The sequence below is a fragment of the Lygodium microphyllum genome, chromosome 7, assembly GCF_053477565.2.
Source record: "Lygodium microphyllum isolate KBCC chromosome 7, Lygodium_microphyllum_v1.1.10, whole genome shotgun sequence".
Taxonomy (NCBI): Eukaryota; Viridiplantae; Streptophyta; class Polypodiopsida; order Schizaeales; family Lygodiaceae; genus Lygodium; species Lygodium microphyllum.
The window spans coordinates 107287688-107359776 of record NC_141141.1 but is presented as its reverse complement, the minus strand read 5'-3'; the positions used below and the strand labels follow the sequence as shown (position 1 = coordinate 107359776).

The following is a 72089-nucleotide window of genomic DNA, read 5'->3' as shown; positions in this document are numbered from 1 at the left end:
CAAAGAAGTTAGAGAAGTTTGGATGCAATAAGTTTGAGGAAGAGGAAAAGTCGGGTAGAGGATTCTTGAGGCAAGATGTTCGAAAGATAGAGAAGTTTGAAGTTTGTAGACAAAGAAGTTTAAGGAAGAGGAGAGACTGGGGAAGTCTGGAGAGAAGACCAGAGACATAGAAGTGAAACTAGAAAGAGTTCTAAGTTTGGAGATAGAGAAGCTAGGGGAAGGGGGGATATTGGAGAAGTCTAGAGAGAAGACCAGAGGTAGAGAGGTTTCAAAGTCTAGAGAGATGTGCAGAGGTAGAGAGGTTTCAAAGACGTGGGGCTAGAGATAGAAATTCTTGAGGAAAGAGCAGAGAGAAAGTAAAGTATGGAGAGAAGAGGGAAGAGAGAGAAGTTTGGAGACTAGGACGGTAGCATGAGATGGTGATGCTTGGAGTGGAGAAAGATAGAAGCACGCACATTTACAAAGAGCACACTTCTATTAGCACAAAATGATTACTTGATACAAAGGTTGCATCCCTTCTCTTTTTATAGCTAAAGAGAGAAAAATCTTTGGGTTGGGGCAACCCTTATAGGTCAGGTCTAGTCTACCTTAGAAAGTCTCTAGACAAAAAGTCTAGAGGAAAAATATTTGGCGTGGCAATCCTTGAGGTAGTGGGTCCACCTTAGTATTCATAAGGTCTAAGAAGTCTTCAAAAAAATTCTAGATTAGAGAAAAGTCTTAAAAAACTCTCTAGAGAAAAATCATAAGTCACCTAAGTATAGCACTAAAAAATAAGCCATTAAAAAAACGTGATAATGACTCCCCATTAGGGTAAAACATCCCAAAGTTCTAAGTACCACTCAAGCAGTGAAAGATTTGCTTCACTGCTTACCAATGCTTAATGCTTGGGCTATGTATAAACCTTTTCACCTATAAGATTGTAAATTGAATGCCAAGCCTTGTAATGCACATAAATCAAGCATCCTACAATTTGCTAATAAAGAAATACATGAAAGCAATCTCCAGCATTATGAAGACTCAACTTCAAACTTGTCTCCATTGAAGCAGCAATAGGCTTACAATCCTCAAGACCAAATCTCTATAATAATGTCTCACAATACTTTGTTTAACACAAAGCAATACTCCCACCACATTGCTTGAACTGATTACCCAAATTATGATGCAATTAGCCCAAATTTAACATGTCGAAAGCTAAATTCAACTCATCCTTAAAATCAACAATATATGTTTCATTAGAATAGTGAGTAACATGCCATCAACATAACCACAATGGTTTGAGGCACATCACCCTTGTGTCTGACATCATATAAGGTGCTCTCAATTGGACAATTCTAAAAACCACATGTAGTCAAGTATGCATATATCTTCTCATACCAACTTGAGGTGCTTGATGCAAACTATATAATGCCTTTTTCAATCTCCACACTTTGTTTTCTTACCCTTTCTACATAAAATCACAAGGTTGAAAAACATAGATTTCCTCATGTAAATCACCATTCAATGTCCAATCAATGCACATTCTAACCATTATGAGTTTCTATGCACAAACACTAAAAATAGTTGTCACACACTGTGGGAGCAAAGATCTAATCAAAATTAATGCCCTTCTATTGAGTATGACCCTTTGCCATAAGTCTAACTTTGTAGCAATCACTACCATCTGGCTTATCCATTACCTTGTAAAAACACTTGGTTCCAATGGCATTCTTTTAAAGAGGCAAATGACATTAAAACCTAGTATCATTGTTGACAATGGCATCATACTCAACTTACATATAGCATCCATCCAATTTTTTGAACTTTGTATCTCTTCAAAGTACACAAGCTCATCCTCATCACACACACTAGAAACAACCAATGCATAACAATTTGGTGCAAAAAAGGCACTATGAGAGCCCGAACAAGTATGATTAGCCATTGGTGCATACTTGTTGTCACGTAATATTTGCACCATCCATTTTGGCATAGACTTGGATTTCTCAATCTCTACTCTCTCATTAAGAAGTGCATCATTCACATCCGCATAAAAAATAGATGGATCTGTGATACCATGAGAAACTTGCATAGGTTGAAAAACTACATGCACCAACCATTTTGGCATAGACTTGGACTTCTCAATCTCCACTCTCTCATCAAGAAGTGCATCATTTACATCTATAGCAGAAACATGTGAATTTGTGGTATCATGAGAAACTTGTATAGGTTGAAAAAGTGCCTCATTTAGTGCTAGACGTAGTTGTGCCCACTAAAAAGAAACCAAAAAGGATCACATATATCTTATATGTATACAAATGTCTCTTTTATATAGCATCTTTCATAAAAACATCAAAACTAGACCAAAATCCACTTACTTTGTGGATGGTATAACTTATAATATTTCCTTTCATATTGTACCCAACAAAAATGCATTTTACAACCTTGGCATCCAACTTATTATGCTATTGCATGGGTACTAAAGTATAAGCCAAGAAATCAAAAACATGCAAGTGAGCAACAAATAGCTTTCTTCTATGTCAAGCCTCAAGCCAAAAACTATGTCGTAAAGCTTGACTATTAATTATGCATCATTGCCATCTCTATGAGAGATTTGGTTTTCCTCTCACCTACACTATTTTCTCATGGTGTATATGGCATTGGACATTGGTGTTTTATCCCACATTCAACCATATATGCATTAAATTCCTTAGACATATAACCCCCCAATCAAAATGGAGTGTCGACTTTATAGAGGCCCCAAAATTTTTAGTCATGCTAACAAACTACTTGAAGTACCAAAATAATTCATACTTAGCTTTCAAACTATATAACCTATGTATAATTGGATTAATCATCAATGAAAGTCACAAAGCAATGATAGTTGCCAAAAGATGCTACTTACATTGGACCACAAACATCACTATGTATAAGTTGTAGTTCAGAAAAAAAAAAAAACTTAACCATCTTTTGGAAATGGAATACATTACATTTTACCCTATATGCAACCTTCACAAATGTATTTTCTAGGTGGTTCAAGAGTAGATAATGCTGAGAGCATATCAAAATTTTGCAAATGCAACAAACTAGCAAAATTTAGATGACCAAAATGAGTATACCAAAGTTTTGCATCTAAAGCTACCTACAAATTTGCAAATACATATATCACCACAAGAGAAATCATGAACACTATATCCATCATCTACAAATGTCACAATCTTGACAAGCATTCTACATAGAAACCAACAACAAATTCTTCTTGATCTCTCATACATAGAAAGCATCTATAATTTTGAAAACATTCCTATTAATAGTATTCTACATAATTTGTCCAACTCCTTTAACATGATAAGAGGACTTATCAATACATGTCACAGTGCTACCCTTAGAGGTAGGCTTAAAAGAAGTTAGCAGACTACGTAGAGAAATAATATGCTTGGTGGGAACCACTCTCATAGTACCATACATGGGAATCCACAAGATTCATGCAAGAATCATGTAACGAAGAGTGCACTTAATGCCCACTTTGTATATTGCACAACATTTGAAGATTTTGACTTAGAAGGAGAGGCATCTACAACAAGTATACTAGCCTTTTTCTTCTTAGCCTCTTTTGTAGCTGATTTAGGGCAACCCTTAATGGCATGATCTTTTACCTTACGATAGCTTTAAAATAATTTTTTCTCATTTTACTTCTCATCCTTATCAACCTTCATTTGAATAGCATTTACAAATTTTTGCTTATGAGTAGAAAAGATAGCTTTTTCTTTACCTTTTTGACTAGCCACAAAAGGTTACTCTTCCACACATATAATGGACCTAAAACACCAATCCATCAAATAACAAAGCATTTGGAATTCCTTTCACCACCAAACAAACAGTAGGTGCAAAATCTAATAAGAATTAGGAAGACCATTGAGAGCAATCTGGACAAGTGAACTGTCTAGCAAAATCACAATTGCATCAATCAATCACTCCTTAAAATATTTTATCTTTGTCAAAAAACTATCCATGGAGTCACCTTCATCCATATGTTTACTCTCTAATTACTTACACATGTAAACAACATGGGCCTCATTTCTTTCTTGATACAGATATGCAATCCCAAGTATCCTTGGTTGTCTTACATAAGCGAATATGTGGAATCATTGTAGGTTTAAAAGACAATGCAATCAAAAGATGAGCCTCTACATCTTTTCCATACCATGGAATTTTCTTAAGATTACTGTTGAATGCTGAAACGATTTTTTTTTTGTTGATTTTTGTTGTTTTTTAGGGTTGAATGGTTGATTTTACATGATGATTGATTGGTTTGGAAGTGGTTTGAGAGTGTTTTGGATAGGGTGGAATGGTTTTGATAAGCTCATGATGTTTTTTAGTAGAGATATGAGGTTCTATGATGTTATGTTATGTTCTATTGATGTCCTAATAGTGTCTGATTGGTTCTGATAGCTTCTGTTTTGTTCTATTTTTCTTTTGTATAGAAGGATGGAGTAATGATTGATGAATTTTGAGGTTTTTTGAAAGCTCAATGAATGGTTTTTGATGGTTTGATTGGTTTTAGTTGAGTTGGATGCTTACTGATGACCTTCTGTAACCCTCTGTTGAGCTTCTATAAAGCCTATGTTCCTATTCTGTTCTGTTCTATATGCCTCTGTACGTGTTCTGTTGGATGAGGGTGTAGTATGGGAAAGTTTTCTAACCTTGGAAAGAGGTGAATGAAAGTTCAAAATATCCCAAAGAAGTGGAAGAAGTAGATGTTGAAGACTCAAGAGAAGACTGGAGTGAAGTGACAGTGATGAGCTATGAGGAGTCACTATAGTGGCTCTGGTGACCTTTCATATCAGAGACATACCTCTTGGGAGGTGTATTCATGACCAAATAAGGGTTATTGTGAGTGATTATTGAGTATTGTAGTGAGGAGATGATGTACTATTGAGAGAGAGAGAGAGAGAGAGAGAGAGAGAGAGAGAGAGAGAGAGAGAGAGAGAGAGAGAGAGAGAGAGAGAGAGAGAGAGAGAGAGAGAGAGAGAGAGAGAGAGAGAGTCGGAGATAGCCAATTCTATGCAAGACAATGTATCTATGAGTGAGAAATTGTGGAGAAAGCTATGGAATCTTTGAAGATGAATCATATATGATATATTTCCATTCAAAGTGGTATATTATCTTGTGTTTTTTTGGTCTATCAAAGAATTCTATGAAGAATATGAAGAGAATGATGGATTTAGTTAAAGTTAAAGCCGTAGGAGAATTGTTTCTATGAAGCTGCATCAAGATTTCTTGTTCGTGGTGTTGTTTTCTTTATTGAGCTCATATTAAATATGAAAAAGATGGTTGTTGATAGTACAAGATAGATTTTCTTACAGTAGAAATCCCATTTTCCTTTGTGTCTCTCTTGGGACTCCATATTTTTGGTGTGCAGTCGGGAAAAACTACCATAATAAGCATCATAAGCGGATGAAAATGAAGGAAATGGCATAGAAAAAGCACAGATGTTACCGCTCCTAAAAGAAAAAGGGAAGATAAAAGTGGGTGTGGCCCCATTCCCTAGCCGACTGGAGAAGCTTATGGATCCTATCAAAGAATATGACTTGGTCAAAGATCTAGACACTTTAAACCTAACCTAACATTCCAACAGTTGCTGATGTTGTCTCCTAGTTGTCAAAAGAAATTCAAAATCGTACTGACAAGAAGAAGAGGCTTACAGATTTTGCTCCCTCAATAGCAACCAAGTCCAACAAAGCCACAGAGCCTGTGACGGAAGTGAATGTGGCTAATGCCTTCTTAGATCTTAGCACCCCAGAGACTAGCGTATGGATTGAAGGATGCTTTATATTAGACGCATTGATTAATGGAGGCTCATTAGTGAACATAATGATGGATGTGATAATGAAGGATCTATGCATGCAACCGATGCAGTGGCTTATCAGACTAGTAGACCAAAGTAGAATCAAGCCTTTGGGCATTCTCCCATACATAAAGACAACCCTCATAGGAAGGGATTATTGGCTAACATATTTGGTAGTAAAACAAAATTCCTACGAGACCTCATACCTGCTGCTATGCTAGGAAGACCTTGGCTTTTTAAAGCAAGAGCAAAGATGGATTGGTTCAAAGAAACCATAACCCTAAGCAGAGGACCCAACAAGGTGGTATTGAAGTTGTATGGATCGCAAAAAGGTAATGGATCCACATTCATCGAAGTTGTAATAGACTCCTCCAATGAAGTAATAGATGGTATTCCAGGAGACAAAGAAGCTATCAAACAAATCTTTCCCAAGAAAACAGAGGCACAGTCCCTAACAGTGGTCACTATAAGCCAACTGCCGAATGAAGCAAACTCTTTGTCAATGGGTGAATACCTCCTACCTGAACCCAAATTGACTTCTGAAATCGCCTCTAACAGTGAGATAGAAGCATGGATGTATTGTTCCCCCTGTTACATGGCCATAGCAGAGCCAAAGATAGATACAAAAGCAGAGATAGGGACAGAGACAGAGACAAACACAAACACAGACACAGAAGAAGAAGGACATAACAAAGAGTTTTCTTTCTCTTACAAAGCCCCCATAGAGGTAGAAATAGAATCTGAAGAGGACAAAGATGATAATGCAGAAGAAGACTATGAAAGAGAGCTAGAAGAGCTTATCCTACTCGCAAAAAGCAAAGATGAGGGAGAAGTTCCAGAAGCCTCAGAAGCAAAAAATCCCATGCTATTCGATAGAATGACTATGGTACCCTTTGGAATGATTACTGAGTCACGTCATAAGAAAAACTTCTATAAGAAATGGATTAAGAAGAATAAGCCTTCTTTCAGCAGTGGCTCTTGCCACCCTAATCCACCCCACTCATGAGAGAAGATGATGACGCTGCACCTAACAACAACCCCCAACCCTGCAGCTTAAACAAAACTCAAAAGGTTCCTATTATGTGATTTTTTTGGATGCATCCTCGGAGGACGAGTCCTCGAGCCAAGAAGTAACTCATCCCCAAACCAACCGTGAAACTACAATGATACTCTTTTAGCTTCCCAAGGAGCAAGCTAAGTCTCCACTGAAAGAGGAAGTTGATTCCAATGAATCATTAGAAGAGGAGATTATTCCCTTGAAGGAGTCGGATCTCTATCCAGAAGCAACGGGACATTCATCCATAAAGTGGAAGGAGAAGCAATTAACTTTCATGGATTCTGAGGATACCAAACGTCACCTAAAGGTGGGTATCAATCTTCTACATGAAGAACTATTGGTCCTGTAAGACCTACCAAAGGAGAACTTAGATGTGTTTGCATGGTCAAACAAAGATCTAAAGGGGATTGATCCCACAGTATGTAAACATTACATCGACCTAGAGCCTAATGCCAAATTTTTGAGGCAAAGATAGAGGTGTATGAATCCAAATTACTCTACCCTAGTGAAGGCCGAATTACTGAAGATCCTTGAAACTAAGTTCATCTATTCAGTGGCCAATAGTGAATGGTTTCACCCATTGTGGTAGTATCCAAGAAGAATGAAAATCTGCGAACATGTGTGGACTTTTAAAAGTTGAATTTCAGATGAAGAATGATCATTTCCCTATTCCTTTCACAGACCAATTGTTGGACACAATGGCCAGCCATGAGCTCTATTCTCTCTTGGATGGATTCAGTGGATATAATCAAGTCCAAATCACAAAAGAATATCAATCTAAAAAAACCTTCACAACAGAATGGGGAACCTATGCTTACAGAGTGATGTCGTTTGGGCTTTGTAATGCCCTAGCTACCTTCCAACAAGTGATGATGGCCACATTCTAGAACCATATGCATGATTTCATTGAGGTATACCTAGACCACTTCTATGTCTATAGCCTAATCCGTGAGCATTGGGGACACCTAGAGCAGTGCTTTGACAGATGTCGAGAGTATGAGATTTCTCTCAACCTCGACAAATGCGTCTTTGGAGTTTTGTCAGGAGTTTTTTTGGGCCACATTGTCTATGCACATGGGATAGCAACAAACCCCGCAAAGATTGAGAAGATTGCAGTCTTAACAGCAGTAACCAACCTTAAACAATTGAGGGGATTCCTTGGCCATATAGGCTATTACAAAAGTTTCATTGCACACTTTGCAACAAAGGTGGGCCCTTTGCATAAACTCCTCAGAAAAGATGTGGAGTTTACATGGACCATTGATTGTGACGAGGCATTCAACACCCTAAAATAGTCCTCGATTGAAGCACCCATCCTGCAGCCTCTTGATTGGACGAAGAAGGAGTTCCATGTGCACAACATTGATGCATCCGTCGAAGGCCTAGGTGCAGTCTTGTGCCAAAAGGGCCCCTCAAAGTTAGATCAACCAATCTATTATGCAAGTCGAAAAGTAACCAATAGAGAACCAAACTACATAGTGACGGAGCTTGAGTGCCTAGCAATGGTGTTCACCTTAGAGAAGTTTCGACACTACTTGCTATTGACACACTTCAAATTCTATGTGGATCATGAAGTCTTGTCCTTGATGAACAAGGCATATGTGAAGGGAAGAATGATGAGATGGCTCCTTCTATTTCAGGAGTTCCACTTTGAAGTGGTTACCAAACCTGGTCACTCTCATGTCTTGGCTAGTTATCTATCACGAATCCCCCAAAGCGATGACAAAAAAGAGTAGGATGATCCAGACCTTCCTGATGCTTCCTTGTTTCTAGTTGAAACTATTACCCCATGGTACGCAGACATAGCCAACCTCTTGGCAACCCAATAGTATCCCCTTGGTATCTCGAGCCAGGAGAAGAAGAAGCTTCTATTGGAATCAATCCCCTACATCCTGTTAGGTGGTGCTTTGTACAAGAAAGACAAAGACGAAGTCTTGCGAAGATGTGTTGCAGGAGAAAAGATTGGAATCGTGCTAAAAGCATTCCATGACGAGCCCTGTGGGGCGAACACTTTGCAGGAGAAGCAATAGCTAGAAAGGCCTTGCTTGCAGGATATTGTGGCCGACCCTCCACAAGGACGCCTATGACTATTGCAAGCAATGTGATGCCTATCAACAAATGGAAAAGACTACCAAATCTAGTGCCATGCCACTACAACCCATTACTCCCCTAAAGCCGTTCGAGAAATGGGAAATTGACTTCATTGGTCCCATTGATCCACCAACCAAGAGGAAACAGAATAGATATATCTTGGTCTATATGGACTACGTGACCAAGTGGTGTAAAGCCAAAGCTCTCAAGTAGGATGATGGCAATAGCGTGGCTCTCTTCTTGTACAAGAACATCATCACCCATTTTGGTAGTTCCCTAGAGATCGTAAGTGACAAAGGTACTCACTTCCTTAACAAGATTATGGAAGAATTGGCAGAGCTGTATAAGATCCGCTATCGTAAGTCCACACCCTATTACCCCAAAGCCAACGACAACTCGAAGTTACCAATTGCATCCTCTGCTCAATCCTGATAAGAAAGATTGATGCACATCATCATGATTGGGAAGAACATCATCACCCATGTTGGTAGTCCCCTAGAGATCGTAAGTGGAAAAGGTACTCACTTCCTTAACAAGATTATGGAAGAATTGGCAGAGCTGTATAAGATCCGCTATCGTAAGTCCACACCCTATTACCCCAAAGCCAACGACAACTCGAAGTTACCAATTGCATCCTCTGCTCAATCCTGATAAGAAACATTGATGCACATCATCATGATTGACTTACAGGGGCCCTTTGGGCATACAAAACCTCCCATAAGGCTGCTACAAGACAGGCCCATTTCCACAACTAGTGTATGGAACAGAAGTTGTCTTTCCTATTGAACTCAAGCTACCCTCTTTACGTGTGGCTATCAAAGAATGCTTGGGAGATTACGATTCCTTGAAACACCATCTCTTACACCTTGAATGTCTAGATGAGACTCGCAGGATGTCCCTACAATGTATGGAAGCCATGTAAGCTCGTAGAATGGCCTATCATGACAGCTTCATCAAGCAGGAGTTCAAGGAAGGTGACTTAGTCCTAGCCTATGATTCCCGATTTGGAAAATTTATAGGCAAGCTTCAATAGTGATGGATGGGCCCTTATAAGGTACTTGCCATCAACCCTAATGGCTCCTGCCCAAGTCTAGATAGTCGATGCTTTGGATGATCTCTTCCTGATTAATGGCTATCGTCTCAAGATGTATTAGCCTCCCTAGGGATCCTAACAATCACCCCAATAGCTCCCTCATTCCTTGCACGACGGTCAACACGGCTTTACCTAATGCTCTTGATAGCCCTCTTGTTAATCCTGATGATGTGGATTTGTTCTATTAGCCCCTTACAGCCATCTTGCCCTCTTGTTTATGTATTATCAACGGAGCATGAGACAAAGGGTGGGGTGAGTGACCAGTCCTTGCCCTTTATATCCAACAAAGAGGTGAGATGTGTGAATGGAGTGTTGCATGCACAGGATGGGCCTCTCAATATACAAAGCACAAAGTTGTTCCTGTGCACGACACTATAAGACTCCCTGGCCTTCCCTTCTCGCACCGTATGTTGGCATAGGGTGGGATGCACTATTGCACCATCAATTGTTGCACAAGGCATACAATCTTCGCACAAGTGGACGTGAGGATTCAATCAATGGGATGTGAGGAACTTGGTTGCCCTCCTATTATCATCAACAAAGCATGATACAAAGGGGGGGCTAAGCATGATTGATTTCCCTTCATCAACTAAGAGGTGAGGATTGAGGGATATTCTGACACTTGGAGACATGTACATTCTCATTTCCCTCTACATACATCTATATACATGGGATAAACCTCCTCCACCATCACTCTACACCTCATTCTCTTGGTGCACTACACAATAAGGCTCCCTAGCCTTCCTTCTTACACCTATACCAAATGGGTTGGGACGCTTGAATGCACCATCAATTGTGCACATTGGCATACTCCCTCTCTTAACTATTTCCTTTGTCGATTTCTAAATCGGATATGAGCTATGGGTTTCACTCATTATTCTTCAAGTGGCATGCGCCATGGTGTGAGCGACTGATCTATCATTTCAATATGAGTGACTCTCGAGATTGAGTGTTGCATATATCGCCGTCGACAACCGAACCAGCATTTCAACAAAAAAGCTATCTCCCTCTGTGTTGCTTTGTAGTCCTTGCCATGCTAGACGAGTGTGTTGTGGCAAGCTCTTGTATCTCCTATCAATGACAATGATTATCCAAGTTTGTGGGCCTTTCCTTACTGCTAGTTCCAGATGATCCTGACATCTGTGACAAATTTTTAACCTCTTACAGTAAGATTTTTGGTCTTGTTCATAGTACCACTATTTTTATGATGCCTAAAAGTCTGGGTAAGGCTTTTTCTTTGCCATATCATGGGGAGTCCTTCCCTACTGCCCGTCAGTTGTTCTCCAACAAGGATACTTTGAAGCTCTTACAGAAGCACACTCTAGATGTTTTGGATCCAAAGAAGGTTATTACCACATCAGGGATTAGTGTCTCTACGATCTCCAACTCCCTATGGAAGCAATTGTGCCAATTTCATTAGGGCCAAAAACGCTTCAAAAAAGGCACTTATGAGAAAATGATTAAGCTAATTAGTCAAGATTTTGGAAGAATGAAAACCCCTAATTTTGTTGCTCATATGTGATTAATGAGAGAATATTGAATTCATTAAAGAACTCAACATTCATCGTCCCTCATCTTTAATTTATGTCAGGGTCACCTTTTCGGCCATTTTTTGTCTTGGAACTTGGGAGAATTTGTATTTTCGAGAAATTTCTACCTATATCACGGTTTGTCTACTCCCGCGTCTTCTCTTCACATGCTCTTTCTCCATTCTCTTTCACCATTCTCTTCTTTGTGCTCACTTTCTTATCATTGTGATTGTTGATCTGTTAAAATGTTTAGCAATACCTCTGCAAGTAATACAGATGCGAGCACCTGCAAGTACAAACTTACCATCCAACTAGATCCAATTTATTCATCTTGGAGAAGTATACATCGTCGAGTGGATGGAAATATTTACCCCAAGGATCACTCAATATGTTTCTTTCCTTGAGTTTGCAATCTATTGGACTACATCATCAAGAAGTATACAGATGAGATGGAGGCCAACAGATTGCGAACTCAACGAAAGAAACATATAGATTTGTGGGTGGATGGAAATATTTACCCCAAGGATCCTTCAACAGGTAAACCTCCTAATTTTTTTAATATTCATGACTACATGAGATATGTTGGGGAAGGTTATAATGGGATGCTTGGCTATTGTAAAAGATTATACTCTACATCTTACACGTACATGGCTCAGATGAATGAAATGAGAAAAGCATTATTTATTGCACAGACAAGCATTTCTGAGCTTACAAATAAGATTGACATTTTGGAAAATGCTAATAAGTCATTACAAGACAAGCTAGCACACTTAAAGAAAACTCCAATAGGATTCAGAGAGAAAAAGAGACCATTAAAAAATATAATTAGCTTGTGTGTGTGAGTAAAGAAAAGAAGATTGAATCTTGCAAAGAAATATGTCTCTAACATGTCAGGTATTAATATTTGAGAGTGAGGAGAGAATCAGAATTTTAAAAGAGACCGTGAATAAGAATGATATTTTGAGGATTCTTAGGTCACCTCCGAATATGGATTTGAGAGGCCCAACTCTCAAAGAATTGGTCAAGGACTTAAAGGACATAGTAAAACCAAATGAAATTGTAGTGACATGGATACTATGGGCATTAGTCAAAAAGGTTATCGAGCTATCTCAAGATTATGGTTTAAAAATCTAAAATATAATAGAATAACTGCATTTAGGTTACCTCGATCCCTAAGAGTATCGGTTGCAGGGACTGCCATGAATCGTAAGATTCCACAAGTTTTCGAGTAATACATTCATATTGAAGCACCTATGCCATATGAAAAGACAAAAATAAAATCTAGTTTTGAATACAATGTATTTAACAATATATGGGTTGATCTAAGAAGAGTGCACATTGCAATGGTTCACATGTATAAACTCACGTTAGAGGAATGTCACGATGTTTTGAAGTTTGCCTTGAAGTTAGATGAAGCACAAATTCAAAAAGGACAAAAGATGGAAAGAGTCAACATTTGCATCATGAATAGGATATTGGAATATAGAAATGGTGGGGGTCAAGAACCAGTGCATAAGTTCCAATCTAAGATGGAGATTTGGTGGATTGGTGTAGCTCAGGGTACCAATTGAGAATCATCAAACACTAAAATGGTTGTTTACTCATACAGGTATTCCAAACATTATTAAGTCTCAAAGTAAAGGAGAAATGTTAGTTGTTGATGGGGTTGGTAATTTTTATGTGGAATGGCACATGAGCACACTGACTTGACAACTATCAAATGTATGCTTGGAATATGTAATGGGACAAATACAAAATATCCTTATATTTATTGCATGGAAATTATTGGGTCTAAATATTGGAGTAACTTGCACCCTATAAGAAGAGCCCTAACTAGAGACTCTATAAATCTAAGTTTTTTTTAAAAACAAGGAAGATATATGGGATCCAATTCTTTCAATTCCTCTTACAAATGTTCATGTTCATATATGTACTTTGCATGCAGAGATTAGAATTATTGATAAACTTCTCAGGTTGCATCTTGACTATGCATACTCAATTAAGCCTGTGTTTTTATCGAATGAGTGTATTGACAAATGTGAGGCATTACTCTCCAAAATGGGTTTTCATGGAGGCCAAGTTCACTTAAGAAAAGATCCAACACTTTCAAGGAAAACAAGAGATGCCTTGGCTAATGTCTCAATGGGAGGCTCAAAAGCTAGATGTTTTTTAGAAAACCATACAGGAAAACATGTAAGCATTACTTTGGAGCATTAGAGAGAGCTGTGTCACGACTTGCATTTCTAAGGATTGAGGTTTGGAGACACCTCGATATCTTCCTAAAGCTCCTCGAGCAACAAACAAAAACCTACATGTATCCAGAAGAGTTCAAATGTTCGATTACAAATCTTGCTCAATCAATAAAGGAGGCATGAGGAGAAAAAGATATCACATTTTCTTTGGTAAGAGAGAATATTTAATCCAAGCTTTCTTCAATAAAATTTCCATTGGCATAAAGTGATCGTTACTCTTATGAATTTGCAGCATATCCTTCATATCCATGGGCCTTACTTTGTGGAGGAGCAAGGCCCCCTAGCAACTTATAGCTGCCAAGGCATGGAAAAATCTCACTATTAAGCACGTACAAGTTTTTTTTGAAGCACAAGATATGGAGGAGGATTTACAAAAAGCAATGCTCTTGAGGAGCTATTCAATTGGTTTTTTCGACGACAGCTTCAAAGAATGAATACTTCAACTTGAGAATTCATAATATTTTTCAAGAAAGAAAAGTACAAAGCTAGCTCTCAAGAACCTTTACATCATCCTCCTACTCCGGGATATTTCCTCTATAACCCAAAAATTTTCTTCTCTTGTAGCCAACTATTGATTTTATATCAGTTCGGTTTGCTACCAAAGCATAAGATGAGAGGGCCACAAAGTATCCTTCTCTAGAAGTGAAGAAACTAGGACCATAACCAAAAATCCTAACTGTCGCAATCTTCTCCAAAAACATCACCTTGTGTGCATTGTACTATAACCCAAACAAACCAAGTAGCCTTGTAAGTGCCTTGATACATAGTATAGGCCATGTTGCTTCCTTTGAGAAGATGTTATGAAATACCAAGAAAACATGTGGATCAATCCTTGCTAAGTAATGGCCAAGTGCAACATCTTTCAGTGAACTAATACCAACTCTTATCACTTTACCCCGTCCCAAGAAGTTATCGAAATCTTCAATCTCCAACTGTAAAAAAATATATATGTCAAATGAATGTTGAAATCAAACATATTAATGTATATCTTACAGAATTTGAGATAATAGTACCAATTGATTTTCATCATTCTCTAGCTTAATTGGATTTCATATATTAATTGATAATTGTGCCTCATTGGTATCTTCCAATTCTTTAACATATTGCGACTCTTCTCTTCTAAAATTGGAAATTCCAAGTTGGTCTTGAAGAGGTCGTGGAACTCCTCTTTAGTAATCCCATACTCTTTCTCAGCATTCTTTGCCTTATGAAAACAAAGAGAAAGGGCGTCCCTTGCTTCAATAAACTTGACGTCCATAATTTCAGTGTCAAGTTTAAGTAACTCTTCTTTCGATTCATTTTCGATGTCAACAATTCCATTTGTAGCATCAGAAGCCTCTGCAATGATCTCTAAACAATAATCCTCCCTAAGATTGAAGAGCCTTTGGATGTCTACTAGCAATATATATTCCTTGTCCTTGATAGGGAAAGTTGAAAGTGAAGCAATAGTATAAAAAGAAGAGTCACATACAAGATCTACATTTGCATGGTTTTCTTCAATAATGGTCTCAGCTTTCAATTGGGCAACATCTAGTTTGCCAGCAATATATGCTTCTTGCTCAAGGTCCAAACATTCCTCTGCATCCTTATCATTTGCTACCTCGTCCAAAAGGCAGAAGCTGGAAAATTTTGGACTCTCTAATTGTTGTTCATCAAATTTAACATGATAATTAACAAGAGTATATGCAATGAATGTAGTTGTTTTTTACATTAGCCTGCATTTCCTAGAATGAGCAGAATAAAACAAATCTGAGGTACAAAACCTATCAAGAGAATGAGATGTACACTTTCTTGAAAACAAGGCCTTCCCTAAAGGTGAGCTCCCAATAGGTATGTGAACATATTCATTTTCATCCTTTTCAACCATCGAAAATGCAAGACTTTCAAACTCAACAAACTCCTCCAAGAAAAACGCCTTGCATGAGTTCAATATATGGTCAATATCCTAATCCCATGCCATTCTGAAGAAGAAAGTCTAGAATCCTTTTTGATGGAGAAACCTCTGTGATCTGAGACAATCCAGAAACCCTCAATGGTGACTTGTCTTTGACTGAAGACTTCCTAGGCATTCCCACACTTGCTACTGAACAAGGGGAGGAAGCTGTGGGAATTTCAGGGGAGAAGGCAGCACAACTAGAAGCCCTTGTTGACCCTCATGACAATCTTTTTCTTTTCTTATTAGGAGTAACCTGCTCTTGGGAGCCTACAACATTCTTAGGTTCAGACATGAGGGAAAGCATGATACGGCGTGAAAGTGTGCACCCAACCTCACGAATGCCTCCTCACTTTGTATTTGCGGATCTATGATATGGTGCAAAAGTGTGCAAGTGACCTCAAGAACAATACCTCCTCGCTTTCTATCAAGGGGTGCATGAAATGGCCCAAATTGACATATGAAAAACTAAAAGTGGATCTCAACTCTATCTAGGCTTGATAATTTTTCCAAAAAATCATAAATGTCTAATTACTTGTTTATATAGACCGACAACTATTTGCCACGTGGACAGCCACATGGATGGCCCGTGAAAACCCTAGCCAATAAAACAGTGCCATGTGCCGCCTATCCCGCAGGTATAAAAGATTGATGCCAGCTTATGTGGCTCACTTTTCAAATCCACGAGCACAAATACACAGCAACATGGAGTTCAACGATTGTCGCATCGTCCTATATCAATCATCCACAAATACAACGTGAGTAGGTGATTTTTGAATCTACGTTTCATTGCATTTGCGTCGTATCGATCATCCGCAAATATGGCCCAAGTAGGTTAATTTTGTACTTGCGCTTCACTTCTTTCACGCTATATCGATCATCTGCAAATACGGCGCGAGTAGGTTAATTTGGAACCACTTCACTCCTTTCGCATCATATCGATCATCCGCAAATACGGCGCAAGTAGATTAATATTGAACTTGTGCTTCACTAATTTCGTGCCGTATCGGTCATCTGCAAATACAATGAGAGTAGCTTGATTTTGAACCCGCACTTCACTCCTTTCGTGCCATATCGATCATCTGCAAATACGGTGCGAGTAGCTTGATTTTAAACCCACACTTCACTTCTTTCACACCATATCAGTCATTTGCAAATACGATGCAAGTAGCTTGATTTTGAACTCGCACTTCACTCCTGTCATGATGTATTGGTCATCTGCAACAAATACAACATGAATACCTTGATTTTGAATCTGCGCTTCACTCCTTTTGCGTCGTATCGGTCATCTGCAAATATGGCGCGAGTAGCTTGATTTTGAGCCTGTGCTTCACTCCTTCTTCACTCCTTTTGTGCGTATTTGTTGTTTTCGTTTGGATTTTGTTTTTTATTTATGGTTTTAAAATGTTCTAACTCGTCTCATTTTCTAGCAGGTCATGGCTAGGGCAAAGCAAACTGCAAGGAAGGTGTATATAGACAGCAAAGATAGTGAGGAAGAGACAAGGCCATCGGCTCCTCAATCTTTCCCTCCTGAGATCCCTCCCACCCCTGGTTGCTCTCAGTCTCTTGCCATGGAATCTAAGGAATCTAGTGCAGAGACAGTGTCTTCTCCTGCCCATAGTAAGCTTCATCATGTACAGTCCTCCCCTACAACTACCAAGTTTCCAACCTCCCTTAGAGCCCCTATTCAACAGATAGAGAAACTTGGAGCCTCTTATGCCCATGGAGAAGAAGACCCTTCCAGGTCCAAGAGAAAGATAAAGTCTAGATTTTATTATGTTCAGAAATTTTTTAGTGAGATAAGGAAGGCACAAAGAGCTACACAGCATGTGATTCCAAAAGCAACATTTATCAGAGTTGTCAAAGATATTTCTTATAGATTATCAAGGGTGTCTAGTGAAGTTGGCATGAAAAAAAAATAGTAGCTTGCAGCCATTCTTTGCCTTCAAGAGACTACTGAAGACTTTGTTATTGATTTTATGAACGATGCTTACGTTGCTACTACCCACGCTCATAGAGTGACTTTGATGAACAAAGACTTTAGTATGGTCAGCAGAATCAGGTATAGGTTCAACAAGGTATTGAGGCCCTTGCCCACTACTGATAAAAAGGCATTTGAGATCCTTAATGTTCCTTCAAAATTATCTAGGAGAGTGAAATGGCTAGTGATTGAGGAGGTGACACATTTATACCCTACAAAGACCCCCGCCCAACAAGAACGACCACAAGAGATTATAGAGTCAGAAGATGAAGTTTGCAAGAGGAAAATCATTGTCCTTGGTCCTGTCCATCTGAATAGAATGGGGGAGTTATATGGGCAATTGGTTGTGAATGACTCTTACACTTCTTCAGAAGAAGACTATCTTAGTATTTCCCCTAAGGACAAATCCATGCTTGTTAAGAAAGATAGTCAATTGTCAGATTCTATAGTCTTTTGTTGCATAAGGTAAGGCTTTTTAACTCAATTTTTTCTTAATGGAATGATAGTGTTGAAAGGTGAGAAGGATCGAAGCTTGCACACGAGCTATGGCGGGAGAGCAAGAGCAAGAAAGAGAGAGACAAGAAATGGGAACTCCAACAGTCACAATGTGTGACCGGGCCTTCCTTTATTCAAACTGTCACTAAAAGAATAAAGAATAAAGTGACGTGACGGGCGCCCGCCACCTGCAGTGTGCAGTGGCGGGTACTGTCAGTGTAGTAATACATAGGGCGGCACGGCGGAGGTGCCTTTACCCCCAACAACCTCCCACTTAAAGGCGAATCTTCCCTAGTGAGAGAGAAAAGAAAAAGAAAAGACAGTACAAATGTACATAGGTACAAGGGATGAGGAAAGGCGACATCTCATCCAACGCCCATCAACCTCCTGAGGAAGGCAAAGCGCTCAGTAGTGAGGCTCTTCGTGAGCAGATCTACAGGATTCTCGTCAGTGGAGATCTTGATAAGGTCAACAGACCTGTCCTCCACGACACCATGTATGAAGTGATACCTCACCTCAATGTGTTTCGTCTTCGCATGGAAGACCGGATTCTTAGCCAACTGAATGGCACTCATAGAATCCGAATGCAGTGTAGGTGTAGCATCAATCCCAAGGTCAGCAACTAGACGGCCTAACCATATGGCCTCCTTGCAAGCCTTAGTGGCTGCAACATACTCGGCCTCAGTGGTAGACAAAGCCGTACACTTCTGAACCCTGGACATCCAAGAGACAGCCCCTCCAGCATAGGTGAATACATAGCCAGAAGTGGACTTCCTACTATCTGCATGTCCTGCATAATCGGAGTCAGTGTACCCCACGACCCCTATATCCTGGCTGCCATAGCAAATACACATATCTGCTGTGCCCTTCAGGTACCTCATGATACCCTTCACGGCATCCCAATGTCTGCTGCCAGGTGTAGCCATATGGTGTGCCAGAACACCAACTGCATGCGCAATATCTGGACGAGTGGCTATCATGGCATACATCAAACTACCCACAGCTGAAGCATAAGGAATCTTGGCCATCCCGGCCCTCTGCTCATCTGTCTGCGGACAATCGGCCTGTGATACCTTCACATAAGAAGGTAATGGACAGCCAATAGGCTTTACGTCCTGCATGCGGAAGCGCTCAAGGACTTTATGAATGTACTCCCGCTGTGAGAGATACAAAAGCCCCTGATGCCTATCGCGCTTAATGCACATCCCAAGTATATGTGAGGCATATCCCAAATCCTTCATCTCAAAGCTCTTCTTCAGCTGAGATTTAAGAGCATCTAGCTCATCATGAGCTTTCCCTGCTATCAGCATATCATCAACATAGAGTACCAAGATAAGCAAACTGCCATCACGGGCTTTCTTCTTGTAAAGACATGGATCCATAGCACTCCTGCTGTAGCCCTGTGACTGCATAAAGGCATCAAACTTATGATACCATTCCCTAGGTGCCTGCTTCAAGCCATACAAGCTCTTCTTCAACTTGCACACTAGGTGCTCCCTGCCAGGTTCTGCAAAGCCCTTAGCCTGATCCATATAGAACTCATCATGCAAGTCCCCATGTAGAAAAGCCGTCTTGACATCCATCTAATATAGATCTAAGTCAAGCTGTGCAACCAAAGCCAAGACTAAGCGTAGGGTGGTCATCTTAACCACAGGAGAGAAGACCTCATCAAAGTCCACACCATGTTCCTGCTTAAAACCCTTTGCTACCAATCTAGCCTTGTATGCCGGCTTGGGGTGTCCAAGGGTACTTTTCAGCTTGTACACCCACTTGCATGGCAAAGCCTTCTTGCCCTTAGGCAAGGCAACCAAATCCCAAGTCTCATTCTTATGCAGGGAGTCTATCTCAGACTACATAGCCCTCTCCCAGGAGTGACTGTCACCCCTGCGCATAGCCTCATCATAAGTGAAAGGCTCTCCTGCATCTGTAACCAAAACATAATGCATAGAGGGCTGAAATCTGTCAGGTGGACGTCTGTCTCTAGCAGACCGTCTCACCGCAGGCTCTGCTGCCTGTCTAACTGCACGTCCAACACCCTGGCCCTGTGGAGGAACTGCTGCAGGCTGTACTACTGGCTGTGCTGGAGCTCTAGGCTCCTCCTGAAAGATCACTCTGCGGATCTCAACCACCTTCTCAGGCTGCCTGTGCATCTTGTCTTCATGGAAGACGACATCATGGCTGCGTACTATTTTCCGCGCCTGCGGATCTCATAGGCGATAGCCCATCTCTCCTGACTCACCATAGCCAAGGAATATGCATTTAATGCTCTTTGGATCCAATTTACTCCTCTTGTCCTTGGGCACATGGTAGAATGCCTCACATCCAAAGACACGGAGATGCGCATAAGAGGGTGGCTTACCAGCCCAAACTTCCTCTGCAACTTGGAAATCCAATCCACTGGAAGACGATCGATTTATGACATGCACTGCCGTACTAACTGCCTCAGCCCAAAAACTCTGGGGTAGGCCTGCATGGCTAAGCATAGAGCGCACACGCTCCTGAATAGTCCGGTTCATGCGCTCAGCCAAACCATTCTGGGGTGGGGTGTAAGGGGCGGTCAACTGACGCTTAATACCCCTGTCATCACAAAACTGCTCAAAAGCACGTGAGACATATTCTCCCCCATTGTCAGTCCTAAGGCATTTCAACCTATACCCAGTCTGGTTCTCAACAAGAGCAAGCCAACGCTGAAAGACTACCAAGACATCGGACTTTTGCTTTATGGGATAAGCCCACACTTTCCTAGAAAAATCATCAATGAAGGTAACAAAGTACTTCGCGCCACCCATAGACATGCAAGGCATCGGCCCACAAACATCGGAATGCACCAATGCCAAGGGCTCACTCATGCGTGGCCTACCCGATTTCTTATGCGTAGACCTATTCTGCTTACCATAAAGACAATGATCACACGAGTCAAAACGTGCATAGTCCAAAGGCGGAAGATACTGCAAACCAGATAACATTTTCATTCCCTTCAAAGACAATGCCCCAAACGGGCATGCCAAAGCGATACATGTGGGATAGAGCCCACTGCCAAAACATGGTCTACAAAAGACCCAGATACAACAAGAGGATAGAGGCTGCCAGCCTTGGCGCCTCTAGCAAGCACAAGTCTGCCTTTGGTAATTTTCCAGGCAGAATCCCCAAAACAGACATGAAACCCTGCATCATCCAACTGTCCTGCAGACATAAGACTGCGCGTAAGCGCAGGTACATGACGTACATCCCTGAGCAAAAAGGAACTGCCAGTGGAAAACTGCAACTGAATATCTCCACAGCCCACAATATCAAGAGACCTGTCATCTCCAAGTCTGACTGATCCAGATACAGTACGGTAAGAGTGAAACCACTCACGGTAAGGCGTCACATGGAAGGACGCACCTGAATCCAATGACCAGCACTGTGCATACATACTAGATGTCTCAGTCAAGTGTGAAGCATCAGAAGAACTAGCTGCAAGTATAAACTCATCACCACCATCGGACTCCTCAATCTGCGTGACATTAATTTCCTCAATCTTGACGTTGGACTTCGCAGGTACTATGCTGCGATCAGAGGACTTCTCCTGCACTTTATCTTTCCCCTTATCCTTGCGCTTCTCATTGCGCAACTCATAACACTGTGGTCTAATATGGCCCTTTTTCCCACAATGATGACAAGTGACATTTGCATTGCGCCCACGCGACTTACTACGCGACTTGCCACGAGATTTAGACCGACCCTTCTGCGAGTCACGGCCTCGGCCATTACCACGGTCATACATGTCATTCCTGCCTCTAACTGTCAAAGCATGACTACCACGAGAGGCATCCAAGTTTTTGCGATTCACCTCTTCCTGAAGAAGAGCACTCTCAACATCTGCCAATTTTAGAGTAGCACTAGAGGCACAAAGAGCAGTGCGGAATACATCCCATGACTCATTCAGAGTCCCAAGCAAGAAAAGAGGAGTTACTTCCTCTCCAAAGGTGATATCCTATGAAGTCAGGTTCTTCAATATAGCATGGAACTGGCTCAAGTGAGCAGACATAGTCGCATTATCCTTCATGCGCAGATCCATAAGCTGCTTCAACCAGTACATCTGACTCGCCGGACTTTTCTTATCATAAAGATTCTTGATCTTATTCCATAGATCGCATGCACTCTGTGCTTCCTCAAATACATTATAATGTACCTGTTCAGTGAGAGACAATACAATCGTGGACTTGCATAGCTCATCAAGTTCAAGCCAGTCGTCATTGTCCATAGTTTCAGGCTGCTCCCCACTCAACCGAAGTGGCTTAATCTGAGATTTCTGCACCAAAACCTGCCATATTTGACTCTTCCAGTAAGAGTAGTTGGTACCATCCAACTTTTAATGTTAAAGATAGTACTATCATGCGAAGATGACGCCATTATGCAGGCTGGAAATGCCCAAACAGTCCAAAACTGCTTGCTGTTTTACTGCAGAAACTGTCCCAAAATAGGATCCAATGTCAAGCAAACAATGCTAGGTCCAAAGCCGGCATGAAACGGACATAAACAAGGCCAATGACAGTGAAAAGAACATGAGCTCAACACCGAAGCATGTCAAAATAACATCTGCCAATGAAAGGCACACCCCCAGACACTCTAGGCAAAGTGTTCCTGTAACTGCCAAAACCTGACACAAATAGGTGTCTGCTCAAAGAGAAAGATCCAAATATGAGACTCAGCTCATAAGCATCCTGTGAACCAAGAGTACATCAATGCATATCCATAAAGATCGGAGTATGATCCCAAAGTCTCAATGCGTATGTAGCTGCTCAAGACATAAACTCCTCCAAATACATGGAAGTGCTCCAATAGCATGCAACTGTCAAAGGTCAAGCAAGCATGTAAAATGCTCCCACTGGCACAAAAGGCGTACAAAGCGAGCTCAGAAGCTCAAACAACCCAAGAGAAAGCACCAGTGATAAGTGACCCTGTCAATGCATCAAGCGCATCCAAGAGAGCATGACATACATGAAGCACCGGTCGTATTAACCATGAAGCAATACATAAGCCCAAATAAGCTCTCGGTCAACTCAATGACATCCAAATAGCAACCAAGATCAGTGATCAAGTAAGCCGGGAATGCTCAAATACATCCAAATCCAAGCTCCAAATGTCGGTATGGCATACACGAACCAAATAGCATATGTCACGAACCAAAGCATGTAATGCAAAAGCCTAACTGTCAAGCAGAGACATGAGGCATAGGCGGTCCACGAGCATGCCAAGTCGGTCCAAATGCCAGTGAAGATGGAGCTAATGCGAAGCTCAAAAGCATCCCATAATCTTATACATATGCTCCAAGCCATCCCCTAATATCAGAGACATCATGCCAAAGCTCAAAGCATACATCCGGTATCGGTAGGTAAGTGCCAAAGCATGTAAAGTACCTTCAGTCCACTGTTATTCCAGCATGTATTTACTGTTCTAAACAGTAGATTTCAGCCCCGAATTCAAGCCAAAATCATGGTCAAACCAAATGCATACATCCCCAATACATCCGGGTAGGAAGTAGACCGCATACGGGCATCAAATAGCTCCAATGGAATGAGGCATAAGCAACAAATGTCAGTGTCAGAGGTGCTGCCCTATTTCCAGCACTGTTATGCAGTGAATGACGGTTTCAAAACTGAGAATGATCAGCTCCCAACCTCAATGTCAAGCCAAAGCATCAAAATGACATCCAAAAATGGCTCAAATGCCCTCCAAATAGGCCAATGATGAGTGCTCCATGAGCAACAAAGCATTCAGCTGTAAAACGTGGAGGTCAAAGTCTGAAAATGGGCGCCATATTCAATGTGTTGAGGCTTGGAGTGCTGCTTTAATCACGTGGCTGAATGTTGAGTGTGGGGGGGCTCAATGATGGCCCAAGGTAGGCACATACCAAGCCATGAAGGCCCAATGCAAAGGGGAGGGAAGATATGAGCTATGGAGCTCAAGAAGAGTGGCTGCCCTTTGTTCCTGCCCTGTTTCAAACTGAGAATACACTCAAATGCCTGCAAATGCTGAAGCAATACCTCAAGGGCAAGGCCCTGATGAAGCTCAAGAAGGCCGGGATGGAGCTCGGGAAGCCGGGGAGAGTCAGGAGCTCAAGAGATCGGCTATGGCTGCCGGGATGGAGACCCAATGCGTGAAGCGAGTCGATGCGAAGGTTGGGAAGCACCGAGTCGAGCTCGAGCAAGAGAATGCCAAGCTCTGATACCAGTTGAAAGGTGAGAAGGATCGAAGCTTGCACGCGAGCTATGGCGGGAGAGCAAGAGCAAGAAAGAGAGAGACAAGAAATGGGAACTCCAACAGTCACAATGTGTGACCGGGCCTTCCTTTATTCAAACTGTCACTAAAAGAATAAAGAATAAAGTGACGTGACGGGCGCCCGCCACCTGCAGTGTGCAGTGGCGGGTACTGTCAGTGTAGTAATACATGGGGCGGCACGGCGGAGGCGCCTTTACCCCCAACAAGTGTTGTTCATTGCAACTGACATTCCTTTGTTTTTGCTATTCGTTTTAGGGTGTTGACTGCTTCTCTCAGCCAAGAAATCTCTAAAACTATATTTATCGTTGATCCACTGTTATTATTTTTCATTCAAATTTTTCAAAACGCGATCCAATCACAAACTACCATTTTTTTTTTTCCTTACGTTGAAATATATGCAATTTCGCAAAGGGCTTAATGTATACTTCTTTATAGTGTGTATTTCTTACTAACATTTTACTTTGCAGAGGACATTGGAGCTTAATATATATTGATATTCTCACTAGAGAAATTATCCTTATGAACTCTCTCAGTGGTATCCACGATTAAGCAAAAATGTGTATCGAATACAATAATCCTCACTTTTTGGTTTATTGTTTATTTTATTTTATTGTCTTTTTTCAGTAACATGTTTCCATTTACAGTGCTAGCAAGTTGGTGGTTACCTTTTTGGACACCACATATGAGGATCTTGCTGATCCTCAAAAGCTTTCTCTTATAAGAAGTTCCCTTTCAAAATGATGTGCATTCTTGTGGATGGAGTGTGATTTCAAATGTTTGTAGGACAATAGATTCAAAGATTCTCAAGATAGATGGGGTTAATGTAAGTATCTTTCATATTCTTTTTTGAGCAACATGTCTTTCAGTTTTCACAATAACTACTACATTATCATCAAATTTTATAATCATTCCATTTCTTTGTTTTAACTCCCTACAAGTACGAACTATCATTTCCCTAACAACTTCTAACTTTTTAAGATACATGTTGGGTACAATTTCCAACTTATTACAATTTTCCTTGCAGTGCCAAGATTACCCCAATTCATACACATGGTGGATAAGAGAGAGATGTATTGAGTTAATTTTGGACAGGGCAATCACGTCAGTCGGCCCTGACTCTCCTCCACTTAAATCCTTAACTAAGAGTAAGAGTAAGGCAAAAGGCAAGTCATCTAGAAAGACAAGTAAGGTAAGCTCCAAAAAGACAAAAATGCCAACACTTTCTCATCCATCTCCTCATCAGCCCCCTGAAGAGAAGAGGCCCCCTGTCCAAGTCAAATTCTTCAACCAACCAAAGAAAAAAGCCATTGTAAGGAGATTAGATATCTTTTTAAAAAGTGATGAAGAAGTTACAAAGCTAAAAGAAGACAAATAGATGCAAATGAAGCAAGATCCTTGTATATTTATACTTCAATTTTGTAACTCTTTATTCAATGAAAATGTTTTTGTCTATGTAAATGTGATCAATGTTTTCATATTTATGGCTCGAAGCTTACAATTGTGGGAGGCAAGCAACTCATACAAGAGAAAGAGCATTTAACTCTTTTCCCAACTATTTTACCGTTTACTTTGAATTTATATTCTGGGGATGTACAATCTAGCATCTCGAAGGTATCCCTTACATCTTTAAGATTTCAATTGGAAGTGATAACTTGCACCTTAAGTTTGAAGGGCGTGCAATTTGTATCAGAATCCAAGGGAATCTAGATGCCTAGTTTAAGTTTGTATCTCCTATAATCAAAGCCCAAAGCAAGAGTTTGTCGTGCTATATTATAACAAAGAGACAAGGATTGGGGGCATACAATACACCTCATGGTGTCGCCCTTATGGTCAACCTCTCTAGATTTCCAAAGCTTTCCTATAATGTTATCTAGTTCTCTTTCTGCAAAATTTTGACTTAGCCAAGATACTTTTGTTCTTTGTAAGTTTAGTATTTTGAAGCAGTCCACAAAGATATGTAAGGGGATAAACCATGACATGCATATTCTTCTTGAGATCCTTCCAGTTGTCATGGACTTTTAAATATCTTGACATATTTTAAATTTAAAAATATGCATCGTTGCCTTATAAAAACCTTGTGCATAATATATAAAAATTCTTCTCTCACTAAAAGAACCGATGGTCTCATCAGCATATATAATGTCTGCAAATGCCTTATAAATCACATTGAAAGTTCCACTCAAACTCTCCACAGGTTGCCATTCAATACTTGTTGATGGAAATATATCTACAACCAAGAATTCGATATTAATACTTGCTTAAATGAAAAAACATATCACATATGTTATCAAGTTAAGACTTACAATGTATCTACTAGCAAACATGTTCATTAGGAGACAAGTGCATATCCTTGGCCATGAAAACATGTTGCACTTTGACTAACCACCCTTCATGCATAATTTTGAAAGCAATGATACGCCCTTTCCAGTGATGTTTTATATCCTCTCCTTTTCTTCTTCTGACCTTGTGAGAGCCTTTGCAAGAGGGCAACATGGTCACCCAATCGTTTATGCAAAAGGTTTTGGGCTCCCAATTTCCGTCTACTCCTTGGCTATAGACAGTGCAGCAATTTATTAAACGAGACGAGTGCCTTTTGGATGGCATACTTAGATTGAATTCGCAGAGAAAAGCACTCACTGAGAAAGGAAAATGAGCAAAGAAAGAAGCTCACTGAGAAAGACAAATGAACAAAGAAGAAATATTGAAAAGACTAATGAAAATATATTGGGGGCACCAAAAGCTCTCGACTTTCAAAAAAGTCATTATTAACTTCTTTATCATAACCGGTTTTGTCAGATTTTATAAGTAAATAAGGACTTCGAGACTACCAAAACATGTTAGATTTTAGAGATTTTGGCTAAAATAGAGGAGAGAATCACGAAGTGGACTCTACTATCTCCAAAAAGGAGGAGACAAGAATACCATATTCTTGCACATGTGGCAAACTCTCTTTGGCCCTTTCCTTAATCCTGTGATTAACAAAAGTACATTTTTTGAAGCATTTTTTGCCCTATACTTTAAGACAAGATTATGCCTACCATCTGACCTCTGTATACAAATGGAGTAGCAAACTAAGGTCATGGATACACAAAAAGATGAAATCTCTACTTTGATAGCTCAGTTGGCAGAAACTTAGTCCCAAGTTGTTACTGTAATAGAGGAGAGGGATAGGTTATAGAAGGAGGTTGAAGAGATGAAGGATGTAATGGCTGCCCAAACAAAGAAGCTTAAATCCACTACAGTTGTCCTAGACTAGAGCAATGCTTAGATTCAGCAACAACTCAAGGATCAGTTGGCTCAATCTCACTCTTCTTCACAAAGTCCTGTGCATCTAGTTTCTTCTTTGTCCCCTACGGACTTAGCAGTTCTTCAAAGACAAGCTACATTATGCCCTTTGTCCCAGGCTAAGGTGGAAAGACTTCAATCTCGAATGGATTTGATGTGGTCTTCATTTGAGCAGTTCCAAGAATATGTTTCTCCAGATTACTCATTTTTCATGCATTATCAGCAATAGAAGTTGGCCTTTTACATTAAGCTTTCAACGACGGACTTACCTCTTCCTGAGGATGGATGGAGTGGGGCCTGGTCTTCTGACTTGTTGATTGAAGTAGTCCGAATGGTTTTTGAAATCTCTGTGACTTCAGATACTATGCTTCTGTCTTATATGTATTTGAGAGGTGATTTGTTGATTCCAAATGATTAAAATTTAGCTTGGTATGTTGGGGATGTGGTCCTACAAGCTGCTTTGTATGTCAGACATTTAGAGGTTGCAGATAGATGAGATGCTTCAGTGTTATTTCTCCAAAGTGGCTGATTGTCCTGAGAGTTCGTCGCATACTATGATTGACTCTATCATTTTGAATCAAAGACAAATCAAAGCTTCAGCTCATGCACAAAACATTAACCAACTGAGAGTGGATCTTTTAGCCTATCTTTCCAAGCAACCCCCATTTGATTCCTCTTTTTTTGAAGCTTATCATCATAGATCTGCCTTAGGTCCATTAGTACCTTCTCTATCTCATTATCAACAGTTGGCCCATAGGTATGACACATATTTCCCTTTATCAATCCAATCCCCAAGCTATTTTACCCCTTCTCTTTCAACCTCAGGGTGCTCCTCAAATTCCTATCTTTACACATTGTTCTTTTATTGAAGATCATGTTTTTTCCCCCCCTCCTTCTTGTTCTTCCCCATCTATAGTGTTTCTCTCCATTTTTCGTGCCTATCTATTAACACCTTCTTAACAAATTCTCCTAAATTTTCAACTAATCCCTCTTTAGCTCATTCCTCATTTTACAATTTTGCCTACCCACCTCTTCATCCTCTTTTACAAGTTCCTCTTCCATCTCCTACCACTTCTATTCCTCATCTCCCTTAGTTGGTTAGTGGATATGCAGGGTTTGATCAGAAAATTATTAGAAGACGGGGGTGGAGCTCAACTAATTCTCTTATTGGACCTCATATTAATTGGCCATTAATTCCAGGGGATTGAACGACTGCTAGTCAAGCATATTAGAATTATCTACATTTTGCTCAATAACATTCTCAATCTCTAGATCCTTCAATGAGATTGACGGCTCACTTCGCTTGGTACCTAAGAGAGGATGTGTTGCCTTTAAATTTTTCAAAATCCTCCAAAAACTTTTGTGGATGAATCCTTATCCATGGACCGTTTTCGCAATCACCAAGCCTTCAAGAGGAATCATCTTCATTGATACTGCTAGATGTATTTTTTATGATTCATAATGATATATCTCTCTTTTGGAGGTGCAATTCAAATGGTTGTTTTGTGTTTAGTGTTTGTAATGGGTTCGTGGTGGTTGGATATTCGATTTGTTCAAGAGCTATATTTTTGGAGATTTACAGTGATGGTGATGATGGATAGATAGCTCAAGATGCCAAAATGCCGAACTTCTTATATCCTTTACGAATTTGTCATGATTTTTTGTTGTTCATAAGATGTGTTAATGGATAAAGGGTTTTTCTTTCATTGTATTCTTTATTAGATGCAAGTTATAAGATGGGGTTATGATTGGATGGTGTTCTTGAATATGCTAAAGAAGATCAAGTTGAGCTATTTGATGAACTTGTATTCTCTTTTTCCTAGGTCATGAGGACGCTCCCTTATTAAGTGTGGGGATATGTTGAATGTTGAAATGTTTTTTTTTTGTTGATTTTTGTTGTTTTTTAGGGCTGAATGGTTGATTTTACATGATGATTAATTGGTTTGGAAGTGATTTGAGAGTGTTTTGGATAGGGTGAAATGGTTTTGATAAGCTCATGATGTTTTTTAGTAGAGATATTGAATGGGGTATTGGAGCATAACAATGAAAGAGGAGAAGAAGGGGAGCATAAAATTTAGAATAAGATGGTGAATTGGTGGATTGGTGTAGCTTAGGTGTACAAATTGAGAAAAATCAAATCCTACACAAGTATTCCTAATATATCATCAAGTAAGTATTAGAGGAGAGTTGGTAGTTAATAAGGTTGGCACTTTAAATATACAGTATTATTGGCAGTCAATTTTTGATACTCACATTTGATCCTTAAAATTCATAAGCCTTACTTTGTGGAAGAGAAAGGGCCCTTGACAACATACAATTGCCAATGTCACTGTATTTCAATAGTGATGTGTGTGAATACAGTTAGGACCATTGAGGAACTTTTTAGGAATTTTTTTCCCTAGCCTTGTATATATACCTATTCACTTTAGGGAATAATTGGTCTTATAAATCTTCTCTATTGAAACCTCTCAATACACTTTTAGTTGAGTTCTTTGTGAGGCTTCTTCTTCTAGCTATGTACTTGCATTCCAACAACCCTTAATCTAACAATTGGTCTGAATGTAGGCTTCAACCTCTTGAGAGCAGAGTCATCATCCTCTCCTTGATTTCCTTAGGTTGGAAGAAGATTTGACAAGCATTTGTAAGTCGATATATATTATGGGGGAGCCTGTAAGGACATGGTGTAGTCATATTTTCAATTTGGATTAATTTTTGTCTCCATTTGTAGTAGTGCCAATACTATGCAAGCTATTTTCAATTTGGATTCAATTTTGCCTCCATTTGTAGTACTACTAGTACTATGCAATCTATTTTTTCCTTTTGTGTAGAAATTTCTACCATAATCAACTTTGTAGACTAGAGTCTTTATAGTCTCCTTTATATTGTGCTACATAGTACATGTTGGTTTTATATCAATTTTTCGCTATACAAGCAACTTTTGCATCAAGTATAGTTAATGGCCATGGCTAGCAACAATGATGATTTTTGTATGTTGGCTATTGAGAAAAAGTTGGATGAAACCAACCATCCATTGTGAGCTTATACGATGCATTATGTATTGGTTGTAAAGGGGATTTAGGACCTTGTGCATGGAATATTAACATCTTGGTGGTATTTTGGAAGCTACAAGTACAATAAAAATAATAAAAACAAGTGCTATTGAGGATGTTGTAGGTTCCATTTCTACTCCAGTTAATGCAAGAGTACCAGCATCAGCTACTTCTATTAAGAAAATTACTTGGGATGGTAGAGATGCAGAGGCTCATGTTTTGATTACATTATTTGCTAAACCTACCATATGGGTGGTATTTTAAAAGCTGTAAGTGTAGTAGAAATGATAGAAATGGGTGCTATTGAGGACGTTATAGGTTCCATTTCTGCTCTAGTTAATGGAGCGCAACACTCACCTAATTGGAGCCCCAAGAGAGACACCAAGGAAAACGGGATTTCTACTGCCAAGAAAATCTATCTTGTACTATCAACAATCATCTTTTTCATATTTGATATGATCTCAACAAAGAAAACAACACCACGAACAAGAAATCTTCACATAGCTTCATAGAAACAATTCTCCCATGGCTTTAACTTTAAAAAATCCATCATTCTCTTCATATTCTTCATAGAATTCTTTGATAGACCACAAAAACAAAAGATAATACACCACTTTGAATGGAAAGATATCATATATGATTCATCTTTAAAGATTCCATAGCTTTCTCTCACAATTCACTCATAAATACATTGTCTTGCATAGAATTGGCTATCTTTGACTCTCTCTCTCTCTCTCTCTCTCTCTCTCTCTCTCTCTCAATAGTACATCATCTTCTCACTACAATACTCAATAATCACTCACAATAACCCTTCTTTGGTCATGAATATCCCTCCCAAGAGGCATGTCTCTCATATGAAATGTCACCACAGCCACTACATTGACTCTTCATAGCTCATCATTGTCACTTCACTCCAGTCTTCTCTTGAGTCTTCAACATCTGTTTCTTTCACTTCTTTGAGCTATTTTGAACTTGCATTCACCTCTTTCCAAGGCTAGAAAACTTTCCCATACTACACTCTCATCCAACAAAACACGTACAGAGGCATATATAACAGAATAGAACAGGAACAAAGGCTCTACAAAAGCTTAATTGAGGGTTACAGAAGGTCATCAGAAAGCATCCAGCTAAACTAAAACCAATCAAACCATCAAAAACCATTAAATGAGCTTTCAAACAATCTCAAACTTCATCAATCATTACTCTATCCTTCCATAGATATGCAAAATTTGAAATAAGTTTGAAAATTCTCATGGAAGGATATTGCCATACACAAGATGATGAGGGAAAGCCATGCCAAGAGAATCAAGCTATCAATGCTTTGAGAGATTGAAATTGCACAATTTTAGTAGCAAATCAATGAAGAGACCCCTTGAAGAATTGTACACATGACCATTCACCTTGAAGATTATATCTTTGCATGAAAATCTAGCATCATTTTTTATAACTAGGATTGAACCCTTGAACTTGTTTATATTCTATTGTAAATTATGCTTGCAAATACAATTAAGTCAATGATTACACAAGTCTTGTGATAATTGAATTCCATTTTAAGGTTTAGTATTCATGGTTATCTTAAGTCCATGGGAATAATTATATCCATGAAAATAAGCACATTATTCTTGTTGACATTATGTAGGATATGTTTATTGCTATGATGCATAGTGAAGACAATCATGCTAGGATGACTAGCATAGACTTGCAAAGAGACAACCTAGATAAGACAATGCCTTATGAAAAGCATTTAGAAAAGGCCATCTTTAAATATAACGCATTTAATAGCATTTGGATGGATCTCAAGAAAGTATAGATTATAATGGTTCGCATGTATAAACTTTAGAACAATATAGTGGCATTTTAAAGTTTGTCTTGAAGTTGAACAAGACACAAATTTCAAACAGAAAAAAGATGGAAAGACTCAACATTTCTATCATGAATGGGGTATTGGAGCATAACAACGAAAGAGGAGAAGAAGGAGAGCATAAAATTCAGAATAGCATAGACTTGCAAAGAAACAACCTAGATAAGACAATGCCTTATGAAAAGCATTTAGAAAAGGCCATCTTTAAATATAACACATTTAATAGCATTTGGATGGATCTCAAGAAAGTATCGATTATAATGGTTTGCATGTATAAGCTTACTTTAGAACAATATAGTGGCATTTTAAAGTTCGTCTTGAAGTTGAACAAGCATCTTCGGTGTGACAAGTACAACCTTACTATACCTTGATTTTAATAAGCAATCACTACAACAGAACACAACCTTAGTAGACTTCCAAGATTACTCTTGCTAGTTGGCACATGGAGCATCACAAATTTTAAGAATTAACTTTGTAAATAACCCTAGCAATGCATATTATCTTGGGCCAAGTATCATCTATCACTATAGTGTATGCTCAATTTTTTTCTTCACAAAAAATTTGATAGCTTCATTCTTCAATGTACCAAGACCATTCTCCCAAATATCATCTACCACTATAATGTATCCTCAATTTCTTTCTTAGTAGAATTTAATGGCTTCATGCCTCACTCTACCAAAACCATTCTCCTCTATCTTAGCAACTAACACATCCTAAAAATATCTAGGCCAAAATATTCACCTAACTTGGAGCCCACACATTTAGAAAAGAATAATTGCACAATATTCATCACTTGTAACCTAGTTTACATATGGAATTCGCTGTACAATTTTCCGTTAGTCCAAACTTTTCCATAAGTTTCATCTTGGAACTAATTATCATCCATCGATTTGCAATCCCTTCTTGTGAATTTGCAAGAACATGTTACTTCTCTTATCTTCTAATTACATTCAATAAAAATTTTCATGTTGCTACTTAGTTCTCTATTTTATTTTACATACTTTTTGCTTGCCCTCTTCCTCTTCCTATTCCTCTTAGTCCCCTCACAAATTGCCATCAGGTGCAGTGAATGAGAATTAATACTTCATAAAAAAGGATTAGTACTGATTCCTTAGAACTAGAAAGTGAAGCTTTTGATGCCTTGTGGAAAAGTAACACACTCAAAAGAAAAATACACCCTGCTGCAATTTCGTGAGAATTTTGTACAAAAGGTGCATAATTTTTAGTCACTTGAAGCTATGACACAAATTCTTACATGTTAAACATAGGTTTTACGTGAAACGAGCATTCCAGTCCCTTTTTTTTTTTTTAACCTTCAAACAATGCATCCTTTAATGTCAACTTATTGGCCCCTTGTCACTCTTTTGTGAACATTCCATCCATAACCATGTTTACTTGATAAAGAGCTCAAAATGCTTCAAAAATTTTATTCAAGTATAACACAATGCATAACATCCTACAATAAAAGACGAATCATAAAATTCACCTAAATAAAAAATCCAATAGGAAACCTTAAATGTCGCTAAATAGGCCCTTCACCCTACTCTCATCTAACTTTGGAACCCCGAACATGGCAATGCCATGAGTCTTATAAGGACTCTCTGAATCCAGCAAAGATAAGCAGTGAGGTAACAATACCATCTCTTTCCTGAGCTTCAGGTCTCTCTAGTAATCTAGGCTAGAAGTAAAGATTTAGATATGAAAACATCATCTATCCTAGCCAATCTCTTTGTCGCCCTAAATTGTATGAGGAGATTTGAAAAGCGTTTTTGCAACACCTAAGTGATCTACAAAATTTCCCCAAGCGGGGTAACTGTTACAGACCCATCACATGAAGTATTATTGCATTTTGAGCATGCATACGGTTTTCAGCTTGTGGAAACACAATAGAGTTTGGTGCCTCTATAACTTCATCTGTGACCTCGACACCCCGCTCTGCAGGAAGGCAATGCATGAAGTATGCTTGAGGGCCTGCAATTGACATTAATCCCTGATCCACCTGCAAGATAAATGATGCTTCACTCTTAGTAAGTTCCATACATGGATTGTACCCCTTTCTGGTTCAGCAACCTTTCAACACTTTTCCATGTGGGACTCTTTCCATTGATTTGCCCTATAGTGTTCAACATCATGAGCTTCTGCTTGGATCGGCCAGTAGTGCTCTGTCCCCCAACTGCACCTAACTAGGTACACGGTTCCTCCTTCACAGTAGCTCATGATGTCATCCTCATCCTGGGAGTTTGTCCAAAACTTCTTGTGCAAGACATAAACTGGTGTTATCAAAACATCCTGAGAGAATATGGACATACTAAGACAGATGGACCAACCTGAAAGCCTCTGAACTTCTTCATTCTTTCTGCTGCCTCTTCCTTTTGTCCCATGCTTGCCCACACATCAGAGTAAACAATTTGTGCGCCTGCAACTGCTGCTCTAGGGTCATGCATAATTTCGATTTCACTCACACCAGTGCTTCTTGCTCTTTCTACTGTTTGCTTATCTGGCTCAAAACCCTGTGGGCAGGCACACACAAAATGAAGTGGCACTACAGACGCCAACCGCAGCCATGAATGCACAATATTGTTGCCATCACCGACATAAACAACCTGGAATAATGTTGCAATAACAGACTAATCATTAGCCTCAGGTGTCTTTTTCAAAGGACTGACGGACATTTAAGAAACCCAAATGTCTGAACAAAAATCTCCTGCTCTGATACAGGCACATTCATTAAGAAAAAATGCATCCTACTCATAATTGCATTGAGATCTATAACAGTCACCAACAGATGCCGGCTTAGGAAACCAACTCTTCACAACAATTCATGTGTATAGATCTTGGGCAAAGTGAACCAGTACAAACAAGAGCCAATAGCAGACAAAAATGTCAGAACTCAGTGACATCTAACAGGCCAATGAATAGTACATGAATTGGACATAAGGCCGTACACATTTCAGCAGCTCTTTCATGCAGGTTTGTATACAGTTTATTTTTACTAACAGTTGTGGTTTAAAACCAGCTGAACACCACCTGGAATCGAAACACGGTCCGTTCTCTTTGAAAGTGCAAAACCATCTCAAGAATGCTGCAATACAGATAGTATTACCAGAATCTTCCTTAGGGAAAGAGGTCGGTATACAAGACATAACTTTCATGCACAAACTTTATTGATGATGGTTAGCCACAAGGTTGTACATGAAAAATATTCTCAGCTTGCAATTATGGCCTGCCTTTCTAGCTAACAAAGATGACAAGTTGAAGACGTCACCCAGGTTTGAGAAAAGGAAAGGCCTCAGAAAATTTCCAAAACCTTTACTAAGCTGTTTCTATCAAGTCCAAAATGACCTACTGTTCAGAATTTTGTACCATTATTTCACACATATCAGATGGCATTCTATGGTCCTGCAATCCTGGATAAAGCTGAAACTGGATAAATCAATAATGAGCTTCTAAGTGCAAGCTAATATAGATTCCTCCAATACCATATAGCTAACTTGTTGGGTATGATTTCTCCAAGTCTGCAGGACCTCATACCTATGTCCCCAAAACATGCAAACCAAGAACTGAAGGACTGCTAGTAAGTTTAGCTTACTGCAGTGCTCACATTGCGACCTCTTGTATCCTTATGATTAATTAACCTTTTCAAAGCTTTAGTTACACTGAAACAGCCTGAGATCCTGGACACACAAAATAATTGAACGCAATTAAGCAGTCATGTGCCCATAACCAGGAGCAATACCTCACATCACCCATAAACATTTTAGTCTCCAGGGTACAATGCAGAGTTTCTTTTTGAACTGGCTTCCAGGTTGATGGTTTTGTAAGACATAACTGGCACGTCTCTCTCTTTGAATGTGGTTTTCAAGATTAATCTCTTTCTAATAAGTGCCCAATCCGCAAAGGTAATGACAAAGGAAAAGGAGACCAAGAGGGACATATCCTGTTAACCTGTAGTTATGCCGCATGCCATAACTTGAGCACCAGCATGTGACAGGGATTTTAAATTGTAAGCCAAAAGGAGCTAGAATTGATGTATACTTGATGAACTTACTTTGATTCCCTCAAGCTTGCCAACATGTTCAATAATTGTGAGAGCATCTGCCATTATTTGACAAGGATGATTATAATCAGTAAGCCCATTGATAACTGGTACAGCAGAATACTTTGCCAAGTCAAGGATGTCCTGTGAAAGAAACAAGAACTTCAAAATCTAAATCCATGACCTAATGACGACTCAAAATTATTGGAAACTTCAAAAATACCTGGTGTGCAAAAACACGAGCCATAATCAAATCATTATAGCCTGAAAGTACCCTTGCAATATCACGGGTCTCTTCTCTTTTGCCCATCTGAATGTCATCTGGACCCAGATAGATTGCATGGCCACCCAATAGAAAGAACCCAGTCTCAAAAGACACTCTTGTGCGCATGGAAGGTTTTGTGAAAATCATCGTCATTGATTTCCCCTTAAATGGCTGAAATGATCTATCACCAGATTTTAGTAGAGATTTCACATCTTTAGCTCTTTTGAGTATGTGCATGATTGTTGTTCTGTCAAAGTCATCAATGTGTAGAAAATGCAATGGCTCTTCTTTTCCTGCAACCAGCCAAGAATCAACCCCACAGCCACCCTTTCAATGCAGATATTTCCCAAGGACTTGATCTAGTCCAAGGAAAATTCCATTGTGAACAAGCCACCAAAAATCACAATAGTATCAACCATCAAGGAGCTTATTAAAATCTGACAATTATTACTGCAGTGGACAAGACCACATGCACATACCTTAAATGGCATTAGAATCCTATTGGTTAAAGTCTGAAAAATATACAATGTTATCACAAACATGTAAGTTGAAACTTCAACCAGGTAAAGTTCATAGTTTAAACGACCACTACTGGTCAACACTTAACAATATATAAGCACCCATAATTAGTAGCAACAAGAACATAAGTAAGCAGGTGCCATCAATCGAATACTGTGGTTCCAAAACTTCACCACACCAAAGCACTATAGAATCTCCCTTCAAGGCCCTGAAAAATGCCACTAGTACAACGACTTCTCCTAATTATCTAACTCTCATGTCCCTGGGAAAAAAAAGAGTCATTATTTGACCCCCAACTCTGGCAATGGTCTTTCAAAATTCCTAAAGTTTAAAAGCAAGCAATCACTTTTTCAACGTATGAAAGACCCACATGGATACATTGATATGAACAAGCCTTACTGGACTACTTCAATGTGATCAACCTCACTATCACAATGGCTATGTTCATGAAGATAGGTCAAGACTCAACCCAAATCCTTGTTTCAAGATCGCAACTTCCAAGCAATATGCTTGTCTTCTGATCCTGAAATGATCATGCTATGATCTATACTCCAGCGGTAGAGTCGTATATGTAGTATTTTGAATCCGCAATTAGACCAAGATGGGACCTATCGCCCACGAAGATAAGGCAATCTAGATGAAATCAGCCTTGGGAAGCCCAAAGGGCAGTAGACCACATTTAGCAAACACTTAATTCAGCTTAATAGTAAATTCAGCAAGAAAAGTCCACACACAACTGGAGCTAAAATGCTCCTGCACCACAAGTGAAACCTGTTGGCCCCGCTTGGCGCCCCTTTCATATTTCTTTAGATTACTGATGTATGCTCAAAATTGGCTACAAATGGTTGTATTTTGGCAATTTCTTGCGACACAACTAATCCAAGGGTACACAATGACCTTGTAACCTTCAATGTTAGCCTCCAACCTAGCTATAGAGTGTTCTAAAATGCAAAGGAATGCTTCAATCTGCCAAACCCTTAAAAATTACAGCCACCATTCGAACACAATTTAGTGGAGCATTTGCCTAGACAACTATCTTGCATACTTTCCATGCAATCCCACGGTGTTCCTCTCATAAACAAAGGAATTTCTCGTGATGAAACTGTGAGAACATCGTTTTCTTCGCAACAAAGTTGCCCAAAAAGTGCATTAGACTTGAGATCTCAAAGGGAAAGAGAGGCTCTCAGCCCAGAATGCGGTAACAATCTGTTTTTTTAATATTTAGTTCAAAAACAACAACATACCTTGTTGTATATGAGTTACAAGGCCAGCCAATGGAATCCCCATGCCAAGAGGGGAAGATTGGCTGCTGTTCACACTCCATCCATGATGCCAGCTCATATTCCATGGCTGAGACCTGCAATTTTTGCAGGGCAAAGTAATAAAGGATGGCTATCTTCAAACTTAGACTGCTCCAAAATGAGAGAAAAAGACAACCCAAATAGTCAAGATCGACTTTCTAAATGAGTAACCAACGGCTCCTTAATCCAATCTTGTTTTTCATTAAGGGCCACTTAATGACTTGGCCATTAATCATAAGTGAGCAACTCACTAGACCAAAGTTAAGCTCAAGGCTTGCATTATAACTTAAGTGAGCTGCTAATTGGGTGAAACTTTCAAATGATCATTAAACCTAAGGTCCAAACTTTGTCACTCAATTCTAAGGTGCAAACTTTCAATCTAACGATGTTTTACATTTGCACCTTGTTACTTTTGCCTTGCTCTTGTACCACATAGCCCATACACTTATCCATTGCATGCCCAGTATCAAATCCTTCACTACCTGTGAAATGATTACCATGCCAAAAGCCAGGGTTACTAGAATTGAAGGTCTTTTTTAATTTAAAAGATTTATAAAGTTTAGCTAAATCATTAAGTTCGTTTCTCATTCTAGTGACATAACCCTCTCTTGAAACACCACAAGCGACCCTGATTGCACATAGTTAAGCTCCAACACAAAATACGAAATGAGCAATTTATCTTTTCCAACAACCAGGTATATTGCCATTACTGTATATTTTCCAATAACCAAGAATACTGTCATTACTACATGTATTGCCAATGTACACTTGTTCATACATGTTTCCAAGTAACCAAGCACGTGTTAGAGATGGACAATTGGTCATTCATTGGACAAGCAAGAGCAGCAGGCGCAACAGATGTAGATGACACGTGGCAAGTCGGATAGAAGCAGCTGACACGTGGCAGCCTAGTCAGACACCCTTGCTGTCAATCGGCTGCATTTAATGCAGTTGACTTGGTCTTTTTTATGATTTCCTACTAGCCTATTTATTGGCCCTAATTTTGCGAGAGTGCGCAACGGAAGAAGAAACACGAACACACAAAGGGAGAGAGAGAAAGCAGAAAGTGAAGGAAGAAAATCTGCACTGACTGAGATGAATGCTGAATACAAAGCTGTGGACTGAACAGTCCCTGCACGCAGCCCAGAGCGTTAGTGAGGGCACCAGATCAGGCTGGAAACAGTGGCAGCACCAATGCTAGAGTGGGAACAGAGGGAGAGTGTGCTGAAATATGCAAGACAGTGTTAGGGACTGATGGGGGGGCTGCTATATATAGCCCCCCAGCCTCAAAACTGGCGGACCTGGCCTAAAACTGGTCGACTGCCCCATAATGTCCAACCTGTCCATAAAATGGGCCAACTGCCTACACCCAGAAGCTGACTGACTGGCCAAGACAGGCTAACACCCCCTCTCAGATCCTAGGAGAGTCTGAAGACCTAACATCTGCATGTGATGAAGCAAAGAAGCCCGAGGCAAAGGCTTCGTGAAGAGATCAGCCGCATTGTCCGCCATGGGACAATAGGCCACTGCCAGCTCCGAAGCCACAATCCGCTCTTGAACATAGTGGTACCGAACCTCAATGTGCTCCGTGCAAGCATGAAACACCAAGTTCTTTGCCAGAGCAAGAGCACTCTAGTTGTCCACGCGCAGCTCCGTAGGTCCTATCTGTGGGAAGCCAATCTCCGCCATCATACAACGGAGCCAAACTGCCTCCATAGCAGTCGAACATAAGGCCCGATACTCAGCCTCTGTAGAAGAAAGTGCCACAGTAGGCTGCTTCTTGTTACTCCAAGAGACAGCACCGGATCCAAGGGTGAAAGCATAACCTGTAATGGATCGTCTCGAATCCACATCACCTGCCCAATCAGAATCACTCTATCCAGAAAGCGTGGTCCCATCTCCATACATGACCCCGTAGGATCGAGTCCCTTGTAAATACCGAAGGACACGCAAAGCTGCCCTCCAATGATCCTGTATAGGAGTCTTCATGAAAGAAGACAACAAAGCCACCACAAAAGAGATATCCGGCCAAGTGTGAATAAGCCAAATAAGTGAGCCAACAAGGCACCTGTAACGGGTGGGATCAATAAGGGCAACTCCGTCTGCCAAAATCTTGGACTCTGGGTCCATGGGGCATGAAATAGGCTGACACTCGGCCATACCAAACTCCGAAAGCAGCTCGGAGATGTACCTATGCTGCAAGACAAAGATGCCCTGTGCCATCTAATAGATCTCCAATCCAAGAAAGAAGTGAAGGATTCTGAGATCCGTCATATCAAACTCCTGTCGGAGAATAGACCGGTGTGCTCCACCTACTGAGTGTCGCTCTCTGTAATAATAAGATCATCCACATACAAGATCAGCAAAACACAAAGGTCACCCGCAACCCGAAAGTAGAGGTTGGGGTCATGATCGGAGCGTTGAAAACCACGCTATAGAAAGAAGTGGTCAATCCTCTAGTACCAAGCACGAGGAGCCTGCTTCACGCCTTAAAGGGCCTTCCGCAACCTATAGACATGAGTCTCCTTCCCCTGCATAAGAAAACTTGGAGGCTATGAAACATAGATCTCCTCCTCAAGGACGCCATTCAGGAAGGTTGACTTGACGTCCATCTGGTAAACAAGCCAACGGTGGTGAGCTACAAGAGCCAAAATAACTCGAATGGTGGACATCTGAGCAGTAGGAGCAAAGGTATGAAAGTAATCCAAACCTACCCGCTGTGCAAAACCCTTGGCAACAAGCCTAGCTTTATGCTTGTCCAAGGAACCATCTGCAAGATACTTGGTCTTAAAGACCCATTTCACACCTATCACCTTCCGTTTCGTGGGACATGGTACAAGCTCCCAAGTCTAATTTTGCTCAATGGAATCGAGCTCTGCCTACATAGCCTGTCTCCAAACATCCTGTGCAAGAGCCTCCTCAACTGTAGAAGGCTCGAAATCCTGAAGAATCTGTGACATAAGAGCATAGTTAACACAGAGTGAACTATCCCACTAGGCCTGTAATCGAGCTGATCTCCGTGGACCTGTAGAAGAAGCAGGAAAGTGAGTAACACTTGAATCCTGCATAAGCCGGCGATACCACAAAGGAATCCTACGAAACTTCTCCTACTGCGAGGAAGACCAAGTAGCCTCTAGAACCTGCAAAGCACCTGTCTGTGAAAGGGACACCCCCTCACCAAGGAAAGGTGGATCCTCCTCATCTAAAGAAGGCTCCCCATCGGACAGCTGTGGATCCCTAGAAGACTCCTGAGGGGAGGCGAAAGGGGTGGAAGTACTCGATGAAGGAGTATCATCAACCACAGGGGGAGGGAAGCAGAAGTAGAGGATATAGAGAAAGGAGGGGGAGGAACCAAAGAAGGAGGGGTGCTAAGAGGCATCCTGGAAGAAAGAGAAGGGAGAGAAGGTGGGGGAGGGTCCGTCGATGACGAAGAAGCACTTGTAAGAGAACCATCAATCGAATCCTCAAGAGGCTGAAGCCTCATCGAAGATTACATCCCTGCTCACCTCAATCTTCTATGTCGTCGGGTCGTAGAGCTGATATCCCTTTGTGGTCGTGCTATAGCCTACAAAGATAGGCCGTCCCGACTTAAGAGTCAAGCTTCGCCTTCCTCTTCTTCTTGTCCACATGGACAAAAGCATCACATCCAAAGATGCGAAAGTGAGACACGGAAGGCTTCCTCTTAAAGAAAGCCTCAAAAGGAGTCATGTCCTGCAATGCCAAAGTCGAAGAGCAGATGCATATATGCACTGCCCTAGCCACCGCCTCACCCCCAAAGAGAATGAGAAAGACGCCTATGCTCTAGCATGGATGTTATAAACGACTGAAAAGATGAAGAGAACGGGAGAGAATTCAGTCCGACATTCAAAGGGCACGAGATCTTTTTTCCTCCCAGCCTTGCCTAGTTATTGCTAGCAACTCTCATCGTAATCCAATTGCCAGCCGTCACTTGTTGGTGAGTCCTACTATTCCTAGACTCTCTTGCCCGCGGACGGTCATCCCTCGTGCCTGTTTTCCGTAATTTACATTATTAATATAACATTTCCTTCCCCTTAAAATTCGGTTTCGTCCTCGAAAACGATACTTGGAAGGTCTAACTGTAAATTGGGAAACCTTTTCCTTAGGGTACTTACTCGCTCCCATGTTGAGCTTTCTTCTGAACAATCTTTCCACTTGACCAAGCATTCTTGATAAATTGTATTCCTTGTTCGTCTGTTACGAACATTTAATATTCTTTTTGGTTCATGTGGGATAGATTGGTCATCTAATAGCTCCTTAATGTTATCATTTAAGATTAAATTATCCAAATCACCCAGTTTTTTCCTCAACTTACTCACATGAAAAACTGGATGTATTTTACTACCAGTAGGTAGTTGGAGCTTGTAAGCCTTTTCTCCCACCTTTTTAAGTATTGTGAAAGGACCACAATACCTGGGTGAAAGCTTTGGACATTGTCCCGTTTTCATGGTTTTAGTTTGTTCAGGCACTTTAAGATAAACCAATTCTCCTCCTTCAAAGGAGACATCTCTTCGGTGAGGATCTGCATAAGCTCTAGCTCAATTTTGAGCTTTCTTAATATTTTCCTGAGCAAATTTTAACATACTATTCATATCCTCCAAAAAGTCCTTGGCTGCCTGAACCTTTTCCTTATGCAGTCCTACTGCATGAGGAGCTGTGGGCTGAAACCCATACATTAACATAAATGGACTATATTCAGTGGGAGAGTGCTTGGCACTATTATATGCAAACTCTGCTATCGGTAGATACTCTTCCCAATTAGTTTGCCTTTTACTTACATATGCCCTAAGCATATCTTCAAGGATTTGGTTAACCCTTTCAATTTGCCCATCAGTTTGTGGGTGGTCCGCCGTACTCAAGCTAAATTTAATATCCAACTTCCTAAATACCGCACGCCAAAATTGACTATCAAATTTTCTATCCCGATCAAAAACTATATTTGCCGGAAGGCCATACAATCGGTATATGTTCTCTACGAACAATCTAGCCAATTCTGCTGTTTTAACATCAGTTGAAGTTGGAATGAACCTAGCCATTTTGGTTAACCTATCCACAATCACGCACATAGAGTCGTGCCCCCTCTGTGTTCTGGGTAATGCAACAATAAAATCCATGGAGATACTCTCCCATTTTCCTGAAGGAATCTCTAGTGGATGGAGAAGTCCTTCCATTTTCAATCTTTCAGCTTTATTAACCTGGCATTTATTACATTTGACCACATAGTCAAGGACGTCCTTATTCATTCCAGGCCAATAGAATTGCCTTTTAATAAGACTATACGTCTTATTAACTCCTGGATGTCCCGCGCTAGGGGTATCATGACACTCAAAGAGTATCTGGCTCCTTATTTCTTTATCTTTCGGGACACATACCCTACCCTTGTAGAGTAAATAACCATTATCAATGGTAAAATTCTTCCACTTGAATCTGGTTTGAGCAATCCTTGATGCTCCATTTCCTTGTTAAACATCCTCAGATATTCCTTCCTCAATAGAAGCACTTTCATTTGGATCCCCATTTTTTATTGCTTCCCATATGTTGGAATATGCCGGATCAACCTGGCATTTCCCTTTTAAAGATTCAAGCAAGTCAGAAGTGAACTGAGTAAAACTCAATTCATTTATGATGGGCATTCTGCTAAGTGCATCAGCTACTATATTATACTTTCCTTTTCTATATCTTATCTCATAGTTGAACTCTTGGAGGAGTTCGGCCCATCTGGCTTTACACCCTTGCAGATCCGGTTGATCATTAAGCCACTTAATGCTTTCATGATCCGACAATATCAAAAGTTTGGCACCGTACAGATAGTGCCTCCATTTCTTCATTGCATGTACTATTGCATACAGCTCCCTCTCATAAACACAATAATTCTGTTTTGCACGGTCTAATTTCTTGCTTTCAAAAGCAACTGGTCGACCTTCTTGTAATAAGATCGCGCCTATCGCCTTATCATTGGCATCAGCTTCAACCACAAATGGTTTATTGGAATCCACAATTAATAGTACTGGAGCTGTAGCAATAGCTACCTTAAGTAAATGAAAACTTTCATTTTGGTATATTCCCCAATTAAAGCTTTTTCCTTTCCCTTTAAGTTGGTCTGTCATTGGAACAGCTATTTTGGTATAATCTCGAATGAATCTACGATAAAATCCAGATAAACCTAGGAAGATCTGCAGCTCTTCCAGGTTCCTTGGAGATGGCCATTCAATAATTGCCCTTACTTTTTCTGGATCCATCTTGATTCCCTCTTTCAAGATAATATGCCCCAAATATTTGACCTCTTGTGCAAAGAATTCACATTTAGTTTTCTTCGCATAAAGGGAATGTATTCTTAATAGTTGGAATACCAATTGTAAGTGTTCCAAATGTTCTTCTCTTGATTTACTAAAGATCAAGATATCATCCAAGAAGACTACTACAAATGTCCTAGATAGGGCCGTAAGACACTATTCATCAGCTTCATAAAGGTAGCTGGTGCATTATGAGACCAAAAGGCATCACCAAAAAATCATAATGCCCGTATCTAGTACGAAATGCTGTCTTACGAACATCTTGTGCCTTAATTCTTACTTGGTGATAGCCTGATCTTAAATCTATCTTTGTGAAGAATTTTGCCCCTTGTAATTGATCAAAAAGATCTTCCATTTTGGGCATAGGAAATTTATTCTTCACCGTTATTTTATTAAGTGCTCTATAATCAACACAAAGTTGCATAGAACCATCTTTTTTCTTTACTAATAAAATTGGCGAAGCCCAAGGTGAATTACTGGGTTGTATAAACCCTTTATCAAGGTAATCCTTAATTTGTCTTTCAACTTCTTGGTGTTGCGTTTCACTTAACTTATAAGGTGGTTTAGAAATAGGGTGTGTATCCTTATTTGTGTCAATTGAGTGATTTATATCACCCCTATATGGTGGAAGGCCACTTGGTAAATCAGAAGGAAACACATCTTTAAATTCATCTAACAAACTACTTAATTCATTATTTACATTCAACTCACAAACATAAGGAAATTGTTGCTTAATATTACAGAAAGTAAAAGTGTTTTGTACAGGAAGAGACCATAACATATATACCTCACAAGCTTCCTTCTTTATCAGCTTCTGAACCTCAGTGGAACACAACAAAGGATTATCAGATACTTCATGTTCACCTTGAATTACAAAAGTCTTACCATCCCTTTCAAATTCCAGTGTATTATGATGATAACTACGTTTTAAGGATGGTTCCAATCCCCATAGCCACTCCCTCCCTAAAGCAATATTGGCTCTTTCCATATTCATAATTTGGAAATCAAGTTTATCTTTATATCCTTGGATCTCAATTTCCAAATTGGATACCATTGTATCCCATATTTTATTATCTTGACCTTGCATCATACGAATAACATATTGATGCCCACTCTTTTGTTGGGGAAGTTTCAATTTTTTGACAAGTGCATAATTTATGAAATTGTGGGTAGCAGAGTCATCAATCATGACTCTAACCCTCTTTCCAGCTATCAATCCATGCACTCTAACTAAATCATGTGGCCCAAAGGTAGGCTGCCACATAGAAGTTGGCATACAACACTTGTGTTGTACATCCATGTGCAAGACCTCTAAAGATTTATACCTTTCATGCCCCTTTAATTCTAAGGTCTGCACTACATGGATTTGTTTTTCCTTTTCCTTGCCCTTGTCCTTATCCTTTCCTTTGTCTTCCCCCTTTTTCCTTTGAGGGCAATTCCAAGCAGCATGGTTAGGGGATAGGCAATTGAAACACAGCTTTTCTTTTTTGGCCTTATCAAAGTCATCTGGACTTAACTTTGGCCTTACATATTGTTTCTTTTCAAAAGGTTGTTTTTTGCCCTTTAAAAATCGCATTTTTCTTTTAAATTTGCCCACAAATTTTGAGGTTTCCAATTCCTTAGACTTGGGCTCCGTATCAGTGAGACTAGTGAGTGTACCTGGACGCGTACTATCTTTATTGATTAATGCAAATTTAATTGCCTCCTCCAACGTCTTAGGAGAACTCCTTTTTACTTTCTTTTTACAGGCCTTATCTAGTCCCCTAATGAATCCTCTTGTCTTTTGAAATTCATCTATTCCTTCCAATTTGAGGATTATCTCACGATATTCCTCCAAATATGTCAGCAGGGGTCTTCCCTTTTGTCTGACATAATCCCAATCTTCCCAATTTCTTTCCATTTGATTTTCAGGATTCTTTCAAAAAGACGGATTCAAATCGAGCCCAAGTTTCAGGTATTTTATTTGCCTCCTTTAAAGTTAGCCACCATTTATACGCTTTTGGCCCCAAAGTTAAACTGGCCTCCAGTGCTTGGAGATGTGGTGGAGTATTTTTAAGTTTATGTAAATCTTCCCATTTTTGGAGAAAATTAAAGATAGTGTCTTTATTTCTATCTTTTTCCTCCCCGTGAAACTGAGGGGGTTTCATATCTTTTAGAACTAGATTATCCCTCAACTTGTGGTAGGGTTCCTTAGGATCTCACATAGTCACATCTAAATCTTTCGATGAAGATGGGATATCCGAGGTTTCTATCTTATTTTTATCCCTTTCTAGTAATAAAGTTAATTGAGATTTTATTTCAGTGAGTGTTTGAGTTAAAAATTCCATTTAAACCCCCTATGCCTGCACACGAGCAGTTAGATCATTAAATTGTTCTCGTGTGGCAAAGAATTCTTCCCACTGTTCTTCTTGCCTCTCCGTTTCATGGGGATCTACCATAGGGTGGTCCCCAGAACTAGAACCTTCCATTACTCCTTTCCCTTTTTCTGCCATTAATACACTGGAATTGGAAAGCAAAGATAAGAAATTTGCATACAAAGTAAAGTACTTCCCTAGTTATAATAACAGGGCAACTGTTGCTGGTTTTATTAATAAGCCCGAAGAGTGAGAAATAATTTTTATCTTCCCGAACTAAGCCAGTCACGCTGGAAATGAAGTTCTTTGGCAGAAAACGGGACTATCACGAGAACCACCAGTATGTCTTCTATGTAAAGGACGGGTCTAACTGACTTCAGTCAGCTGGTAATGGATTTGACTCCTGGCTTCAATCGGCTGGTGACGGATCCGCTGTATAACTGCTCTCCGAAGACAACCGTGTGACGTGTGGCACGTGAAGTATCATCTCACGCTTTACATTATGTCTTCCTGCAGTCGTCTCACGCTTTTCGTCTCCCTGCAACGTGTCACACTTTTCGTGACGTCACACAACCTACGTCTCCCTGCGGCGTCTTTAAACAAGTGACGGATGACGTGTTCATCAAATCGCCTGGCCATCGTCTTCATCACCTGACCCTCGGAATCGCCTGGAAAAGACTTCGTGAATAGCTAACAAGATCAGGACCAGACGGCTCCAGCAGGATGCGATGGCGGCTCTGATACCAATGTTATAAACGACTGAAAAGATAAAGAGAACGGGAGAGAATTCAGTCCGATATTCAAAGGGCATGTGTGACATTAATGTGACATTAAAAGTGATATTTAATGTCACATTAAGGTCATAAGTGTGGAATGTGACATTAAAAGGGATATTTAATGTTACATTAAGGTAAATTTAGGGGAACATGCACGAGAATGACCGTCCGGGCTCTTGGGCGCCCGAACGGGGTTAAGGGGAGCCTAGAGAGTAAGGGAGTCCAGGAATAGTAGGACTCCAGGAAGTTGACGGCTGGCAAAGAGATAAGCTTGAGGGCCAGCACTTATCTAGGCGTGGTTGGGAGGTTAGTCTGTCTCGTGCTTCCATCTTTTCAAGAAATCTGTTCCCGTAATCTAACATTGGTATCAGAGCCTATGTTTCTGATCATTAAGAAATCCGTCAGGTCGTCGGTTTGTAACGCTGTGTGAGCATCAGTCGACGGAAGTCAGAAGTGCCCTGTCCCGTCGCGTGCCATCACTTCTGCCCTGTCCCGTCGCGTGAGAATCGACGGGCCGTGAAGAAAATGGAGAAGCGACTCGTCACTTTAGAAGTGCAGCGCCACGTCACGTAAGTGACATCTAATATTGGTCTAACGTTACGGGGACCCGCGGCAGAAAACGTTACGGGCAGAAACGGGCAGAAAAATAAAAAAAAACGTAAGGACCAGGGTCGCAAAGACCAACCAGACCAAGCGCGAAGACCAACCAGACCAAGCGTGGAGCCGTCAGCATTCTCGAAGACCAACCAGATCAGATGTGAAGCTGCCAGCATCCGCGAGAACTAGATCAGAAGGGAGCCGCCAGTATCAGATTGCTGTTGACGGATAGGACTGCTCCTGAGACGGATAGGACTGCGACTGCTGTGAGACAGGCAGAAAAACTTCATACACAACTGAAGCCACAGCCTACCATTAAAAATCAGGGAAGTATTTTATCTTGTATGCAAATTTCTTATTTTTGCTTTCCAATTCCAGTGTATTAATGGCAGAAAAAGGGAAAGAAAGGGTAATGGAAAGTTCTAGTTCTGGGGATCAACCTATGGTAGACCCCCATGAACCAGACATACAAGAAGAACAATGGGAAGAATTTTTTGCCACGAGAGAGCAATTTGATGATCTTTCTGCTCGTGTGCAAACTCAGGGGGTTCAAATGGAGTTTTTAACTCAAACACTTACTGAAATAAAATCTCAGCTAACTTTATTATTGGAAAAAGATAAAAATAAGATAGAAATCTCAGATGTCCCATCTTCATCCAAAGATTTAGATGTGACCATTCGAGATTCTAAAGAACCCCAAACCTATCATAAATTGAGGGATAATCTGGTTTTAAAGGATATGAAACCACCTCAATTTTACGGGGAGGAAAAAGATAGGAATAAAGATACAATCTTTAATTTCCTCCAAAAATGGGAAGATTTACATAAATTAAAAAATACCCCACCACATCTCCAAGCACTGGAGGCCAGTTTAACTTTGGGGCCCAAAGCATATAAGTGGTGGCGAACTTTAAAGGAGGCGAATAAAATACCTGAAACTTGGGCTTAATTTGAATCTGTCTTTTTAAAAGAGTTTCTTCCTGAAAATGAAATGGAAAGAAACTGGGAAGATTGGGATTATGTCAAACAAAAGGGACGGCCCCTACTGACATATCTGGAGGAATATCGTGAGATAATCCTCAAACTGGAAGGAATTGATGAATTCCAAAAAACAAGAGGATTCATTAGGGGACTGGATAAAGCCTGTAAAAAGGAAGTAAAACGGAGTTTACCTAAGACGCTTGAAGAGGTAATTAAATTTGCATTAATTTATGAAGATAGTACGCGTCCAGGTACACTCACCAGTCTCACTGATACGGAGCCCAAGTCTAAGGAATTAGAAACCTCAAAATTTGTGGGCAAATTTAAAAGAAAAATGCCATTTTTCAAGCCTAAAAAACAACCTTTTGAAAAGAAACCATATATGAGGCCAAAGCTAAGTCCTGATGACTTTGATAAGGCCAAAAAAGAAAAATTGTGTTTTAATTGCCTATCCCCTAACCATGCTGCTTGGAATTGCCCTCAAAAGAAAAAGGGGGAAGACAAAGGAAAGGACAAGGGCAAGGGAAAAGAAAAACAAATCCATGTAGTGCAGACCTTAGAATTAAAGGGCCATGAAAAGTATAAATCTTTAGAGGTCTTGCACAGGGATATACAACATAAGTGTTGTATGTCAACTTCTTTGTGGCAGCCTACTTTTGGGCCACATGATTTACTTAGAGTACATGGATTGATAGCTGGAAAACGGATTAGAGTCATGATTGATGACTCTGCCACACATAATTTTATAAATTATGCACTTGTCAAAAAATTGAAACTTCCCCAACAAAACAGTGAGCATCAATACGTTGTGCGTATGATGCAAGGCCAAGACAATAAAATATGGGATACAATGGTATCCAATTTGGAAATCGAGATTCAAGGATATAAAGATAAGCTTGATTTCCAAATAATGAATATGGAAAGAGCTGATATTGCTCTAGGGAGGGAGTGGCTATGGGGATTGGAACCATCCTTAAAACGTAGCTATCACCATAATACACTGGAATTTGAAAGGGATGGTAAGACTTTTGTCATTCAAGGTGAACATGAAGTATCTGATAATCCTTTGCTGTGTTCTACTGAAGTTCAGAAGCTGATAAAGAAGGAAGTTTGTGAGGTATATATGTTATGGTCTCTTCCTGTACAGAATACTTTTACCTTCTGTAATATAAAGCAACAATTTTCTTATGTTTGCGAATTGAATGTTAATAATGAATTGAATAGTTTGTTAGATGATTTTAAAGATGTGTTTCCTTCTGATTTACCAAGTGGCCTTCCACTAGATAGGGGTGAAATAAATCACTCAATTGATATAAATAAGGATACACACCCAATTTCAAAACCACCGTATAGGTTAAGTGAAACACAGCATCAAGAAGTTGAGAGACAAATTAAGGATTACCTGGATAAAGGATTTATTCAACCTAGTAATTCACCTTGGGCTTCACCAATTTTATTGGTAAAGAAAAAAGATGGTTCTATGCGACTTTGTGTTGACTATAGAGCACTTAATAAAATAACGGTGAAGAATAAATTTCTTATGCCCAGAACGGAAGATCTTTTTGATCAATTGCAAGGGGCAAAATTCTTCACAAAGATAGATTTAAGATCAGGTTATCACCAAATAAGAATTAAGGCACAAGATATTTCCAAAACGGCATTTCGTACTAGATACGGGCATTATGATTTTTTGGTGATGCCTTTTGGCCTCACTAATGCACCAGCTACCTTTATGAAGCTGATGAATAGTGTTTTACGGCCCTATCTAGGACATTTTGTAGTAGTCTTTTTGGATGATATCTTGATCTTTAGTAAATCAAGAGAAGAACATTTGGAACACTTACAATTAGTATTCCAACTGTTAAGAACACATTCCCTTTATGCGAAGAAAACTAAATGTGAATTCTTTGCACAAGAGGTCAAATATTTAGGGCATATAATCTCGAAAGAGGGAATCAACATGGATCCAGAAAAAGTAAGGGCAATTATTGAATGGCCACCTCCACGGAACCTGGAAGAGCTGCAGATCTTCCTAGGTTTATCTGGATTTTATCGTAGATTCATTCGAGATTATGCCAAAATAGTTGTTCCAATGACAGACCAACTTAAAGGGAAAGGGAAAAGTTTTAATTAGGGAACAGACCAAAATGAAAGTTTTCATTTACTTAAGGTAGCTATTGCTACAGCTCCACTATTATTAATAGTGGATCCCAATAAACCATTTGTGGTTGAAGCTGATGCCAGTGATAAGGCAATAGGCGCGGTCTTATTACAAGAAGGTCGACCAGTTGCTTTTGAAAGCAAGAAATTAGATCGTGCAAAACAGAATTATTCTGTTTATGAGAGGGAGCTGTATGCAATAGTACATGCAATGAAGAAATGGAGGCACTATTTGTATGGTGCCAAACTTTTGATTTTATCGGATCATGAAAGCATTAAGTGGCTTAATGATCAACCAGATTTACATGGGCGTAAAGCCAGATGGGCCGAACTCCTCCAAGAGTTCGACTATGAAATAAGATATAGAAAAGGAAAGTATAATATAGTAGCTGATGCACTCAGCAGAATGCCCATCATTAATGAATTGAGTTTTACTCAGTTCACTTCCAACTTGCTTGAATCTTTAAAAGGGAAATGTCAGGTTGATCCGGCATATTCCAACATATGGGAAGCAATAAAAAATGGGGATCCAAAAGAAAGTGCTTCTATTGAGGAAGGAATATCTGAGGATGTTCAACTAGGAAATGGAGCATCAGGGATTGCTCAAACTGGATTCAAGTGAAAAAATTTTACCATTGATAATGGTTATTTACTCTACAAGGGTAGGGTATGTGTCCCGAAAGATATAGAAATAAGGCGCCAGATACTCTTTGAGTGTCATGATACCCCTAGTGCGGGACATCCAGGAGTTAATAAGACTTATAGTCTTATTAAAAGGCAGTTCTATTGGCCTGGAATGAATAAGGACGTCCTTGACTATGTGGTCAAATGTAATAAATGCCAGGTTAATAAAGCTGAAAAATTAAAAATGGGAGGACTTCTCCATCCCTTAGAAATTCCTTCGGGAAAATGTGAGAGTATCTCCATGGATTTTATTGTTGCTTTACCTAGAACACAGAGGGGGCACGACTCTGTGTGGGTAATTGTGGATAGGTTAACCAAAATGGCTAGGTTTATTCCAACTTCAATTGATGTTAAAACACCAGAATTGGCTAGATTGTTCATAGAGAACATATACCGATTGTATGGCCTTCCGGCAAATATAATTTCTGATCGGGATAGAAAATTTGATAGCCATTTTTGGCGTGCGGTATTTAGGAAATTGGATACTAAACTTAGCATGAGTACGGCGGATCATCCGCAAACAGATGGGCAAACTGAAAGGGTTAACCAAATTCTTGAAGATATGCTTAGGGCATATGTAAGCAAAAGGCAAACTAATTGGGAAGAGTATTTACCGAACACTCTTCCACTGGATATAGTCCATTTATGTTGATGTATGGGTTTCAGCCCAGAGCTCCTGCATAAGGAAAAGGTTCAGGCAGCTAAAGACTTTTTGGAGGATATGAATAGTATGTTAAAATTTGCTCAAGAAAATATTAAAAAGGCTCAAAGTCGAGCTAGAGCATATGCAGATCCTCACCGAAGAGACATCTCCTTTGAAAAATGAGAATTGGTCTATCTTAAGGTGCCTGAACAAACTAAAACTATGAAAAAGGGACATTGTCCAAAGCTTTCACCAAGGTATTATGGTCCTTTCATAATACTTAAAAGAGTGGGAGAATTGGCTTACAAGCTCCAACTACCTGCTAGTAGTAAAATACATCCAATTTTTCATGTAAGCAAATTAAGGAAGAAGCTGGGTGATTTGGATAATCTAATCTTAAATGATGATATTGAGGAGTTATTCTATGACCAATCTAATCCACATGAACCAGAAAAAATATTAAATGTTCGTAATAGACGAACGAGGAATACTATTTATCAAGAATGTTTGGTTAAGTGGAAAGATTGTTCAGAAGAAAGCTCAACATGGGAGCGAGTAAGTACTTTAAAGAAAAGGTTTCCCGATTTACAGTTAGACCTTCCAAATATCGTTTTCGAGGACGAAACCGATTCTTAAGGGGAAGGAAATGTGACATTAATGTGACATTAAAAGTGATATTTAATGTCACATTAAGGTCATAAGTGTGGAATGTGACATTAAAAGGGATATTTAATGTTACATTAAGGTAAATTTAGGGGAACATGCACGAGAATGACCGTCTGGGCTCTTGGGCGCCCGAACGGGGTTAAGGGGAGCCTAGAGAGTAAGGGAGTCCAGGAATAGTAGGACTCCAGGAAGTTGACGGCTGGCAAAGAGATAAGCTTGAGGGCCAGCACTTATCTAGGCGTGGCTGGGAGGTTAGTCTGTCTCGGGCTTCCATCTTTTCAAGAAATCTGTTCCCGTAATCTAACAACATGAGATCTTTTTTCCTCCCAGCCTTGCCTAGTTATTGCTAGCAACTTTCATCGTAATCTGATTGCCAGCCATCACTTGTTGGTGAGTCCTACTATTCCTGGACTCTCTTTAATTCTAGGCTCCCCTAAACCCCGTTCGGGCGCCCAAGGCCCCCGGACGGTCATCCCTCGTGCCTGTTTCCCATAATTTACCTTATTAATATAACAATGGATCAGGCCGTCTCCACCATGGTCCAATTCACACGCTCCACCACACCATTCTCTGATGGTGTGTTCGGATGGGAATACTCCACCCGAATGCCGTGATCCTTGCAAAACTGAGAGAAAATGTGAGAAGTGAACTCGCCACCGTAATCAGCTCGAATGCCACGAACTTTGAAAGGAGTCTGTGTCTCCAGAAACACCATCCACTCGCAGAAATGGGAGTACGCCTCGCTCTTGTACTCCAAGAAATAAGGCCACACATAACGACTAAAGTCGTCCAAAATCAGCATCACATACTTGACCTTCCCAAGGGAGGTTGTGCCCATTAGTCCGCAAAGGTTGGTGTGAACCAACTCGAGCGGTGAAGCCGCCCTCCTGGAAGCAACCTGTGGGTGAGGCTGCCTAAGCTGCTTGCCCCTCAAGCAGCTAGGGCATAAAGTGTGAAGAGGAGGGAAATCTCGAAGTCCCTCCGCCATCTTCCTCCTGGAAGCCCCCCAAATCGCATCAAGGTTCAGATGCTCGTAATGAGCATGCCAAAGCAGCCCAAGCTCATGGGAAGCCCTCTGAGCCAAGGCTATGAGCTTGTAGAGCCCACCCTCCTATGTACCTGTCCAAAGAGCATCACTTGTAGAAGCATCCTCCACTGTGACTACATCTTGGGTAAAAATGACTCGGGTACCTAGCTGAGTAAGATCATGCACAGACAATAGGTTAAAGCCCAAATCAAGTATATTAAAGAACTTTAGCGGAAAAAGACCGCCTGTCTGAAAACATAGGTAAAGCCCCCACGCCTCGAACAGGAACGGTAGAGTTGTCACCAATGGTGACAATGCCCCCTCTCAAACGAATGTCCTGAAGCCAATCCTTCCTGAAGGTCATATGAGAAGATGCTCTATTGTCCAGGAGCCAAGGCTTCTCCTGAGTGGTAGAAGCTAGCGCTGTATCCTCCTCAACAAAGACATGCACAGAGCAGACTGTCGTGGCTAGGGCTGCCATCGAGTCCTTCTCCTTGGGCTTCAGATGGCGGTACTTCTGCCGACACTTCTCCTCGGAATGAGTGCCCTTCTCACAGTGTGGGCACTTGGGCTTCTTCTCCTTCACATCCTTCTTGTCATCCTCTTTCTTGTCCTTGGCCTTCTCCTTCTTTTGCTTCTTCTTCTTGCCTCCATCGGTACTTGTAGTAAAAGCCTTGGTGGAGCCACTAGCACCCACCTCTCTCAGACGCTCGTTATGCTCCAAGACAAGCGGGGAAAGTTCCTCCCATAGGAGTTTCTCGTGGGTCCTCGAGGTGATGAGACTAGTATAGAAAACATCAAAACGGGGTGATGACAACTGAGTCAAGAGAATCATTGCCATATCCTCGGAAGAAATCACCCAACCAAGAGAGGCTAGCTCGCCTCACATATCCTCCATCTTCATGATGTGCTCCTTCATGGAAGAAGAATCATCAAGACTGAGTATCCGCAATTTCTTCTCTAGAGAGATCTTGTGGGTGAACGTCTTATGCTGGTACAAAGACGCAAGCTTCTTCCACACTTCCGCCACGGTCTTCAACCTGTGAACATGAACAAGAACAGAATCGTGAAAACTCACAAAGAGAAAGGAACGGACTCGAGAGTTGAGCTGATCCCACAAGGCTACACGGTCCATAGAGGTCCCATCAAAAGAATCCATAGGGGGACGATCGATGGGTGAAGAAACAAGCTCCCATAGGTCGAATGTGTCGAGGATGCACTCCACTTTGCACGACCAAAGGGAGAAGTTGGAACCACCCAACTTGTCTTCCTTCGGAAAGGAAGGGAGCATGGGCACCTGAATCGAGGGAAGCAACGAAGGCATATGACCAAAGGGAGAAGTTGGAACCATCCAACTTGTCTTCCTTCGGAAAGGAAGGGAGCATGGGCAGCTAAATCGAGGGAAGCAACGAAGGCATACAAACATCTGAAGCAGTCTTCGCCGAAGGAACCTTCACGGTAGATGGAACCCTCAGAGATGCATGGACTAAAGGACGGGTACGAGGAGACTCCTCCCATTGTCGATCACGAAACTCCTGATAATCCCGTCTCCGCTCAAAGGAATGATGAGAAAGAAGCTCATCCTCTGAGTCATCAAAGCCTGAAAACTGATAAGACATCTTCCAAATTTGCAAACACCAAACACACCAAACAAAGTTTGCCGATGCCAAAGGATAGCCACCAAAGGGGTCATCGGTCGCCAATCAGACCGCCAAACACAAGAAACTGAGGTCGTCTAGCACCAGATGCTGTAAACGCAATGATGATACAAACGCCTGAGAAGCAGTTGCCAGACTCCGAAACGCAAGCTAATATGCAGTCGCCAGCAAGAAAAGGGCCGCCAGTTGGTCGAGAACACTGCCAAAATAGCAAAATGCCAATAGGAGTGTCGCCCAGCTGTAGATGAGGCCGCCTTGCTGGAAACGCAAATAGGAAGGAGAGGATGGTGACGTGGCAGCCACAAAAAGGGGTCGCCTGCAGCAAACGCAATGTGGGAGACCTTCAAGGATGGTTGCCTTGCTGATGGTGAGCGTATGGCAGTAGCAGAAGAAGGGGATGGTGTCTCTCTAAGGAAGCTCTCCTCCGTGCTCTCAGTTAGGCGATGATACCATGTGAGAGTGCGCAACGGAAGAAGAAACACGAACACACAGAGAGAGAGAGAGAGAGAGAGAGAGAAAGCAAAAAGTGAAGGAAGAAAATCTGCATTGACTGAGATGAATGCTGAATACAAAGTTGTGGACTGATCAGTCCCTGCACCCATCCCGAAGCGTCAGTGAGGGCACCAGATCAGGCTGAAAATAGTGGCAGCACCAATGCCGGAGTGGAAACAGAGGGAGAGTGTGCTGAAATCTGCAAGACAGTGTTAGGGACTGATGGGGGGGCTGCTATATATAGCCCCCCAACCTCAAAAACTGACCGACCTGGGCTAAAACTGGCCGACTGCCCCATAATGTCCAACATGCCCATAAAATGGGCCAACTGCCTATACCCAGGAGCTGACCGACTGGCCAAGATAGGCTAACAAATTTCAACAGTCTTTCACAGTTACTCTCCCACATTTCAAACTGCAAACCATGGAGACTGCCCTCGGGGTTGACGGAGATTCTCTTTGCACCCATGTATATTTCTGCATCCTTATATAGCATTCTTCACTAGAGATTTTCTATGTTTCGCTCTCTCTTTCTCTCTATTCGCTCTTTGTCTTGGTCATTTGCTTCTGCATTGCTTCACTCTAACATGGTATCAAAGCATTGAAGGACTGACCTAGGGTGACCCATCTGAAGAGGAGATTTATGCGCAACACAAGGCTACGTTTTCAGCGTTCAAGTGTGTGCAAGAGGACTACACATCAGAACAAGGCTGAGGCGAGCATGGGCGTGCGAGAAAGGAGAAGATTTGTTGAAGCTGCTGCTAGTTTTTGCTGTTAGAGAAAAAATAAGGCTGCGTTTTGGGCCTTCAATTGCAGATTTTACCTTTTCATCGCCTCCGGCAAGTGCAGAAGGAGCGAGACGAGCGGACAAGAGCCCTAGCACGCTGTATTCTCACAGTCAAAGGGGGGCTGCTTTTTGTGTGTTGTGCAAGTATTGTAGGTGAATATGTCTTATGAGACCGAGAGAGAGTTTCAGGTGATCATGGACCGAAAGGTGCCCGTCTTACCGGCTCTTCCATCAAATCAAAAGCTCGATGGCAAGAATTACTGTATCTAGTAGGTCATGATGCTTGCCATTCTGGAGTCCTATGATTTGGCGAAGCGTGTTACGGTGGCTATTCATCATCCTTCTTTGTGAGACGAGTCCAGACTCTCTTCCAGTGATAAGGTGGAGTTGGCAAAGGCTCAAGCACATCGGGATAAACTCAATGCTCGCATTCGCTCGTTTTTATTTCTCTCATGTACCACACTGTTATCTCTCATACTGAGCATTTGACAATGGCCCGAGAGATATAGCTGGAGCTTGATCATGTTAGCAGTCATGTTTGTCATGCCTTGTCATCTCCTGCCTGTGAGCCTCAGTCTGAGTCAGACGAGGACATTAGGAGCTCTGACATGTCTGTCATGTGTTATGATGGGGGAGGCTAGTCACTCTCGACTGGCTGTTTTAGGTTGTGTATTTCTTTTTGGCCTCTTTTAGTGGGCAGCCACTGGCTGCCCGGCCACCTTTTTGGTCACTGTTGTGGGGCGCCCATTTTAGGGCACTTTTAGGGTTTGCGCCCATTTTAGGGTTTGCACCCATTTTAGGGTTAGGGTTAGGGTTTGTCCGTTGCCTATATATTGGCACCCCCCTCCCCACTTGGTCAGTTGTCTTCTTGCAGATTCCGACACTCCTTCTCCCCCGTGGTGGTGCTGCCATCGTCATCAGCCTGATCTGGTGCCCTCACTGACGCTGTGGGCTGCGTGCAGGGACTGATCAGTCCATTTCAGTGTATTCAGCATTCATTTCAGTCAGTGCAGATTTCTCTTCCTTATTTTCTGCTTTCTCTCTCTCTCTCCCTCCGTGTTCGTATTTCCTCTTCCGTTGCGCACTCTCACATGGTATCATCGCCAAACTGAGAGTACACGGAGCTGAGTTTTACGCGGGAGAACACCCACAACTCTGCGTTTGCTGGTCAAGACGTCTCCAACAGCTGAGGCGTCATCCTCTGCACCATCTCCTTGATCAGGGCGGCCTGTTTTGGTATCAACAAATTTGCGTTTGCTGCTGGCGCCTTCTCCAGTGGCTGCCACGTCATCACCACCCTCTCCCTGCCTGCGTTTTCAGCCTAGCCGGCCCTCCTCCAGCTGGGCGACACCCTTCCAGCCTGCGCCTTGCTGTTCTGGCTGTTGTTCCATCGTCCGGCGGCTCTTTTCCTGCTGGCGACTTCTTCCCAGGCTGTGTTTTCAGGCAGGCGGCTGTTTTTCTGTGGTGATTGCATCGTCAGCATTTGCGTTTGACATCATCCTTGCGTTCTGTGCAAGGCGGCCAGCTCAAGAGCTTCTGGTGTTTGTGTTTCGGCACCGGCAACCTTCCCTTGTTGTGTTTTGGTGTTTGCAGATTGGAAGATGTCTTTTCATCAGTCTACAGGTTTTGATGACTCAGATGATGAGCTTTTGTCTCGACATTCATCTGAACGGAGGCGTGATTTCTATCGCGAGGATTGTCATATGGAGTCTCTTCCTCGTTCCCGTCCCCCTTCTATTCATGTATCTCGGCGATCCCCTTCCAGTGGGCCGAAGATGCAGCCTTTGGTACCCCCTGTACAGGTACCCGTACTTCCTCAGCTGCCCAAAGAGGACCGGTTGGATGGCTCCAACTTTTCTCTATGGTCCTGCAAGGTGGAGTGTATCTTGGACTCCTTCGATCTTTGGGAGCTTGTTTCTGTTCCTATTCCTCGGCCTAAGGTGGATCCCGCAAATGGGCCCTCTATGGATCGCGCAGCCTTATGGGATCGGCTCAATTCTAGAGCCCGATCTTTCCTCTTTCTGAGTTTGCAGGATTCTGTCCTTGTTCATGTTCACAGGTTGAAGACTGCAGCGGACGTGTAGCAGAAGCTAGCGTCTCTCTATCAGCAGAAGACGTTTGCCCACCGGATATCTCTTGAAAAGAAGTTGCGGATGCTCGCTATTGATGATAGTCCTTCCATGAAGGACCACATCAACAGATTACAGGATATGAGGGATGAGCTTGCATCCCTCGGTCGGACGATATCTTCTGAAGATATGGCCATGATTCTCTTGACTCAGTTGCCATCGCCTCGGTTTGATGTCTTCTACACCAGCCTACTTACATCGAGGACCCGTGAGAAGCTTCTATGGGAGGAGTTATCCCCGCTTGTCTTGGAGCATGACGAGCGACTCAGAGAGGTCAGTGCTAGTGGATCCGACTCCACTAGAGCCTTTGTTGCACGTTCGGAAGGACAGAAGAAGAAGAAGAAGTCAAAGGCTACGAAGAAGGACAGTTCTTCAGACTCTGACTCAGATTCAGAGAGACCGAAGTGCCCACACTGTGGGAAAGGGACACATCCAGAGGAGAAATGTTGGAAGCAGTACCCTCACCTTCGTCCGAGAGCGAAGGGTGGATCTACATCGGAGCCTTCTTCTACCTCTACACCAGCTGTTACCCATGAGTCAGTGTTCCTTCATATCCATGCTTTGGAGGAGGATCCTTCTTCCGTGGCTGCAGTGTCTTCTGCGCAGCCTTGGTTAGTGGACAGTGGTGCTTCGAGTCATATGACTCCCCGAGGTGATTTGTTACAGGATCTCCGTCCCTCAGAGGGTTCAGTCACTGTTGGTGACATTTTATCGGTGCCTATTAGTGGTGTTGGCACATTGCCTTTGTTTACAGACCGACCTACGCGCTTCCTTTCACAGGCCCTACATGTTCCGGCCTTGGGCCTTTCCCTCCTCTCAGTTTATGGCCTTACGAGGCTTGGCACACGAGTGATCTTCACCGAGCATGCCGTTGTTATTGAGGATTCTTTTACAGGAGCTGTCTTATCTACAGGTTGGCAGGAGAGCGGGCTTTACAGGCTCCATTCCCCTTCTTTGATGCAGGGTCCTCCGAGGCAGTCTATTGCTACACTCGTTCCCGCTTGTGCACCTTTTATTCCACAGGTTCCTTCCCATCCCCCACCTTCTCCTCCGGTGGTTCCCTCGTACCCCCCATCCCTTTTAGCGGGGGACGATCTCGGTGATGCGGCTGTGGATTCCCTGACCCCTAGTGTTTTAGAGGGGGATTCCCAGGATGGTGAGGAGCTCCTTCAGCGGCAGTCTACATCGACGGACTTCATCGATATTGGCATTCCACTTGCCATCCCCGGATCCATTTCTTCTTCGGCCTTCAGCCACATCCAGGATTTGAGAGGGGGTGTTAGCAGTCATGTTTGTCATGCCTTGTCATCTCCCGCCTGTGAGCCTCAGTCTGAGTCAGACGAGGACATTAGGAGCTCTGACATGTCTGTCATGTGTTATGATGGGGGAGGCTAGTCACTCTCGACTGGCTGTTTTAGGTTGTGTATTTCTTTTTGGCCTCTTTTAGTGGGCAGCCACTGGCTGCCCGGCCACCTTTTTGGTCACTGTTGTGGGGCGCCCATTTTAGGGCACTTTTAGGGTTTGCGCCCATTTTAGGGTTTGCACCCATTTTAGGGTTAGGGTTAGGGTTTGTCCGTTGCCTATATATTGGCACCCCCCTCCCCACTTGGTCAGTTGTCTTCTTGCAGATTCCGACACTCCTTCTCCCCCGTGGTGGTGCTGCCATCGTCATCAGCCTGATCTAGTGCCCTCACTGACGCTGTGGGCTGCGTGCAGGGACTGATCAGTCCATTTCAGTGTATTCAGCATTCATTTCAGTCAGTGCAGATTTCTCTTCCTTATTTTCTGCTTTCTCTCTCTCTCTCCCTCCGTGTTCGTATTTCCTCTTCCGTTGCGCACTCTCACAGATCAAATGTACAATCGGATGACCGTCGTGAAGCGAGTTCCTTTGAAAGTGCAGATGCAAACCATGAGTGTCAACAAGTCATCTTCTATGCAAGAGCATATCAACAAGCTAAGGCAGCTTCAGATGCAAGTACAAAACGCAAGGAAGGTGATCACTTCTGAAGACATGGCAATAACTCTTCTTTCACAGTTACAGCCCCATTTCAATGGTTTTTATTCCGCCTTGATTGCTTCAGAGCGATCTAAGACTCTTCGATGGGAAGAGTTGGTTACTATGGTCTTGGACCAAGAGAAGTAATTGAAAAGGACCAATGCTTCTAGATCTAAAGCCTTGGTTGGTCAATCCTCTCAAAAGAAGGGGAAGGACCAAAAAAAGGAGGAGGACAAATCCAAGAAGAACAAAGACAAGGAGTCTACTTGTTACATTTGTGGCAAAACAGATCACTAGAAGAAAGATTGCCCCAACAAGGAGAAGGAGGAGAAATCTTCAAAGGATTCCAAAGCGGTGGCTGCTCCCTCATTAGCTGCTCTCCTCCACTTGGAGGTGGTTTAGGATTCGACCCTAATGGCTTCTAATGCTACGTTAACGGCCACATATATTCATGAGTGGATTGTTGGCAGTGGTGCCTCACGGCATATGACTCTCCTCCAACAATTGTTGCTCATTTGTGGCCTTCACATGGCCAAATTCTCATTGGTGATAGTTCGTCTATTCCTATACACGAACGGGGCAACACGCATCTTATTCCAAATGGGCGCGGTGGTACCCATACATCCGAGGTACTTTATGTGCCGGCTTTGGGGTACCATCTACTTTCGGTGCATAAGATTTGTGCCCCCGGCCTCTTAGTCAAATTTGATGTGGATTCTTGATCGTGGATCGAGACAAGTTCTTTCTTCAAGTTATGAGGAGAATGGAGTCTACAAGTTGCGATCTTCTTCTACCTTGACTTCTCTTCTTCTTACCACACAAACTCAGTCCGAGCTTTGGCATGCTCAGTTTGGCCACCTCAATTATGATAACCATTAGAAGGCATCCAAGGGACAGCTTGTTCGAGGTTTGTCGGATATTGTGGTGAGCCAGCAGCCTTGTATATCCTGCATCAATGGGAAGCAAACTCGTGATGCTATTCCCAGCAAGGCTTCGAGGTGGTCTTTAGCACCCTTGGAGCTTTGTTTCTACCGATCTTTGTGGACCAATGAGGACAAAGTTCCTTAGAGGAAGCTTGTATTTCATGCTCATTGTGGATGATCACAGCAAGATGACATGGGCTTATTTTCTGAAGCTGAAGTCGGTGGCTTTCTCCAACTTTAGGGATTGGTTGCTCTTTGAGGAGAACCAATTGGGCCGGAAGTTGAAGACCTTACGATCGGATAAGGGTGGAGAATTTGTTTCTAATGAGCTTACTCATTTTTGTGCAGACCGTGGTATTCACCAGGAGTTTGCCAATACAAACACCCCTCAGGAGAATGGCATATTGGAGCGGAAGAATCGCAGCATAATCGAGATGGCCCATACTATGATGAAGCACCATCAAACAAATCAATGTCTATGGGCTGAGGCTATGGCTACTACTGTCCACATCCTTAATGGCTCACCTACTTCCATTGTTGTTGGTATGACTCCATATGAGGCGTACTTTGGGTCTAAGCCAGATGTTTCTTATTTCAGGGTTTTTGGGTGTGATGCCTATGTTCACATCCTAAAGACACAGCGTGACAAATTTGAAGAGGCTTCCAAACGATAGGTATTTATGTGCTATAGCTCGCAATCTCAAGGCTACCGATTGTATAATCCCGTTAAGTGGGATGTCTACACGAGCCGTGATGTTAGGTTCGTGGAAGTTCCAGCTTCAAAGGGGGTTGAGGAACACCCTATTCTTGGAGATCCCGGTGATAGCTGGGTGCCCATGACTGTTCCTCTCAAGCCTGTGCCTCTTAAGGACTCTTCTTCGGACGAGGAGCTTAGTTCTCCGCCACCAGATTCACCAATTGCTCCCCCGCCGTCGGTGGACCTTCCAGAACCTTCAACAAATGGAGAGTGACAAGGCGAGATCCGGCCTCCTCCTCGTTGGTCTCACGACACTCTGTGATGCAAGGATTGAGGGGGTCCCTGAGGAGTAGCAACCATAGGATGGCCCACAGCCTTCTCGGAGGAACCAAGTATACCACACCAAGCTTGTTTACACTAATTATTGTTTGATGGCTCGTGTCATGCAGGATCGGGAGCCCACCTCCAAATCCCTTAGCCTTTTGCCATATCCAGGATTTGAGAGGGGGTCTTAGAGCTAGATAGCTGGTCATTCCTTGGACAGGCAGGAGTAGCAGGAGCAGCAAGCACAGCAGATGCAGATGACATGTGGTAGGTCGAACAGGAGCAGCTAACACGTGGCAGCCTAGTCGGACAGCCCTGCTGTCAGTCGGCTGCACTTAATGCAGGCCCCAACCTGGTCTTTTTTATAATTTCCTGCTAGCCTATTTATTGGCCCTGATTTCAGCAGACTTTCACAGTTGCTCTCCCAGATTGCAGGCTGCAGACTGTGAAGATGCCCTCGGGGCTGACAGAGACTAAGATCTTCGAGGTGGAGACATACGCAAACATTCTCTCTACACCCATGTATATTTCTGCATCCTTATACAGCATTCTTCGCTGAAGATTTTTTGTGTTTTTCACACACACACACACACACTCTCTCTCTCTCTCTCTCTCTCTCTCTCTCTCTCTCTCTCTCTCTGTGTCTTGGTCATTTGCTTCCGCATTGCTTCACTCTAACAGCACGTTGTTGCTATCCATGTACTATCAATGTGCAATTATCCATACATGTTTGGAAGTAATTAAACATACTATTGTTACTCCATATTTTGGCAATTACACTTTTTTCCAAGTTGGTAGTTACTACACTAGTACATGACCAATCACAATTGTACAAAGCCACAACTATCAAAATGGAAAATGATCATAGAAGTACATGTATGGAATTTGAAAGATCTCCAAACAACCTCTAGATACATGAGCATATATGTATCAAGTAAGTAGAAGCACAACCCTTGTCTTGAGTATCATACAATGCTCCAAATGTGCGCTCTACTGAGAACCAAAGTCGGCTCCAATTGAAAAGCATCAAGGTAAAGTTGTGACAAATGAGGTGATTCTACCAAATCATCCTCCCCCATCCATTTTGCATCAAGCAATGCATAGCTCTGAAACTTTACCAAATAGTGGCAGGAGACTTTACCTTGACCTTCCTTTTCTTATATATCAATATTTGCTCAAGAACCAAGATTTCATCAAGTTCCTCAACTTCTGACTACACCTCACCGTTGATATCCTCCACCACATCACTACAAAAAGGCCTAAGAAAACTCACATGAAAAGCATTGTGAATCTTCCTATGATTAGGTAGCTTCAAGTGAGTTACCTCCTTGATCCTTTACAACACTTGAAAAGGCCCATAATACCTCATACTGAGTTTAGGAAAAAGACACTCTTTACCCATCATTTTCTTTAATCTACCATTTTTAGAGTGTAACAAGACCCAACCACCCTCTACAAATATCAAAGCTCTACGGTAGCAATTAGCTACTTTCATTTGCTTTTCTTGAGTCTTTTGGAGAGCTATCTTTACTTTAGCATAAGCTTCATCCATACTCTCAAGATACCTATCAGCCTCAAAAATCTTATCCTTTGTATGCAAAATGGGTGAGACTTTCTTCCCACTTCCACAGTCTCAAACAGTATCTTACTAGTGGAACTATGTATTGTGTTATTATAAGCATAGTCCATAAGAGACAAAAACGGATCCCATTTGGTTTTATACTTGGATACATAGCATTTCAAAGATCTAAGGCAATAGCATTTGCCTCTTCAGACTACCCATCTGTCTATGGATGAAAAGAAGAAGAGAACTTTAGGTTGTACACATATTCTAAAACATGCGTTCTACAAAAACAATCTTGCCATGTGATCCAAAATTATCTTTTTCCTCACCAGAATGAAATGAGCTTATTTGCTAAACCTATAAATAACAGTCCATATACCATCATTTCCTCTAGGGTTCTTGGGAAGATGAAAGATAAAATCCATGGCTAAGCTATTCTAGAGTCTATCAAAAATAGGCAAGGGTTGCAACAAACCTAGTGTCTTTTGTCGATCAAATTGGACCATTTGACATACAATGTATTTGTGCGCACAAAGTAATCCATATCATGTCTCAAAGCTGGCCAATAAAATAAAGTCTCAACTGCTTTCACATTAGCATCAATCATGGATGTTGATGCTCTACAGTCATACACCACAACTTCTTTTGACACCAAAGATACAATACCTTGTAAATGCAATGTACATTGGGCAAGGTTTTGCAATCACATTGGATCATTTGAATCGGTTACCCGTTACTATTCAACAAAAAAACTACAAACAATAAGGTTAGTGAAAACTGAAACACAATAATAGATAAATCATCAATTATTGGTGAAGAAGGTTCAACAATGGAATCAAATATTGAATACGAAGATGCTTTTGGAATTATAATTTGGCCATCTCTAATCAAAAGAATCTATGACAAGAAGACCAATGTCGCTTGCTTGTCGACTTACGAAGAAAAAGGTAGAAATAGACCTATAGCTACCAACCGGAAACTAAAGCAATGTGCATTAAATGCACAAGCAAACACGAGCACTTCACTAAAGGAGACCAACGTTGTATTAGAGGTTCAAATACACCAAGCTACCACCACAAGAGATTCATCCACCCCCCTATTAGTTGTGTACCATTCTCAATAGGCACATCTACAATTAGTAGATCGAGTGTACAAAAACAGCCAATCAACTTATGCAAAAGCCCTCGACATAGATTCATGACCAATGTCACAAAGACATGTACTTTTAATGCTTAGCTTTGGCATTATTAAGTTGTGCACATGTGAGGTACACATGTGAAATGCAAGCTAGTTAAGTGACAATGAGACCTTGCTAACCTCGATGATCAGTGGGTGACATTGGCAAATGTTGTAATAAGTTATGCCTACAAGTACTAGGTGGTACCCAAAGTCAAAACTTAGCCTAGAACATTTAATTAGCCATTAGTGTCAGTGGTAACACTAGGGAATTGACATTATTGAATTAATTAATGCCATTTCTGAGCTAGTGAGTACCCAAGATTACTTAGATGATAAATTGGCCTAGCCAATTTAATTGTTGGCCCATTAGATTATGTTTCTAAGCCATAAGTAATTATCAAATTAATCTAAAAAATAATTTAGTGAAGCTAAATAATGCTAGAAATTGTTTTGAAAGACTACTACTTGACAACACTTGCCCATGTAAGTGGAAAAAACGTTTTTAAGGCTTTTTTTTTGGCGCGGGGGGGGGGGGGGGGGGGGGGAGGGGGTTTGGTAGGGGAGAAAGAAATGATCATTATAGCCTGGTGCAAGCACACATACACACACACAAAAGACTGCCATTATTGCTACAACAATGGACACGCCATTTACAACCAATAGGAGACCCTCCAAGAGCTGGTGACAAGCCCAAAAGAGATTATTGCTGTAGGTGACAGCAATTTGAGGGTTATTTCAACCAAGCAGTATCAAATTCGGGTTATCCCATCAATAAAGACAGCTTTCATGGCTGTCTAGATAGGGCAATAATTAATTCCTTCCATTTTCTCTCCATGCAAGTCTAAATTTTCTCTCTCCTCAACATTCTCTCTCATCCTCTAGCCTATTCTCATCCTTTCTTGGTAATCTCCAACAGAATCTGCCATTGGAGGTGGAGACTTTAACTAATCTCTATTGTAAACCCTAATTTACAACAAAAATTAGGGTCAAACAACCACTTGTGAAGCGTGCTCAAAAATTGAAGGCCTAGAGACTTGAATTTTAGTCACCAAAATTGGGGCAATTTTAGGAGATTCAAGTGGCTATTCAACGAGCAAACATTTGGGGCTGCATTTGTCACCCAAAGAGCACAATTGAAGGCTAATCCCTGAGCAAACCAAGGGGCAAATTGGTTTTGAAGGCTTGCTAGTCATTTCTAACAGCAAGAGGCAATAGGAGAGGGGATATCAAAGAGTTAGCACCTTCGAGAAAGAAAAAGATGAAGAAAAAGAAGCAAGATACAGACTCCTTTGTCGACTCATCCTCCTCCGACTCCAACTCAAATCCTCCAACCAAGGTGAAGGCCAAGGTACAAAAGGAATCCTCTTCTTCAAATCAAGGGAAGGCCTTGGCAGCTCCTTCTTCTACTACTTTCTAATACAAGTGATGTAGTCATCCCTCATGACTCTCCAGTGCCACAAAGGGAGTATGAAACTATGGTGGAGTGGGGCAAGTGAGCCTCATTTATACAAGTATATATGTGCAAAAGATCTAGAGAGAGTCTTCCCTTCCACATCAACTGAAGTCTAGCAAGTTTTCAAATACTCAAGCTAGATTGATTTACAAGTTCATGATGGGATGTTTCTAGATAAAGAGCGGGATTGGCTCCTAGTCAGAGTTCACATGAGAAACACTTTGGCAGTCTACCCGAAGGTAAAAAACCCATTGTCGCACATATTCAAATGCATTTTTTACAAGCTCATCATGTATGCTACTGCAGGGCATTGTTTAACAGACATAGAGGGCTGTTATGGTTCTCTATTTTCACGTTCTAGTACAATCGACATCAACATCAAGTTCTCTCCGAGGCACCTTTGTGGTAGCTTGATCACCCACTGCTTGGATATCAATGGTCCTAATCTGATGGTCTTTGTGTTAGCAAATATGTCAGCTCATGTGTAAGTCTGTGCATGGAGAGATTGGGCACATTATTTAGGATATTTTAGGCATTTTTTATGGTCTTCATTTTGGTCATATTTAGCATTTATTGCTGGCTACCCAACATTAAATGTTGGCCAACCTGATCATATTGAGGACATATTTTTGTCCTATATATTCAGGCTCCTCCTCCTCACTCATCTGCCATCACACGTGTGAGACTCTGTGGAGAGAGGAGCCAATGCTGGCGCCCACACAGCCAGTGACTCACTGTTGTATGCGACTATCTCGTGTTGGATATATGGATTCCATTTTCCGAGCATACATCTGAGTTCTCATCTGTATTGTGTTCTTCAATGTTCTTTCTTTCCCTTTCTCTTTTGTCTTGTGTTTCAACAGTTTATTACAGCAGATGTTTACACTTCCATCGTTGCTCCACTTCTAACACTTTGTTGTATGGACTATGATGTGTCATTATCATTGTATTGTATCAAATCATACATGATTTGAGAGAGGGTGTTAGCAGTTTTGTCAGCTCATGAGTGAGTTTGGGCATGTGGTATAGTGGGCCAAACATTATAGTGATTTGTCATTTTTATGGTGATTTTAGCATTTATTGCTATCCAATCAGCATTTGATACTGGCCAACCTAATCAGATTGATGGCATATTTTTGTGCTATATATTCAAGCTCCCTCCTCAACCATCATTCGTTCATCACTTGCAAATTCCAATGCACGCCTTGTTGGAGAGAGGGAGTTGGTGCCAATGTCCACACAACCAATGACTCACTATTATACATGACTATCTTGTGTTTGGTATATGGATTCCATTTTTTGAACATATCTCTGAGTTCTCCCTTTGCAGTGTTCTTTTGTTTTCTTCTCTTTTCTCCTCTCTTGTGTTGCGCAATCTATTTCAACGGTCTTCTATGCTTCCATCACTACACCCACCTCTAACAAACCTTGCATCTCACTCACTAGAAAACTCTAACCAACAACTTGTTTTTGTACCTACTCTTCACAAATCAGTCCAGCCCAACCTACTCACTAAATTACAAGCTTCTCTCACCAATCGTGTTTAGCAATCTAACCAATCTGCCATGAAAGCTTCAATTTCTGCATAATCTCCTCATAGAAAAAAGTGCTTGCACAATGCATGCAAAGCAAGACTACTGCCAGCAGCAAATTTTGTGCCCTCTATAGAGAGAGTGCTGCACATAGCCTCACACAACCCTAGACAACAAGTCTATGCCGAATAAAGAGGCTTCAAGCTGTTACTAGTACCAGACACTTCCACTGCCTTGCACAATGTTGTCCAATCTAGTTCTATGCATACACAAGAGAGAATATGAACTATTCTTCATGAGAAACTGCCTAAAAGAAGAGAGTCTTGGGCATTGGCGATACATGCAAGAAATTCATTACTGCTGCTCCAATTGCCACTTATAAACCTGCACATGATAATGCCACAAAATCTTTTTACAAAGGCTTCTCCAAGATATAAGCTTGAAGCCGTCCGCACAGCCTTACGGTTGATTCTTGATTGGGACTTAATATGCTACTTTCTATATCGATAACAACATTCACTTTAGGGGGTTTGTTACACCTAGCATGTGTCCCTTCTAGCCGTGCCAGTACCTTCATGTAAGGAAGGGACTTTTTTCCCTATGTACCAGCCCTCTAAGGTGGTCGTCCTTTCGCACTTCAGGATTTTGTACTTTCATTCTTCTCATTGTTCAATAATTCGATTATCACTTCCAGCAGCTCGCTCTCTCTCTCTCTCTCTCTCTCTCTCTCTCTCTCTCTCTCTCTCATATGCGCTATCCTGTGTGTGGACTTTCCATTCCCAACACGAAAGGTTTGCTCCGTTTCCCTAATGGAGATATACTTTAAAAACTCACATTTCAACCAAATTCATCTCATTCTCCGCTTTAGAAGAGAATGTAACATACCCAAAGATGAAGCTTGGTAACCAATGGTCGGGGAAATTGGAGAAAAAAGGGAAAAGGAAAAGAAAGGAAGAAGAAACCATACCTGCAAAAGCTTCTTTAACGGAATGCTTAACCTCTTCGCCGGTAATAGACCGGGTATTTGGTAAGCCAGCCTGGGACGCAAAGCATCTGATGGCACGCAGGCTCGTGTCAAATCTAGAGCTGCAGATGTCCTGAGAGCCGAGAGAACGAGGCAGATGCAAAGAGGGAAGAGAAGATGCTGACGATAATGACGACGATGGAGGCGAAGTGTGGATTGGGGTGAAATTGGATGCGAATGGCCTCGCCATTGCTGGTTCTCTGCCTCTGGCTCTCTGTGCTGGTGGATGCTTAGATTAGGGAAAATCGAGATTTATTTGTAAAACGCACTTATCAAATTCAGTTCAGAACAAATGTTTCAATTAGTCACATAGATTGCAATATTCAAAGTTTCAAAAAACCTTCGATACTTTTTTTAAAAATATTTATGCTACATACACTTAATTTGATTCAAAAATCTCTCCAAAATTTCCAATTCAAAGTTTAGGTATTTACTATCGAAAATGTTCTTCAATACATCGACTGCAACGATTTGTAGGTTTTCGAATGCTCGAAACGGGATACTTGCATTTAATGTGAACTAAGCTCCAAATCTTTCATAAAAACCTTCAAATTCCGAGAACTTACAAAACTTAAGACCATAAAGATCTCCAAGTGAATAAAATTGTTTTCGAGGTTCCTAGCAACTTATATTTTGATAGCAAAGAGACATGTAAGGGCTTAGGGCATATTGTATTAGTTAAGGGGATTTTGGCAAACAATTTATAGATTTTTTATTTTCTTTCTTGTAAGGGCTTGATTGTGGGTTTTTCTTTTAATTTCCTTTTCTTTTTTAAAGGCCTTGATTTTTTTCATTGTCAACCAACGAAATTAGCACGAGACAAAAGCAAATACTACCTTAGGTCAATGCTCCACTCCATGAGTAGGTTTTTTTAAAATAAAAGTTGTAGGCCAAAGTGTCTCTCGTACCTTTTAACCTTTTTCAACCCAAGTGATGGATTTCTCACCTTGTTTTCAAGGTCTAAAAAGTTTTCTTTTGTCTACCTTATCTAGAGCATGCAAGAGCATGTAGGGTAAAGGGGCTAATTGCAAAACAAGTGCCATTATGAAACACTTTCTTAGTGTTGTGTGGGCCTAATAATCAAACATTTTGTGCCAATTCCAAATACAAAAGCATGTGAGGAGCAAGTGCATACCTTGGCGTGGATAGCTCCAATGTGCAAGGATGAGGATTCAAACCCATGTTTCAGCATTGGTATATCATTGTGACCTATTTGGCCATCGCATGTTTGGAATTACATGGCTCTTTTTATTCAACATGATTTCTTATTTAATCTTCAACATAGCACCATCATTTATCA

The 72089-nt window shown here is 41.2% G+C and overlaps 1 protein-coding gene across 2 annotated transcripts; it reads right to left on the bottom strand.

The window, feature by feature from the left end:
* Positions 1-34166: 34166 nt before the first annotated feature.
* On the bottom strand, positions 34167-71057 carry OTC (ornithine carbamoyltransferase). 2 transcript variants are annotated; one of them, XM_087681799.1, is made up of 7 exons: positions 70733-71057; positions 39228-39315; positions 38777-38889; positions 36972-37306; positions 36761-36892; positions 35040-35315; positions 34167-34711 (listed from the first exon to the last, which is right to left on the bottom strand). In XM_087681799.1, exons 1-7 carry the CDS (start codon positions 70977-70979, stop codon positions 34529-34531), a joined length of 1374 nt encoding a protein of 457 aa, XP_087537925.1. In that variant the 5' UTR covers positions 70980-71057; the 3' UTR covers positions 34167-34528. The 2 variants fall into 2 exon arrangements, with proteins under 2 accessions (XP_087537925.1, XP_087537926.1); XM_087681800.1 differs by lacking the exons at positions 38777-38889; positions 39228-39315 and having other exon boundaries at positions 70733-71052.
* Between the last annotated feature and the right edge of the window lie 1032 nt (positions 71058-72089).

Excerpts from the sequence above, each read along its gene's own strand:
- OTC (XM_087681799.1), bottom strand. The coding sequence starts at position 70,979 with ATGGCGAGGCCATTCGCATCCAATTTCACCCCAATCCACACTTCGCCT. Across the intron at positions 39,316-70,732 it reads CGTTAAAGAAGCTTTTGCAG|GTAGTGAAGGATTTGATACT; the intron begins GTATGGTTTCTT and ends ATCATTTCACAG. Across the intron at positions 36,893-36,971 it reads CTCGTGTTTTTGCACACCAG|GACATCCTTGACTTGGCAAA; the intron begins GTATTTTTGAAG and ends TTTCTTTCACAG.